Below are 69760 nucleotides of genomic sequence, written 5' to 3'. Positions count from 1 at the left end.
CTCCAGTGAAAAAAAAAGATGCCTCACTCTTCTCCTGAAACAAGGTGTATGGAGACACTAGCTTCTCTGTGACCATAGACAGAGCAAGATATTTGTGTTCTCCTCTTCCAATGCGCTCCGCCTACTCCACCTGTCCCCTGCATTCCACACACATCATACCACATCACACTATGCCTCTCCCCACCACTGCATCCTGCCACTTGCTTGGCCCCATTCCAGCCCCACAGGCCCAGCACTAGGTCCTCATCCTCAGTCCCCCAACACCTTCTCCTTAGTAAGCTCATCGCTCCTCTGAGAACTCACAGGCTGACATCTCCTCCCAGTCTCTCCCCCTCATAAACCTTCCTGGATGTCCCACTGCCAACTCGAGATCATCATAGCAAAAATAGGACATCACTTCCAAGTCCTCTCCACCCTGCTCCGAAGGGTAAATTCATTATTTTTTTCCCATTCCCCAAACTCAAAACTTTACCACCATGATCTGCTTCTTCTGTTTTCTTTGCATTTTCTACTGGAAAATCCACCTAGGTGTCAGGTACCTTCAGCCTCAGGTATTTCAAACTCTGGGCTTCACATTTCCCAACTCTCCATCCCAGATCCAGTCCAAGCCCGGCACAGCCAAGCACATGTGCAGAGCTGGTATTTTTCTCCAGCTGTTTTGACCACATCACCCTCATGGTCTTTATTAGGCAAGGACACTTCCATCACTCGCAACTATCTCATTCTCCCTCCCTGGGCATGTTCAGCCTCACCCACTGCTCCTTGCAAAGCAATTAAATCACTGTGGGTGACATTAGTGATGCTGATGGAGCATAAGTTAGCACTCACATCCTTTCCCTCCCTCACACCATCAGTGAACATTACAGAAAATCCCTTTGTATATTCCTTCAGCAATGAGCACAGTAACTCTCCTGCATCTCCTTCTCTCCCTTTATCCACATGACTTTACCAGCTGGCTGTAGGGAAGCAAGGTGATGGAGACAGTAGGAAAGAAGTGTCTAGGACTACCAAAGAGATACTTCAAGGACAGAATGGTGTCTCACTGCATAGGCAGGTAAAGAAGAGGATCAGTTCTCCTTAGAGTCGCCACACCACACACATCATGCCACCTGTAATTGGGCATGACAGGCCTCACGTCAGTCTGGCACAGGAGAACCCACGCTGGGGTGACCATCACTTTCACTTGCTGAAGACGTCAGTGGTGCCTTGGCCATGCAGTGTGTCCTTCAGCAGCACTAGGCTGCAGCACAAGGCCGTGCTGAAGGACAGACACCCAGCAGAAGCATAGCCTTTGACAGCAGCATGATACCGTGACAACAGGAAGGCACCCAGCCAGCGCTCCTCAGAGAGGCCTCCTGACCCTGACTGCCAAAATCCTGCTTTAATCACAGGAAAATAAATTGTGCAACCTACCTTGGACTGAATTGTAACGCTCAGTGTGGGTGGAGGGGAGAAAGGGGCAGGAGCTGGGCTGAGGATCAGGCCCTGCATCACAGCATTTAGGCTGGACCACACTAACACCTGGAGCTCGAGCAGCATCTGCAACAGGGTCTGCCCTTCTCATCTCTCACATGCATGCCCAGGGTGTTTCGGCAGCCACCAAGCCACCAAGCTCCTTACCAGGGATCCAGAGATGCAGCTACATGCAAGTCCCATCCTTGTGCCTGTGTTCAGTCCTCAGGAGCTATGATCTCTCCTAGGCTGGCTTCCACTTCCAGACCTGGCAACACATTCCTTCTCCCATCCCAGATCTGACCATCAGTATTTTCTCAAGTGCATGTGCAAGGAGTGTTGCCTAGGTGAGCTCCATACCACTGTGGATCCCCAAACTGCTCTGTCAGTGCCTCAACACTAGATGTTTGGTTCAAAAGAGCTAAATGATCCACCATGATCCTCTCCTTCCAGCTCTCCATCACCACAAATGAAACCACAAATTGCAAGCCTTAATTAAGAGTCATTTGCTCAGCAGTGCAAAAATATAACCCACCCCAAACCCCTCAGTGGCTGTTGAGCCTACTTGTCCCTCTTGGCCCTGGTCTAGGACAGTTGTTGCATTATCACAGCTTTGCTCCCATAATTTACATGGGCAGATAGTGATGGGGCCATGGTAAACTATTTTAAGCTAAGAGGTGAGATTAGATTGGGTGTTAGGAAGAAATTCTTTACCCAGAGGGTTGTGAGGCTATTACAGCAAAGCTTACTAAGGAAGAGGTGGGAAAATGCAATAGCCTGTCTCTTCAGGTGTCTCAGCTTCCTGAGCTGGGAGTAGCCAAACGCAGTCCATGAGAAAGTCTCAACACCACCTCAAGCCCTTTCCAAAGGAAGACTATCAAGAAAGGTGGCAAAGCAGGCAACTAGCAGGTAGGTAATTTGTCTTCATTAGTGACTATTCTGTAGTATAGGAACTGAAACTATGATGGTCACCTGTCACCTATCTTATCATCCCTAGGTGCCCATAGGTGATCTCATAGAGCTACATAAACTACTGCCAGAACAACGTACCTGCCATTTGCTCACCAAGTCAGAGCACAATGGACTGTGACTTCTTCCCTACAGCATAATCTGAGAAGCCATCAGCTTCTCCAGCTCCCATCCTTTGGTCTGCAAGATGATTTCAACTACCTGCATGTACATTGTTGTTTTGCTGGTTAAGAAACAAGAGATGCACGACCACACAACATGCCAAGGAACTGTCAGAAAAGTTGCTGTGGCCAGGAAAGGATGTAGGAACCAGAAGTGCTGCTGCATCTTCCCACATATCTACAGCTTCCACCAAAGACACCCAGGAGAGCAGCACCTGACAGCATCAAATTTATAGCCTCAAAGTCTCCACTTTTCTGAAGGAGAGGAAGATGGTGTATAGAAGTTTATCAGCAAATAGCTCATGAACCCAAGAATTAGAACTTTCAAAAGGGAGTTTTCAGGCTGCTTCTGAAAACAGTCCAGATATCCTGTTGTACTGTAGAATTTCTTGTTAAGCTACTTTCCAGGAAGGAAGGTGTTGCAGAAAATTTAATGTAGCAGGGTTATAGAGGCCTTGGCTGTAAAACAAGATGTACAAGAATGACTAGAGAAATATAGAATATGTTCAGAACAGAGCAGAGGGTCTAGGCACTGTGGTTACTATGTAGCTTAATTTGAAGTGTAAAAAAACATGGAATTCTGGGGGAAAAACAAAAATAACATCAGCATTCATGTGGCATCTCAGAATTACTAGGGGTAACAGACCTTGCACAGACAACTTCCATGAGTCCAATACAAAGTGATGGTCTGCCTGCAGCCACTTTCAAGGACACCATGAAGATCACAGAATCACAGTGTGGTTTGGGCAGGAAGGGGCCTTAAAGCTCATCCAGTTCCATCCCCTGCCATGGGCAGGGACACCTTTCACAAGACCAAGTTGCTCCAAGCCCCATCCAACCTGGCCTTGAACATTTCCAGGGATGGGACAGCCACTGCAGAATGATTACACTCTCAAGGGGTCTAGGACCACAAGGGAAGAGAGGGACAGACCAGATCTCTAGGATGCTGTGAAGAAAAGTGAACTTTGAGATGACCATGGGAAAAGGCAGAACAGCCAAAGTAAAGAAGCAGCAGTGGAAGCCCTGTAGATAGCTCATGTGAGACCTGGCCTGGGGTGAGTACTCGGCTACCTGACTAGCTGAAAAATATACCACCATTTAATTTCCATCAAGAAACCTAGCATATCTGGGAGAGCCTCAGAGCTGAGTTAGATGCAAATTAAATCAGTCCTTTGTGATACTTTTTCTCAATAAAGTCACTTCATCATCTCAATTTTCCATGTGACACAGTTAGGAAATGTCCCTGGGGTTAGAGCCCCTGCTCTGGGGAGCCTGCAGGTTCAGGAAGTCAAGGCATTAATTACTCATTGGCCTTAGATTTTTTCCTTTACCTTCTCTTGGTTGGAGAAGGCTGGTGTCTGTTTCTGTACCTGTAAACCTCACAAAGGTTGGAACACAGTTCTGATCTCCTTGGTGAGTGCCAAAGGCACAGAAACCATGATAAGAAAAGGCACTCATGGAATGGGAAAGCATCTTCCAACATCACAGCTGTGAGCTGCCATCCAAGGGCTTTATCAGATGAAGGTGCTGGAGGCAACAACATATCATTTAGGGGAGCAGAGGTGAGGATGAAGATGTGGCTGAGAAGAGGCAAACAGAGATTTCAGAGCTGTCCAGGCAGAAGGCTCCAGGCAGAGGCAGTAGTGGTGAGGCAACTTCCCCAAGCACTCTCTGAGTTTCTCAGCCAGCATGAGCTGGAAATGTCACAGAACCAAGCAAACAGCCCAGGAAAAGTTGATCTCTGGGCTAGTGGGGATAGTGCCTGGAGAGCAGGTGAAGACAAGGTTGTATAAGCCAATTAAGAGTGAGGGCAGTGGGATACATCTATTTTAAATCTTCCTGCATGGAAGTTTAAAAGCAGCCCTTTGGAAGTGCCCAAGTTCTCCCAGCAGAGCAGTTTCCCAGCTGCATCCCATGCATCTTCCAGTGGTGCCAACAGCCTTTCGCCCACATGCTTCCCCATGAAGAAAACCTCCTAGTACTATGGAGGCAAGAGCAGAAGCACCTGGTTGGGCAGATGGAAAGCAGTTATTTCAGCACTGCTGAAGAAGTGCTGAGCCCAAGAGAGATTTGGGGGGAATGCAATTTTGCCATGGGGCTGAGCACTCACAGCACACGGAGGAGGAAGCAAAGGATGCAGCACACAGTCAGGAACGGCACTGGGTGTTCCACAGGTCATCTGAGCACAAGGGCTGTTCAGGGGCGTTCTGAGCACAGTAACAGACTCTGCACATGTTTTTCCAGCCAAACCCAGCTCAGGAGGCTCTATTCTGCATCCTGATACAGCAGAGGCCCTGAGCTTAACTCTGAAAGTATAATAAAAAGCCCCTCTAACAGGCAAATTCACAATGGTCCTAATGATACCAACCCCTTTTTTTTCCTTTGCAGTAACCAATGGGAAAGCCACCTCAAGCTGGTTTCGCCGCATCCTATTTCTGTCTCCATCTCTCATTTCCTTCTATCCAATATTACCTTCCAAATTCCTATTCTGATCCTTGGATAATTCAAACATATTGCATTGCTTTACAAACTGTGTTATTTTATCCCTTTCACCTGCCACTTTTCTTTTAGATAAACACTCGTAACTCCCAACGTATCACTTTAACTCTTTGACTGTCACTAGAAATTGAATCAGCTGAGACTTTCACAGGGGAAATTCTTTCTTCTCCTTTTCTTCTCTGTTTTGTGTATTAAGCCAAACAAACTATTACTTGCCTTAGCACTGTCTTCTGATCATTTTACTTAAACTCTGCCTAATAGTTTTACCAACTTCTCACCCTATTGTATTTGTCTAGGCCTCACTTGTGGTAGTAAAGCTGTCTTAATCACAGCTCCTTGCTGAGACCTACCTATTTCTTGTCCCAGCCATCACCTCTCAGGATGTGAAGGCACTGAGCTGTGCACAGGATACGAGATTCAGATACATGCACACCCCCAGTATATCTCACACCAGTTTCCCATCCCAATGCAGTGAGCATGGACAGCACCATGAGCAGGAGCTGAGCAAAACACTCCCAAATGAGGAGCATTCTCCTGATGCTCCTCCCACACCACTGCCATCACCCAAAGTCCAGGCCTGCCTCACCCTTGCTGTTGGATCTGAGCCCAAAGATGCTCCAGCATCACATCGTGGAAATCAGCAGAGTTCGGGCAAGCCAGAAACAAGCCATGGTGGAGCTGGAGAATAACAAACACAGCAAGTAAAGGGAAAAAGTTGCAAGCTACAGTTCCTCTACAAAAAAAAAAACAGGAGCACTTCACTCCTCATCCTCACATCCATCACCCAGGGATCCCTGTTCAGTTTGTTGGGCTTAGTGTGTGCCTGTACTCCTCAGGACCCGGATCCACCTCCTGTAACCATGGGATCAGCTAAATCATCTCAAATCCTTGAAAACATCTAATCCACTCAGTCTTCCCAACCTTAATCTGTTTTGTTTCCCCTAACTTCCTTCAGGACACAGGATCAAAGGGGGTTTTTGTTGGACTTTGCTAAAGCAGGGTTTTGCTTTTGCCTGCAAAACATCCTGCTGCATATCCTACTTTGACCAAGTGCTCCTCACTGCTGGGCCACCACAGCCAGCAGTTTGGTCCTTTGCCTCCCATGCACTACTACCATGTCCTCAGTTTGGATGCCATCCCAGTCCCAAGGGGCTACAGAAACATGTCATGTACAAGGCAGGTGAGGTGATGTGGAGAGAAGGGACTTGAGCACAACTTTTCTGCTCCCATGAGAAGACATCTCCCGACATCTATCAGTGGATGCTGTCACCTTCTTCCAGGGCTACCTTCACTGATCTTTGGTCACCATTTTGAGGAAAAGGATCACAGCATGAAGGTCTTGGGAGGTCCCACACTAACCATGGACCTCCCAGCCTGAGCACTCTGCCATGAAGCCCACACATTGCGTCACTTTCTCACCAGCACCACTCCAAACCAGGTCTCAGGGTCTAACAGTAGGACCAGATGGACTACAGCTGTGCCATGAGGGATGGCTGTTTGGAAACAGCCCACAAATCAGGGGGGATCCCACTGCTCTGAAAACTGCTGCTGGCTGCTTTGCCATGAGCCTCAAAAGGCTGCCGGGAGGTGCCTGGGTTAACAGGGCTGCTCCACTGAGATCCTCTGGCTCAGCCAGGGTCACTGATGATCTGTGTTACAATGCCTATCTGAGTTATCTGTTTCCTTCCAGTCACTGAAAATGGCCTCAAAGTTTGTACAGATGGTGTTTAATCCCCGTTTGGACAATACGTGTTTGGACTTTTAAAGGACAATTACTGAAGGAAAGCAGGAGCAGGGAGAGAAGGGTGGGAGAGGGCACAGGCAGGATGACAGGATGCAGGCCAGCAGGGCAGCAAGCCAGGCAGGGCTAAGCATCCAGGAGGGATGAAACCACAGGACAGGCATCCTGGTTTAGCCCACCGAGGCTCAAAAGCAACAGTCAATGCTAAATCTCAGAGGCATGAGGACCAAGGGACCATGTCCACCCCAGAGACCTGAGTCTGCCTGGGGTTTTCAGTCCTTGACCTGGCACAGAGCCCTCTCCCTGCACATTGCCCTGGGGTCAACATGCCTTGGATCAGCAGCATGGTCATGGCTGCATGAAAGATGGTGGTAGGGTTAGTGGCCTCTTCCCAAGGCCAGGATAGCACCTGGCCTGCCCTAGATCCCACCCAGCTCTGGGAAAGGACATCCCCTCCTACCTGGATGGACAGCTGATGCTGCAGGAAACAGTGGTGAAGCAGACCTGCTCAAAGGGGAATGATGGCGTGTCCAGCCTGCAATGGTAAACGCTCAGCAGCCCACAACAAGCATCCAGGGTTTGGGTGCTAGCATGTCTGGAGGTCCCAGAAACGCACTGTACAACACACAGGATGTGCTTTCAAGGCCTCTCCACTCCCCCTCGCCCTCAGCTGTGCTCATATCGAGTAAACTCTACCACCACCCCAGCACTATGTCAGGGACCAGGTACAGTGGAAGGACTGGAATGGAGGGGGTCAGCTCATGCTTGAGCAAGGGAGAAGCCCTTCTGTGGAGCAAAATCCTCCATTCCCCCCAGTGAGAGCACTGTGGAACTTACAAACAAGCATGAGAGCAAACCTGGGTGAGCCAATGCAGGAAGAACCAGCAGGACTTAGCATGGGGATTTGGGGCTGGGAAAGCCTCTTGCCCACCAGTTCTGCTCTCCATCCTAGAAGAGATGATGTGCAGCAGGGAAGGGGGTTGCTCTCTCTCCACCAGAAACAGAGCATCACATCTCCATACTGAAGCTCCTGAGAAAGAGGGTCACAGCAAAGACACCTACACTCCCTGCAGATTCAGTGGGTCTGGTGCAGCCAGGAGAGATGAGATACCAAAGTCTGAGAGCACTGAGCAAAACAGCACGGGGCCAGCCTTCCTCCTCAGCCATGCTTGCTGTCCCTATCATGCATCTGTTTGACACAGCCCCACACTTCTGAAGCAATTAGCGGCTGAATTGAATTAATTCCTAGCATGCTGGGTCCAACACAAACAGCACAGGCTGGCCCATGCCCCACACCTCCATGCATTTTGGAGGGCCTGCATGTGCCTGCCAAGAGCAACACAAATAACCCACTGCTTCTCCAGGTTAAGAAGCAGCCGTGGAGGACTGGAGCATGATGGCTGAGGCTGAACTCTGCTGCCGGCTTCTATGCCCACAGAAAAGCAGCCTCTGTTAACCAGTGGGTCAGGAGGGAGGCAAATACAAGGGTCTGTGTATGTAGTGCCTGTCCCAGGGGCCTGGGGAAGAGGCGTGAGGGCGGGGGGCAGGCAGTGAGGGAACCCTGAGCCAGGGCACGGGGGTAATTTCATGGAGAAGGTACTTGCAAACAGCACCTGCAGGGTGTTTATCAGCTCTGCCAAGGCTCCAGCAGCTGAAATAACAACTTGGGGAAAGGGAGAAAACACTGCTGGGCCCCCTTGCCCCAGCCCTGCTTGGCTAGGCACTGCTGGGATGCAGGCCAGTGGGTCACCACAAACATCAACCCATCCCCTCTGAAGCCAGGGATGTTCCTGGGTTTGGTGACAGTCCCTGGCAGGGTTTTGCGACTCAGCCAAGACCTCCTGCTCATGTTAGAATCACTCAATGCAGCAGTGCAAGCAGGGTGGACAGACTTTTCTGAGGCACATCACGATTTTGGATGAAACAGGTTAAAACCAGGCCCCTCCTCTCCAGGGACATCATGTGACAATGAAGGGACCCAGGCTGCTCTCCAGGAGACTGACAGCTGAGGACAGGAGGCACAATGGCAACAAACCCTGCCCCTTGGCATGCCGGCCTGCATCAGGCCAGCTCTGCCTGGAGCCGTTTGGCACCAGGCACTGTGCAGCTGCTGCCAGGCCAGGATGCCACTCATGCATCCCCAGTGTCAGAGCTGCCTGTCTGATCAAGTGTGCTGAGACAGCCACATGGTAGCAGCCAGAACACACCAGAGCTGGCACACCAGGAGATGTGTTGGGAGCAGTGTGGGAGAGAAGTCAGTGGGCTTATAGTGATGCTGAGAACTGTGTCTTGCCTGGAATCAGCAGGTACTGGGAATCCCAGATGGCATCAGAGAAGCTGTGATCCCACTGTGCCATCCTCCTCACCTTTCACTATATTGGAGCTGTACTTAGCCCACCCAGCATCCATGCCAGGACACAGCTGGGATCATGCTGCAGTCATCTGCTGGAGGAGAGATGAGAGCTATGTCATCAAGGAGTGTCCTCCAATTCACTTTTCCCATGTATGGCCAGGGACAAACCTCTCCTTCTGTGGGGTCCCTTCAAGTACACTTGGACAGGCAGGGGCTTGCTGCCCATCCTCCCCATCCTCCCCAACCAGTTCCATGACTAAACAATGCAGTAACCATGACACCCTGAAAAGCTGGATTCAGACAGCCCATCTGGACACTCTGCTGCTGTGTCTCAGGGTCACAGTGCACACATCAGCCCTTGGCCCACAGACACTCGGTTCTCTGCCATGAGCTGGGGTCTGTCCAGCCCCTGTTGCAGCACACAGCCAGGAATTCACTCCAGTGTCCAGACTTACTCAGGAGACATTTCCACCCACACTGTAAAATCACAGCTGCTGCCCCAGGGGGGTAATAGAGAGGTCCCACAGTCAAGCTGTTAAGCTCCTGTCTGTGTGGAGTCTTAAGCTGTCCTGTCATCCTGACGAGGAATCCTCATGCTAGAGCACCTGGTGGCATTCAGCAAACTGTGCCTCAGTGCAAGTATCCCAAGGACTGGGGGCTTCTAGGAAGGCCCAAAGGCTGCCAGCAGGCACAAAGCAGCCCCTTTTACCATTCCTGCCTAGCCCTTGGGCTCCCTCCTATGGTGCCTGTGGGTACCCAGAAGCTTCCAGCCCCATAATGCATCTGCAAAGACACAGAAGAGGAAAATGTGAGGCAACCAGGGCATAAGCTGGCAGATGGATCAGGGGTTGGAGGTTTGACAGCAGGAGAGCCAGACCCCTACACCTGGCAGGACCAAGCTCTTCCTGAGCACTTACCCCAGGCAGCTGGTCTGGGAAGAAGAGCCAGAAAGAGGATCTGGAAAACAACAGGCCTGCCAGCCTGACCATGGAGCAAATAATCTCGAGTGCTATCACACAGCATGTACAGGACAACCAAGGGACCAGACCCTGCCAGCAGGGGTTTAAGAAGGGCAGGTCCTGCTTAACCAACCTTTTTTTCCTTTTATGACCCACCTAGGGAATGAGGGGAAGGCTGTAGATATCTGGACTTCAGCAAAGCCTTTGACATGGTCTCCAATGGCATACTCCTGGAAAAGCTGGCAGCCCACAGCTTGGACAGGTACACCTTCACTGGGGGAAGGTGAACTGGCTGACAGCCAGGCTCAGAGACTGGTGGTGAATGGTGCTGCATCCAGTTGGTGGCCAGTTACCAATGGTGTCCCCCCGGGATCAGTGCTGGGCCCAGCCCTGTTTAATATATTTACTGATGATCTGGATGAGGTGATCAAGTGTACCCTCAGTAAATTCATGGACAACACCAAGTTGGGTCAGAGTGTTTATCTACTGGAGGGTAGGAAGGCCCTGCAGAGGGACCTGGACATGCTGGATAAATGGGCTGAGATCACTGGCATCACCCACCCACGTGCTGGGTCCTCACCTTGGCCACAATAACCACATGCAGCACTACAGGCTGGGGCAAAGTGGCTGGAAAGTGGCCCAGTGGATTAGGACATGAGGTTGCTGGTCAACAGCAGCTGAATGTGAGCCAGCATGTGCCCAAGAAGGCCAAGGTGGCCAAGAAAGCCAATGACATCCTGGCCTGTATCAGGAATAGTGTGGCCAGGAGGACCAGGGAAGTGATTCACCCCTGTATTGGGCACTGGGAAGCCAAACCTCAGGTGCTGTGTCCGGTTCTGGGTACCTCAATTCAGAAAGGACATTGAGGTGCTGGAGCAGGTCCAGAGAAGAGCAGCAAAGATGGTGAAGGGTCTAGAGCACATGTCCTGTGAGGAGCAGCTGAGGGACCTGACAGGACTCGACCTGGAGAAAAGGAGGCTCAGAGGGGACCTTCTTGCTTTCATCAACTCCCTGACAGGAAGGTGTAGCCAGATGGAGGGTCAGGCTCTGCTCCCAGGCAACCAGCCCAGGGAGGTGGTGGAGTTGCTGTCCCTGGAGGTGTTTAAGGCACTCAGTGCCATGGTCCAGTTGACATGATAGTGTTCATAGGCTGGACTCAATGATCTCAGAGGTCTTTTGAACTGATTCTGTGGTTCAGTGTCTTCTCAATGTATTCCAGTGTGCCCAATGGCTGCTGCCATATCCCCAGGGTCTTATCCTCAGCAGGGTGGACAGGAGAATGAAGGAAGCCATAAGTACAAAAACATGGTTGGAGATTGTCTATACAAATGCCACGGCAGTGGCAGCTTCTTTTGGGAATGTTGTGCAGGCAGCTGAGCTCCTAGGACATCTACCCTTCCGATTCCCACCCTTCCCATGCAAGGTCTTCAAAGACAAGGAAAGAGCCAGGGACACAGAGGAATAAACCTCTGAAAGCCATGACTGAACAGAGTCTGCCCCAAACTCCAGGCCAGCTGGACTGACCCAGCACACCATGGCAGCAGTGGTGCCACAGAGCAGACTAACCCAGCATTGCCACAGTTGCAGACAGAATGATTCCCTTGGAATTAGGGCCCTGCGGCAACCACTGCTTGGGCTGGTGAAAGCTTAGAAAAAACAGTGTTTCCATTTTGTCTTGGTTCCCCAGATGCCAGCTCCTCCCCTAAATAGAGGAGAACCTCCCAGCCAGAGATGCCAATATACAGCCAACCAGCCAGCTGAGTGTCAACCTCTGGTGTTGGCCGTGTTGAGAGTGTCTGGTCCTTCAAGCTTTGACAGCACCTCTAGTGACCAAAATGATCCTTGTTGTCAGTGCAGTGACATCAGGACAGATTCCTTCTTCCCATACCCATGCCTTCCAACCAGCCCTCAGGAGGGAAACACGCAAGGAGCCAGAGCTGGCAAGCTCAGCAAGCAGATTCAGGGGCTTTTTGGATGGGACAGTGTCAAAAGACTGACAGACCCAGCTGCATACTAGAGCTCTGTTTCCCTGAGCTGTTCCCAGGAATGGAAGTACAACACAGACCTTCCCAAATCAGCACCCTGGTCCCAAGACATGCCCATGGGTCACTGGAGTCAGCAGTAGCTCCTCCAGTGTCACTTGCTTTCGTGTTCCCCCCTTATTCATCCTCATCTTCCAAGACTCCAGGACCCAGTGTTGGTCTATGGATACATGCATCACTGATGCAAATCTGCAGGATTGGTCAGGCTCCCAGGAGGGAGCCTAGGTCCCCCCAGCTTTCTTGGTGTGCCTTGGGGATTGGTGCTGAGAGACAAGGGGGTCTGGCAATAAACATACAGCACATGGAGTCTCCCCTACAGCTCCAGCTGTGGCAGGACCTGCACGGTGCACCATGCTTTCCAGCACTTCCTGGATTGCTTTTCCAGCAGTTCCTAACTCCACCCAAGACAGTAATAAAAGGCATCTGGCACATTGTCCTGGTTTAACCCCAGCCAGCAGCCAAACCCCTCGCAGCCACTTGCTCACTCCCCCACCAGTGGTATCGGAGAAAGAATTTGAAGGGTAAAAGCTGGAGAACTCATGGGTTGAAATAAAGACAGTTCAATAGGGAAACCAAAAGCCACACACACAAGAAAAACAGAATTAATTCCCTGCTTCCCATGGGCAGGCAGGTATTCAACACTTCCAGGAGAGCAGGGCCCCATCCCATGGAACAGCAACTTGGGAAGACAAGCGCCGTAACTCCAAATGTCCCCCCCTTCCTCCTTCTTCCCTGCAGCTTTATATACTGAGCATGATGTCATGTGGTCTGGAATATCCCTTTGGTCAGTTTGAGTCACCTGTCCTGGCTGTGCCTTCTCCCAACCTCCCATGCACCCCCAACTTCTTCCCCAGCATGACCTTAAGAAAAGCAGAAAAGGCTCTGGCCCTGTGTAAGCCCCACTCAGCAATAACAAAAACACCTCTAAATTATCAACCCTGTGTTCAGCACAAATTCAAAACACAGCCCCACATCAGCCGCTATGAGGGCAGTTAACTCCATCCCAGCCAAAACCAGCACACAAAGACAAGGAATAACATGGCTGTAGCTCAGAGGCTCCAATATCAGTACGCAAATAGATGTCTCTCCTCAGAAGCAGGGGATAGGCAAGAATTGGAATGGAAATCTGGCTTCACTCATGACACCTATGGAGAGCACACCTGGAATAAAACCAGGGTACTGGGGCTGGGCTGTGATTCTGCCAGGCAAGGCAAAGGTGGGAGCCAGACTTACCTCCACCTCCAACACAACCACCACCTTGGCATTACTGCATTAGCAATGAACCTCTAAGTACACAAACAAGTCCTTCTACAGAGTTAAAGCTGGGAAAGGGCACTGGACATCATCCTTGGCTGTAATGGCATCGTAGCTGGCTCAAAATGTTTTCAGCAGCTGCCATCACCCTGGAACCCCCCTCAACAGAGACAGCCAGTGCTCCATCCCCTTCTCACCCTAAAACTCTGCCTTAGAGGCAGTGTCCTGAGTCTCTGTGCTTCGGGAAGGGAGGCCACAGCGTCAGCTAACCCTCAGCAACACAGCAGAGGTGTTTGCCATTTCCTGCTCTCTTCATCAGGTTGGCTCCCCACAGGACAGGAGCAGCAGGCTGAGCAAGCAGCACCCTCAGCTCACAGTGTGTTGTGAGAAGTTTTAAATATCACAACAGTAAATTGCACCTTTTACAGGTCTGGAGCCCCCTATGCAAACTTGGTTATCTTTACAACCAAAGCTGCAATCTTCCTGAGAATGAAATCAGATCTGTTAGACCAGGACTATTGTTTTCTAACCTAAACTGCTGTAGGTCACAGGAGGGGAGAGGAGGCAGAGATCCATGATCATCCATTGTCTGGGTGGGCTTGTTAGAAACAGTTTGACAGATTAACCCATGTTGGAGCCAGGCTGAAGCCAAGGCAGGATGAAACTAGAGGAGAGCAGAGTAAGGGGAAGACAGTTGAATGAGGGGAGGTTGAGCCAGGAATCAAATTGCAGAGGCAGAGCCTGCACCATGCAGTGGGCAGGGACCCCAGGAAGGACCAGGGCAAAATGGCTTTAAACAGAAAGACAGTAGGTTTAGATAAGGCATTAGCAAGAAATTCTTCCCCATGAAGGGTGGTAAGGCCCTGGCACAGGCTGCCCAGAGAAGCTGTGGCTGTCTCATCCCTGGAAATGCTCCAGGCCAGGCTGGACAGGGATTGGAGCAAGCTGGCCTAGTGGAAGTTGTCCCTCCCCATGGCAGGGGAATGGAACAAGATGAGCTTTAAGGCCCCTTCCAGTCCAAATTAGTCCGGATTACTGTGAAAAAGTAGATGTCCATAGCATATCTGAACATACACCTCAGTCAGACCAGGTCGCCCCAGGCAAATCATGCCCTATTCCATCTCTATACAGGACTGAGGGACAGAATAGGCTTGATCACAGCACAAGGTCAAAGCTCATACTTCTAAAGGCCCATCAATCAACCTAATCCCATCTTCAAAGTAATACTGCTCTCTAATCATGGCAGCTGAGCTCCAGCCAGACACCACAGCCAGGTTTTCAATGGTATTTCAGTTCCTCATCATACAGATTAAAGTCTGGAGGGATTTTCAGAGGCACCTGAGTACATGCATCCATCAAGTTCCTGAATTATTAAGGCATCTCAAAAGCCTCCTGCTCTGCTGCAGCAACAGCCATGTCCCCACATTCCCTGGCCAGTATCTGTAACTGGTAGCAGCTCTTCCATGTCCCATAAAAACTTGGCAGACTCCAGCTTCATCGCTCTCAGCATACAGAAGAAGCTCCCACTCTTTTGCTGAACCGCAAAGGAAAAGTCCCAGCCTGGAAACTCAAGTGGCACCTTGTGTTCACACAACAAAGGCAAAAGGCCCAGGAGCCAAAGCTGGAGAGAGGAACTGGTCTGCTGGCAGTGTACTCCCTTGGATAGGTTTGTCCCATCCAACTTATAGCAGTTTCTTTGACCAAAGAGGCCAAACCACCCCAGGTTCACCAGGGCTAAAGACAACAGGGGACAGCACTGAAGGAACATCTACAGAGACAGACAGGGTAGTATTCTACCCACCCTGGACCATGGAACACCCTAAGGAGGAAGGCATCCACAAGGATCGAGTTCAGCCCCTGGGTCTGCACAGGACATCTCCAACAATCCCACCCTGTGCCTGAAATCATTGTTTGAACACTCCTGGAGCTCTGGCTGCCTTGGGGCCATGACCATTCCCTGGCAAGCCTCTTCAGTGCCCCACCACCCTCTGGGGGAAGAATCTTTTCCTAACATCCAACCTTAACCTTCCCTGACAGAGCTTCCTGCCATTCCCTCAGGACCTATCACTGGTCACCAGAAAGCAGAAATCAGCACTTGCCCCTCCACTGCCCCTTGTGAGGAAGCTGTGGACTGCAATAAGGTCTTGGATCAGGGTACCCGAGGGGGACTGTGCCCATAAAGCACTCAAAGGCGACACAGTGTCAGGGCAGTCACTGAGGATATGCTTGCTTAGCAGCCAGGGAGACTCAGGGAAACCTTAACTGCTCAGTACAGTCAGTGGAACAAACTATCCCACTAAAACCCCAAGCCTCTCTCCTCTTCCTCCTGGTCCTCTGTTAACCAGGGCTGGGTTCATCCAGAGGAAGCCAAAACCAACACCAGCAGCAATGGGAGTACAGCTGGATGTGGCTTGCTCAGCCAATGCTGCAGCTCCGGCACAGCTGTAAACAGCTCAGCAGTTAGTGCACGCCCCAGTATTGATGTTACACAAAGGAGCTGGAAATGATTGCACTGGACTCACAGCCGGTGGCTGCTGGTGCAGACGGCACCAGCGAAAAGAAATCCAACTCCTCCTCTTGGCACTGGAGCCAAGGACAGGGCTGGCCAGGAACGAGCAAAGCCTTTACATGTTTGCCATCTAGTGGGCTGGGAACAACCTGACGTGGGCAGTCCTGAGACAGCCAGAACTCACCTCTGCCTGGGGCACGGCGGTGTGCCCGTTCAACCCCCTGATGCTCTGCGGTGCAGACAGAACAGCAAGGTGGACCAGCACCTTGCAAAGCATCCTGCCGATTAAAGCCCAGCTCTTGGAGAACATGGCTGGGGACAACATCCATCATGGCAAGGGGGCTGTGCTTATGTGGTGAGAACCCAAAAATCCACTGCAGGCAGCCAGGGAGGTGCTGTCACAGCCAACACCACCAGCGGGTGGTGGGAGTGTGGATCTGCTGAAGGGCAGGAAGCCTCTGCAGAGGTATCAGAACAGGCTGGATTAATGGGCCGAAGTCAACTGCACTAGGCCAAGTGCCAGGTCCTGAACTCGGGTCACACCAAATCCAGGCAGTGCTCCAGGCATGCAGAAAAGACTGGAAAGCTGCTGGGCAGAAAAGGACCTGGGGGTGCCGAACACAAGCCAGTGTGTGCTCAGGTGGGCAAGAGGCCAATGGCAAAGCAGGACCAGGGCAGTTCCTCTGTGCTGGGCACTGGTGAGGCCCCGCCTCAGATCCTGGGGTCAGTTCTGGGCTTCTCATGATAGGAAAGACATTGAGAGGCTGGAGCATGTCCAGAGAAGGGAATGGAGCTGGGAAAGGGACTGGGACACCAGGAGCAGCTGAGGGAGCTGGAGGGCCTCAGCCTGGAGAAAAGGAGCTCAGGGGTGGCACATGACAGAAAAATGGAAAACTACCAACCCAAATGCTGGATTTGATCCCAAGTAAAGCCCCATGACCAGTGGAGGGGACCCCATGATGAGGTTGTCTGCACAGGCCCCAGTGACGCATATGCCAAGCAGCAGTGAGAAATTCCAGATTATTTCCTGCAGCCAACTCCATCTCCACCTGTTCACCCACTGCACAAAAGTGACAAATTCCCATGTTATCCAAACACATCCCAAATCAGTGATTAGTAAATCAAACAAGGAAAGAAGACAATGCTGTGCAAAACATTTTCAGGTTTATTTTAAACAGGCTTTAGCTATCAGCTAGCACCTTTTTGTTTGCACTTGTTTGCCATAGGAGACTTATTTTTCTTCAGTTTTCCTGTTTTCTTTTCATTATTTCAAAGGAAGTAAAAAAAGGTCTGCAGCCTCACAGCATCCCTGGAGCTTGGGTACTACCACCAGAATCTGTGCAGAAGCCCAGATTTATCTGCCCGAGGTAAAACATACAGCCAGCCAGCCTCACTAGGGCTTTGTGGGTTCATTTCTTTGTCCTGAAATTCAAAAAAAACACCCCAGCCCTGTAAATACTATGCCTGTACCAATACATACCTGGTTTACTGCTGGAGCTCTGCTCCTGGTGCGGAAGATGAGCTGGGAAATACAGCTTCATGGAAAAGGCTTCTTCCTTGTGCTTCAGAGGCAGATCCCTGGTAAGCTGCAAGTTACTGGTGCACACTTCTGTGAGCTGAGCTGAACGGAGGCAACATAGGACAAGACTGTCCCACCCAACAGCAAGTAAAGGGTCCCATGTCACACCAGTTTGCTCACAAATCTCTGATTCGCTCCATAGGAGCCACTGAGCTCCAGTTCCTATCACATAGCAATCCTGGAAAACTGAGCAGACCTTATCTTCCACCAGGATCCAACCACAGTCAGTCATGGCTGAATCAACATTCACTACCTCACTCTTTGGTGGCTCAAGAGACTCCAGCTCTGACGTAGGGCTGAATGGCTCCAGGGATCTGAACAGGCTGTGGCTGCCCCATTCCTGGAAGTGTTCAAGGCTAGGTTGGACAGGAAAAACATGGTCTAGTGGAAAGCGTTCCTGTCCATGGCAGAGGACTGGAACTAAATTATCTTTAAGGTTTCTTCAAACTCAATTTTAGGATTCTATGATCTGCCGTAACAACCTCCTCAGTTCCTGAGTATCCCCTGCCATGAACAGTGACTTCACCAGCCACCTACATATCCCAGCACTGTCACCACTAGGAATGAAGCCAGAGATGCTGTGCTCCAGAGTGGGCTGCCAACGTCTCTTAAAGCCGCATGTTGGATAAAAGTAGAGAACAACCACACAGCCCCATCACAGCCCCCCCCCCAAGCTCATCACCCCGCTCTCCTGCCTCTGCCTGCTCTACTTTCCAGAAAACAAAGTGGCTTCTCCTCTGCAGCAGAACCACTCAGACATGGCCAGATCTCAGAGCTCACCAGGCTCACAGGAACCAAGCCTCTTGGCTGCCAGGATGATGCCTCAGCAGTTTCTGAAAGTGATGCCCAGTTCAAACTCTCCACAAAAGAAGAGAAGAAGCTAGAGCAGGTTTCCAGGACAAGCCTTTTTCATGCTCTGAATTCCCACATATATCCAAGCATCTTCTGTGGACTCAGCACAGTCCTGCACCTCTGCAGCACACACACTGGAAGGAAGGAGTTGGTTGCATTGCCAGGCCATGGCCAAGGAGGCTGGAACATTCCTTGAGGTCCAAAGCAGTCACTTACCTTGCCTGGAAGACATCAGGTCTCAACTCTTGCAAGCTTCCAATCATTTGAGTTTTGCCCCCACTAGCCTCAGCTGCATTTAAAGGGAATTGCTTCTCACCCTATGCTGACCCTGGGATATAAGGAAGGTCCACAGCCCAGAATGGCACATCCAGGTGACAGACAGCCAACAACTCAGAAACCATCAAGGAGGAGCCCAGCTTGCTACGAGCTCTGGGATGCGGTGCAGCATTGTGCTAGCATCTCCAGTTCCCCTTGGATAGCCAACAGTGAAAGGTAGGAGGGAGGAGATTTGAGAAGCACATGATCCAAGCCAGGACTAGCTGTAGATCAGGAGCACAGGGCTTTTTGAAGGTTCCCACCTGATGGGAAGAACAGCACCAAACCAGGAGAGAACTATGAAGGAGGGGACAAGAAACCCATGGGCTTCACTGCTGCCACAGCACATGGCAAGGGAACCTCTGTTCCAATCTGATCCTCACAAAACACTCAGGAAGGGCCAAGAAGTGTGTTTCTCCTGGGGCAAGCTCCCTGCAGCTCTAACTGTGTAGTTGGGAGCACAGGGAGGTTGTCACAGCTATGCATGGGACAGCAGCCTAGACCTAGGTCCTGTACTAAATTCAAGGAAGATGTATGCAGCACTCTGCTTCTGACACCCCCATCCTTCCAGAGCTGGGTGTTGGATTAAATAACCAACCTTTCCCCTCTGTAGAAAGAAATCCTCTCTCTTCCCCATGCAATTACAGGTAGACTTTGGTGAGCACCATCACCCCAAAATAAGCGATGCTAATGCTACACAGTACATGTCCAACTCTGGATAAGATTTCCAGGGACTGTACAGACAAGACCAGTACATCATTTGCATTATGGGATTTAGGCTTCTCCCTCATACACTGAAAACACCATTTACACAGCCACTTCAGGCCAAGAGTTGCAGCACAAAGAGGCACAGGGGGGTGAGCAGATGCACATACACTTCCCATGTGTGCAGGCAGTCACCCCAGGCTGCCCTACACAACCCTCAGCAGAGTCCTGATTTCTTCAAAACCAAGGAAGAGCTGAAAATTCAAAACTAACAGAAGTATTTTCACACATACATCAAGACTAAAGGTCAGGAACTCAGTATATATCTGGTTTAATTTTATGTAGTTTATTCCAGCACTAATACTGAAGGCAAAAGATTAAAGGTGATGCAAATCTGTGCTTCAGAGCTCAAGCCCATTTCTCACTAGAGTCCGTGAAGATGCCTCCTGTAGAGACTTTAGAGACTTTAGTCTTCGTTTTCCTGCTTCAGAACCCTCACCTTGGAACATGAGGCCAACTCCCATGCAGGAACCAACCTACATGATCCTTACAGTCGATTCGTTTAGCACCTCATCAGGCTTTATTAGCAGCACCATGACCCAGGCATCACTGCAGGTCACCCAGGAGGCCCGGATGGCTGCTTGAGTCGAGCCTACCACGTCCCACCCTGCGGGCTCCCGCTCCAAGGCTCGCTCAGCTCCGGAAGGTCCCATTGGCCGTGGAGGCTCTCACGAGCATGTGATGTCAGGAACGTGGGCCAAATTCCAATATCAGCCCTTCTGTCGCAAACCACCAGAGGGCAGCTGGAAACGGACCACAGGCACACAAGGTGAAATGTTCCACTGCTGAGCATTCCCCTTGCCCAGCTACTGCACCACAGGAACTGAGAAGTGCCCAGCACACACACTGGGGCCAGGGGCCAGGAGCTGCCCCCCCATCCATGCCTCAGGGAAGCCCTCTGCCAAGTGCCAGGGACCTGACAGAATACAGGGCCCATGTCCAGCTTGGGTCCGCATTCAGCTGGTCCTTAACTCATAGGGCTCACACTGACAATTCAGTGTGAGCATAAGTTCCCTGGCATAAGTTAATAAATTTACTGACTTCCAGGGACCACTGCATTAGGGGGTGATCAGATAAACATACCCCCTTGCTTACTCTAACCCTCTTCCAAAGCTGAGCCATAGGCCGAGGGTAGCAGCATCAGGATGGGTCTAAAAAAATACAGAGACAGAAGTCTAGATGCAGATCAGGATTTCCCCTGTCCCTCATCCAAGCTCCTCCATCTCTTCTACAGTCAATTGATTTTGCATTCAGGCTTTTATCCTAAGCCCATGATAAGCTGTATTTTCATCTCACCTCACTGTAGCAAAGAATTGGTCGGTCAGCATCAGCTTACAGAGGAACAAGAGGGAGGAGCCCTGGACTTGACGGTGTGTTTGTGGCAGAGCAGGAGGATCTCTAGCTAAGATAACCTTGTTGTTGAGCTCCAGCCTGCACCAATGCTGCCAGGTTCTTGTGCAATCCTGGACAAGTCATTTAGGGCAGAAGTTCACAGAGAGCTCCAGCCAATTCCCAGATCATGGTTGCTTTTTTCCCAGGCTCCATTTCAGGAATTGATTCAGCCCGTGAAAGGGACAGATCACCAATGGGACCAAGGTAACAAAACTAGTAGAAATTCACGAGTACATTTCAGTGGCTAAAACTTGTTTATTTATAGTTTAATCAGTTCAGGATTATTCTTTGCAGTTTTTGAAGCAGTAACTTCCTCTGTCATGCTTGATCTTTTTAAAGAGCAACAATATTGAGGAATGTTCTTCAGAGGATGCAGAGCATGGGCAGCCAGGGGAAGCAAAGTATGACACCTTCCAAGCACAGCACCCCAGAAGCACCCCATGGAAAAGAGTCGGACAGTGAGAGAGAGAAGAGGCTGGTTAACACAAGATAAGGCAGCAGGAAGGCTGGGTCAGGTCAGTGCTGACAATGCTCTTACAAGTACCACTCAAGAGTCTGGTTTTAAAAGGAGGCAGCTTCTGCCATCTACAAATCGAGATCTAGATGGCGGCCAAGTACACTACTGTCTCTTGGGAACATGACAAAATCATTGGTTTGTTTTTAGCTGTGTGCAGCAGCAAGCAGCAGAGGCAGGAGGAGCAGATCCACCAAGCAAAACCAACCTGACAGCAACACTGAGATTTTGGGAGCCCTCCAAACTCCCTCCAGTTGGGCCCCAATGACCCAAATTCCATTCTCTACTGAAGGGAAATACCCACTTACATTTCACCTAGTGCAAATCTCACTAGCACACTCCAAAACCACTCTAGGATGTGAAATAGAGCACATAAAAGACAGAAAACTCAGGAGATTTGTACATCAATCCAATGTAACACTAAAGCAGCTCCATAGCTGCATTCTGTCAAATCTCCTTTTTGAGAACCCCTTAGGACAAGAAGGGCAGACACACATAATCAAGGCAGAGACACAAAGTGAAGCACAAAGGGAACCATCCTAGGCCAAAGGAACTAACACAATCCTCAGAAAGCCCTTCAAGGCCACAGTCAACAGCTAACTGGGGGTGTATGACAGGTTTGTGTAATGCCATGAAACCAACTGCTTAGAAGCCTGGGTGACTCAGTGGAGTTGGGGAAGGTGCCATTGCTCCTGAAAGTTCTTCTCTCAGAGGTCCTTATCAAATGTGCCCAACTCTCCTTACTTGATACTCTCCCTATACTTAATCCCCACACTATGTATAATGCCCAGTAGATTACTGGGAAGGAGAAAGAGGATAGGAGTGAAGAACACAGCTGACCAAAGAAGCTGCCTTCAGGAAAAGTTGCAGAGCTCAGCCTGTCTCACTGATCTCCCAAACACTTCAGTAAAGATGACCCTTGCTGCATCTGATGTTCAACTGTACCATTTCTTCCATGGCATAACAGTTTCCCATTGCCCCACAGGGAAACAGGCAAGGGAGAGCAAGAAAAGGCTCATGACTCCAACATGACAGTAGAGCACAGGAAAGCTTGGAGAGAAAAAACAGCCACCAGTTTAATATAATCTTAGCACCAGTCAGCATTACAGCAGCCATGCAGAGTCTATGTCTGCACCAGAAGGTACAGAAACAGCAGGATTAGCTGAATCATCTTATATACAGTGGAAAATTCCCACATACCATCTAAATCAGCAAGGGAGGGACTGAGCTTAGGGTGTACTTAAAATTATCTTCTGCTCAGGAAAGCAAGTGTTGCCCTGGAGCACTCTTCCCACCAGTAATCAACCTTGGAGTCCAGTGTCTTGGTTTGGATTTCAGGTGCAAGTATGTCCTCTAAAAGAGGCAAGGTTTTTCTCCAAATTAACTATTTCCGTATTTAATCCTCGATTTCCATTTGTCAACTCCACTGACAACAGCCCAGTGGGAAAACAAACTGATTCATGCTGTTTGTCACCACAGCACACAGGAGTTTACCTAATACAGCTGTGGTGGTCACACTGTGGGCATGCTCTCACCTACTTCCTAAGCCTCTACAGCAGATTTGCTCTCCTACCTCCTACCTTACACTCTTTTTGTTATCACCTTGACCCTGAAAAACAGGGTCCACTAGTTCATCAGGAAAATATTGTGCAAGATGTCACATTTCCATGTAGTGAATGTAATTGTCTCCCTGTAGAGGAGCTGATGGAATTGATGTGAAAGACATGTGAGAACATATAGCCCAGACAGAGAAAAGAAACTATTCCTGCTTCAGAGACAACAACCAGCTGATCAAGTGCCACTTGCTTTGAGTAGACAACAGAAGCAAGAAGCTGATTAATATTAGGAACTAGTGGTTCACAATGAGAGCCAACTAAAACCCTCAAATCACAAACTTAATCCTTATGCAGGAAGAAGTGGCTGTTTAGTAAAAGACTTATATGAATAACCCAAAAAATTTTAACAAGAAATTGCAGCATCCCAGCCAATAAAACACAAAGCTGCTCTTCAGCCTCCATGCAGCCCTCAGCCCAAGCTTGATACAATTCTCAGGCATCTTCCCATCAGAGATGTTTGGCCCTTTACACAGGACCGCATTAGCACATGTAAGGACAAGTTGTACAGGGCTTGGCACTACCAAGTCCAGTGGAAAGTGTACCTGCCCACGGCAGGGGGTGGAACGAGATGGGCTTTCAGGTCCCTTCCAACCCAAACCAGTTTGGAATTCTGGGATTTTATGCAGCAGCTGGTTAAGCAGCCAGTACAAACCTCATGTCCTATTTGTGCGCATAAGCTGCTGCAGGTACCTCAGTAGCCCTCACAGGTGAGAGGACAACAGCCATTAGCCACAAGTACATCTGCAGAAGCAAATCCTCTGTCAGTAACATGAGGAAATCCCAGCTCACACTACAGACTGGTTTGCCATACTAGAATGAAAAAAGTGCCACATATTCCCACCTGCCTCCAAGCCCTGTGCTCTCAAACCCACTAGCTGAAAGTGGCAGTTCCAGAAGGGGAAGCAAGTGGTGGATTTGCCTGCTTTCGACAGTTTTTCATGCTTTCACACAGGAAGGCAGTCACCACAGAGCTCATTCAAGAACCTGGCAAGAGAGAGCACATCTCACACACCTAGCCTCAGACAAACCTCTCCACCACACTCCAGAAAAAAACAGGCAAAGTGTGAAACAGCATGAGAGCTGTTTGAGCTTGTTTAACCAGTCACAGGCCTGGGACAGCTATATCCTAGCAGAGGCAGGGAGCTATCAGACTTCTGCAGCACTAGGAAGAAGGAAACAGCACCACTCCTTGAAAAGTATGCTTTTCCATCATCTAGCACCTCCTGGATTCCCTCCAGCACCAAGTTTAACCTTGTGGCCTTGATTCAACAGAGCAGACTTTATTGCTTGGCCGAAAGGACTGGCACAGATCACTGCCATGAAGACGTATGCATAGGGACCACTTAAGGACATATCCAAAACAGAAAAGGCTTGACAGGGTAACCCTGAAGAAGTCATAAGGGTTCTCCCTCCACTCCAAAGGCATATTTATGCAGGCAATCCCTTGGTCTTGCTGCTGGCTTTAGACATAGGAATTAGGATTAGCTGTTACAAGGTGAAGAAGCTGTAAGAACAGCCACCAATACATACCAGCATAACCTTCTCCAGGAAGCCCAGAGTTCCAGCCAAACCTCCCTACAGAAGGCAGCAATTAAAACTGAATTGCAAAGTTGAAAAGCAGCACTAATCACTATGAAAAGTGAAAAAAACACACATTTTGCACTGAGATTTGGGATTAGAGTACCCAAAAAATCAGCTTCTTAAAAGAAAAGTGAGGTCCTTTCTAATGTGTTTTAATAATAAATACAAGTTATTATCAACAGTGTAAGACTTCACTATTCTCTCGAGCATGAACAAAAATGTGTGATGAAGTGTGTGTAGTTTTGGGATAGGTATGACATCGTTTGTCCCTTTAGGCTTTCAGCCATCTGCCCAGGAGCAGGGAACGACAGGAAATTTCTTGACAGAAGAGGTTCAGGAACCCAATAAGCCCCAAAAGCCAGCTCTTACTATTTGGGAGCACACTGAATATTTCTTTAAGAACTACCAATCCCTCTTCTTCATAGGGGTCTGAAAGCAGAGATGCTGCATCAAAGATTAGAGCAATTTTGACAGGACTGGGGCCAGGAGCAGACTGACAAGGATTAAACATTAAAGAAAGACTCGAGTTAGCTCACAAGGAGGAGAAGGGTCTCTCAAGGGATAAAAGCCATATTTACAAGTCCTTCACACTCAGGAGAAAGGTAAAGGAAATAACTACCCTCAGGCAGGCTTGTGAAGATACTTTAATACATCTGAAAAGAATGCATATACAAGGAACTTAGACATGAAAAAGCATTGGTTCAACACTAATGAGTCTACAAGAAATTGAAATTGTGGAAGATGGAGAAGATTCCCTAAGTCTTAAAATGTTTTGAATTTGCAAACCAAAATATATTTTTGGTAAAATCCTTATGATACTGCAGATGGTCTATGTAGAGACACTGCACATGATCCTCAGGGGCTGGAGCCACTCTTACAGGTTCAAGGTTACTCATGAGCAAATTGCAGAAAAAGGGGTTCCCTTAACTGGTCCCAATAAGGTGTCACACCTAACACCAGAAGCCCCTCCCTACACTTCTTTTCAACTGACACAGGTCTATCTTTCCACCTCTCCCTGAAGGATGCCAAGCCATCCAGCAAGAGATGCACCATCAGAGCCAGCTCCAAAACCCATTGTAGCATATCCCAGGTCCCTTCAGGGTGTCCAAGCAGCAGTGTATGTGCTGGTCATTGTAAGCATTTCTCTAATAATTAAGGATTGGCAGAAGATAGATTAATTAAAAGCCAAATGACCCAGCTAGGCATGTTTCCAAAGGTGTGGTTATTTCTTCAACACAAGCCAAAAGATTATGATGGCAAAGATTAAGGAAGAGACTGGCAAGTTAGTCTCAAGTCTGATGGTGCATCCAGAGAAAATTATTCTCCTGTTCCTAAGGCTTTGTAACTTAGAGGATGGGGTATAAATTTATTACCTGCACAGTTAAGAAGCCGGGGAAAAAGATACAAGGCAACTTCAGAGAAGATGTGTTTTCTACAATCCTTCTTAGAGGAGCACTATCTTGGGACATTTTGCTTTCCTGACTAAAAGTCTGCTCATACCCAGGCTGCTGGCTGGCTGCTGAACAGCCCTACAAGGTCTAAAAACCAGAACCAAGTCTTGCCACACTAGTGTAAGGGGCAAGACTTCAGTTAAACAGCCTAAAATTAGTCTGTTACAGAAAAAGTCATTGAGCATGCCTTGATGCTAAACAAAAAAAAAAAAAATTAGAAACAAAAAACAAAATTTAAAAAAACTAGTAATGATCAGTGACTTCTGATAATACATAATTACTCAAAATTAACTAGTTTAAGTGAATTGAGGGGGCACTGGGGAATAAACACTAACATTCTCATCTCACACAAGGATCGTGTGGGGGAGATGGGAGTGCAGGGCATTTGTCATTATTGCAAAAACAAATTTTAAAATTTGTATCTTTAGTTTGATTTTAACATTGCTTTTAGTATGACATCAAACACCAGCTTTGCAGAAAGGGCTGTGGAGGGACGCTCATAGCAGCACACACCTGCGAGTCTTCTTCGGCTCCGGGGGCTCCAGGGCAGCCAATATCGCTTCGTCAAATACATTCTTTAGGCCTTTCTGAAAAGGGGCAAAGAGAGAAAGGGGCAGTCTCATTTTTGAGTTTTCACACAAACAAAACCCCAGAAAGCCAAGTGGCAGCCACACCCGTCTAAGAACACATGGAGATTTGCCATCCCCAAAGCCTGCCTGCCCAGCGAGGCTCCGTACCACTGCTCTCAGCAGCTTCTGAGCAGAGCATCTCGTTTTCAGAACAAGAAAACTAATCCTCAGAGAGCAGACCAATGTGCTTCAGAAGTAGCAAAACGTGTGCATCCAAGTAATTTCCTTAAGGCAACTTTTATGAGTAACTGGCTACTCATACTTCACATGCTAATGACAAAGTAGAAAGTACTGCATTCAGATGGAAGACCTCAACCTGGAGCACGCCTGCAACAACACACACCCACATGTCAGTGGAGGAGAGACAAGGTAAGTATGCAATTATAACCTTGTCCAGTACATGCTCTGGTCGGGCATCCAGTCCTAAACACCCCAGGGTTAGAAGCAGCCAGGCAGAGCCCAGAAGCTACCATGGTAGCAGAGAAGTCAAGCTGGGAGTACAGAGGGGTACCATACACTCTGTTAAGGATTAAACTGGAGCCAGGAAACACAACTTGAATAAAGTTTCATCAGTCATTTATACAAACAACTGCATTTTTTAATTTCAAAATTTAAAGACAAGCTACAATTGATGTTTTTTCCTTAAAACAATAAAAATCAGAAGCACGATAGTAAGCAGCAGCTTTACATCTTACAGTAACAGGCTTTAAGGATCTATTATTGAAATGAAGAGCTCTACCATGTTAGTGAAAGCAAAAATTTTAACAGTTCATAAAGCAGTAGCAAGTACATCAATATTTCCTTCCCCCCGGGGGCTGACAGATACTCCACTATAGCACAGACAGTCAAAGCAACAGCAAACATCTCACTGCACACAGGAGAACCAGAAAACCCTTTACTTTACAGCATCATTTGCAGATCACCAGGTACTTTTGTCATGCAAATACAGTTAAGAGTCACAAGTAGAAATGGAAAACACACGCATTGTTTCTTCCAGTTGGATTCAGGAAGATCAAACATCATCTCTTATTTTTTGGTTGTTCTTTAAATAACGATGTAACCAGATCCTTTCCCCCAACAGCCTGAATTATAAAGCTAGCCACACCTGGCAACCCAAGCAGCAGGGAGTTAAGCGAGTCCAGTTCACGTTCCACAGTCACAATGTTTTACTAAAGATCTCAAGTACTGTTTTCAGTCCAAGAGCTAATACAGAGGTTGCTCTAAGATGGCAAGCAGGCACAACAGCTTTCAATCAAGGTGGTTTGATTCATTTTTAACCGGGTTTCTACAGTAGTGGGACAGAGGAAGCAGCAGCAAGAGGGAAAGAAGAAAGTTTAGAATATACAGCACTTCCTTTTGGGCTGAGTTTCCGGAGGCTCGAGGGCAGCTAGGATAGCCTCATCAAACACATTCTTCAGACCTCTCTACAAGACAGAGGGGAGGAGAAAAAACAGCAGCCAGGTTAGAGGATTAGAGAAAAACAAGCAGATACAAAGAGCATTCAGGAGCAGGCTGAATTCACAGAGGTAGTAAACAGATTTACTTTGCAAAAAAAACAAAGTAGATCCCAGGAGAAAATCTCATTTAGATAACCCAGAAGTCAATGACAGAGACAGAACATGTGACAGGCCAAGTTAGACAAAATCAACATTCAGAAAGGCAGAGGCACAAACACAGCAATAACATAGGGGAGGGGGCCACACAAATGGTGACAGTTTCCACTGCACTGCTGTACTATACTGAGGGATTTTACAGGGGAATAAATCAAGCACACGGCAGCTTGCCCCAGCAGGGGGACCTAAAAGGTCAGTTAAACCTTTTGTCATCACCCACTGTGGATAAGTGAAGACCTCGGATGCACAGACAATTGCTCCCAACTCCCCAGGTGTAGAGCAAAGGCTCCAAACAACTCCTCTGCTTCGTGAATTCAGCCCCTGAATAACTGAAAGTCTCCAAATGGCTGGGAACAAACATTCTGGGATGGAAGCAGGACCACCCTGGTAAGCCATCATCACTGGCAGTCACTCTCAAGTCTTTAGAAGTGATGCAATACCTTACCAGTGCTACTCTGACACTGGGAGCCAGCATGGAAATGGTGCATTTCAGTTATTCAGTTTAGTTGCCAAAGCAAGTGTAACCACAGAAAGACAGGAACAGCGTTATGAGTGCAACAGCTGGGATCCAACACCAGAAAAGCAATCACAGAGCTGCAGGACTCTGCAGGGGTTACATCGGAGCACTGAGTATGCACTGCATTTGCTGTAAGCACAACAGGAACAGTGCAGGGCGTTACCACTCCCACCCATCTCTGCTAAGTTACACACCACACCAGAAGTGAAACCTGGCTCAGTTTAGGCTAACTGGACTCGCCTAAATCTACTGTCATGAGTGCACCTTTCAAAAATTCAGGAGAACTGCTTTATGACAGCTGAAGGCAAACAGAAAAGCTTCAATGAACTCCTGTAAACAACTGCAATCTGTGCAAAACTTAAGACTTCAGATCATTCAAATGTAACTGCTTTCTCCCTTACAGGTTATACTGGATATATCCCTTTTAGAAGATCTTCAATCTTATTTTACTGAAGCACATACATGGGAAACCTCTAAGGCAGTGGCATCTGGAAGCATTTAAGGCCATCACATAACATGCAATATTACACCTGAAAGAACAATAGTTTAAGGAAACTACAATGTACATTCTGTACATCCTCCCCAGCAATTATTTTTTAAGAGAGTTGCAACTCAGGTTCACAAAAGAGCTAAAGACTTCAGATAAATAATGCCTCTGAAGTCTAAATAGTAATTAGATTTAATTTCTCTGTGAGAATAAGGCTATAGCATAAAATCAATTATGTACTCTTAGACAGATTAAGAACCCAGGCAGGGCAAGAGTCAAGAAAACAATTTCACTTAAATTCTCCTATTCAGGGACTCCTTTTATTTTCATATCGCCTGCAAGAAATTTGTTCAGCAGTGCAGAATTTGGAATTTGTTTTGAAGGACCTAGCAAAAAAGGGAAGAGGATTTAAAAAAAAGGACTGCGACAAAACTGTTGTGAAAATGGACCAGGGTTAAAAGCCTGGATGACCAAGAGTAACAACATGAAGGGAAGAAACTGTGTTCAATACCACAGGCACACAGGCCTGCTAAAATCACGACTTTTGTGTTATACTGAAAACAGGCTGAGATCAGGCTTCCTCCGTTTAAGGCACCTTATAAATCTGTGTCAAAACTGGCAACCCACCATCAGGAGGAAAAAGAAACCAAATTCAGCATTCTCTCTGGTGTTAGGTACTAGGATTGGGCTTCAGAAAGTCCAGACACTTGTACCCAAGAGTAACAGAAGTAACAATCACTGTAGTTGCAATCTGTCGGTCACCCTTTCCTAACAGCAAAGCTTGTCACAGTGGCACTGGGGCATTTTGTAAAGAAAGGCTGGAGACAGACACTGAAAATGCCTTCATCACAAAAACGGATTCCACAATCTGAGGAAAGGGGGATAGAACTCGCTCTCCAATAGAGCAGTTATCCAAACTTGGGGAGAAGATACTCTGCCTTTACAGAAGAAACTCAAAAAACTCAGCCTCTCATGACTCATATAGTACAAAAACAAATAATGCCAGCTCCATGATTCTATGAGTATTTGCTACTGTGGTGTCAGAGTAATTTGTAAATTAGTTGGGAAGAAAAAAAACACCCTGGTCTGCTGAGATGAACTGCACAGACAGCATCCAAGGCAAAGAGAGACTGAACACTGAGTTGAGTCTCACTTCAGCTGAAATCAGCTACTATAGTGTTGCCTTGCGGGTAGGAAAATAACCCTCCAGGGAGGCAGGCCAGGGAAGCAGCTGCTTTCTGTGTTCAGCAAGCTGCCAGTGAGATCACTGCAGGAGCTCCACACAACCCTTTGCAGATCAGTTACACTGCTGCTCACCAGCTACTGATGACAGACCCAGGAAAAAAGTGTTTTGTGAGTCAACAACAAATGAAGGGAGAAGAAGGGAGCAGATGCAAACTGACTAGTTGTCCAGGTGAGAAGGCTTCTGAATCCTCCTCCCAGGTCACTCCTGACTCCTAAAATCATCACTTGGTATACAAGTACTAATGCTCTGGAAGAAAACTCAGGCTAAGCTTCCAAGTGCATAAAGTTGTTCACTGCAACAGATGCAGATTAGTCTGTCTGGAAATAGAAATAATGGATAAACACCAACATTTTTTGTCATATCAACTCTTGCTCTGGTAATTCTAAGTGATTCCATGCAATTTGAGCAGACACAAGCTCAAGTGCAAAGCTACAGAGGAAAGGGTCTCAGAGAGCAAAACAGGACAGAGGCCCTGGCAGGTATTTACCCAACTAGCAGACTCTACAACCTAGTTATCAGCAGCATTCAGGCTCTCACAGACACCATCTAAAACAGTATTCTGGTGCTGAACAGATCCAAGAAAAACTACAGAGCTCAAGCATAAACAGCCTTCAACTCGCCTGTGGGCAGTTAGGAAGCATGGCCAAGACCACCTTTTGATCAGGGATTCCCAGGATGAACAGCAGCATGCCTCACCACACCACCTCCAGTGCCTGTGTCCTGCACAACTCCAGGAAAGCCACTTCCTTCACAGGAGACACCCAAGCAAATCTTTGTTACAAAAAAAGCCTGATTTTAATGGAAGAGTAAACATGCAGTCTGGGAAAAATGGGCAAGATACGTAGAACTTCAGGAATTGTGAAGTTTGGTAATAGTTTTGTGCTCAAAAAGATGAATGCACAAGGTAACTGGAAAGAATGAAGGGCTTGATACTGTGCACCCTTGGTTCCATGCACATCAGAGAGGAACAAATTCTTTACAGACCAGTATTAAGGATGTTGCTCAAAATGTTATAGTCAATTCTGCAAGAGTAAGAACCTAGGATTAAGTTCCCAGAGCATCCAAAGTCAAGGCAACAGGTCAGCTAGCCAGAAAATGGCTCCCACTCTAGTATTCCTAACTGAAAAGGAAAAGATAATTGAGTTTCTTGCTCTTAAATCAGCTACTTTAGTTGGCTTTTCACTCACATTCACAAGTAATAAACATCATGTAAGAACTGTCTTAAGAATTATTTAACTGTTACTTTCTGTTTTAACAGAACTTCTATCTGAAGGAAGGACACAGGAAACAGCTCACCACCAGCTGCACAGGAAGAGAAGGCAGCTCTCAACTATGAAGGTTTCCAGTCTTCAAAGTACCAGCATTAACTTTAATGAGAGGCATTTTTTTTCCCTTTGCCTGCTTGTTTCAGCACTGAGGAGCACTCTGTGTCCCAACCCAATTATTGTCCATAATGTACCTAAGTTTTCAACAGTTATTTTTCTCCAGCACAAAAGCAAACAAAGTAAGCACATCCTCCTCCATCACCCACACTAGGCCTAAACCACACAGGCTGATTTTCTTTGTACCACTGCCAACTCTCTGTGCCTTAGAACAACATGACAAAGAGAAAGCTACACTGTAAATAGCAGAAACAGATCTTACACCCCTTCACATCGAGTTGTTTTTCCCTGGAACTGAAAAAAAAGTATGGAATAAAAACAAGCAAAAATGGTCAAAGACCAACCCTTACCTGCGTAAGTGCAGAACATTCCACGTATTTTACAGCCTTCAGGTCCCGGGCCAGCTTTTCAGCAGTCTCTGGAGTTATGGGCTTCTGCTTGTTCTTGGCAAGTTTCTCAATTGTTGAGGGATCATCTCTTAAATCAATCTGGGTCCCAACAAGCAGAAAAGGAGTCTTTGGACAGTGGTGAGTAATTTCAGGTACCCACTAAAGACAGAAGAGACACAGCATTTGTTACTAACCACCTAAGATAACTCCTGACATATTTCAGCAGCTCCATTTTCATGCAGAGTTCAACCAACCTTTTCTTTCACATTTTCAAATGAAGAAGGAGAAACCACTGAAAAACAGACCAGAAATACATCTGTCTGTGGATAGCTGAGGGGTCGTAATCTATCATAGTCTTCCTGACCTAGAGAGGAGGAAATTAACACTGTATTAGACCCAGACAACAAAATCCTGCCCTTAACAAGGAGTCAGAATGCACATTTCATCACAATAACATGGCTTGTGATTAATCCTAACTCTTAAGCAAAGAGCCAAGCATATAGTGAACTCAAACATTTGAAAAATCTATGTTTCAAATCTAGAACTCATTCAGTTGCTACGTAACAGTGAGCTGCTCAAAGTCACAGGAAATCTGGGATGCCTCCAATACATTTTGAAATCAAACACCCTTGGACTGCATAACACTCTGTTTAGTTATAAAGGAAAGTTGCAGAACGTCGATCCAGTTACAGATGAGGTCCTCTAGTCCATTCATTATAAGTATTATGCCATCAAATTTCATTACCCTGCAAAAAAACCCCAGCTCTTTGGAGGGGAGAAAAAAATAGTTTTGCTCACATGAATGTTCTGACTTATGCTGGGAGCAGTCAGTGAAGTGTCTCCAGGCATAAGGAGGAGAATGTTGCTGGTACACATGACTGCGACTGGCCACCCAGCAGTATTCCCCTAAAACCTCACCGAAGTCCCAGCATGAGCTGTGCTTTGGAAGAAGCCAGCCTCCTCCCTTTGGGCACACAGTCTCTGCAAGGCACCATTAGCACTGATCCATCAGCCTCACTGTCCAATTTCATTCTTAAACCTCCTCCTGCCCAATTCAGCAGCACTGCTTTTAGAAACCCTAACTGGCACTGAAGCTGCTGCACTTACCAGTAACAAAATCCAAAACACTTATTTAAAATGTCTCATATTCCAACTAATGCTGTCTCACTCATCATACAGAACAAAGACCTACAAGATCTTGAAGGAGTTGACACAACAGCTGGGACACCTCAATGGAGAAGACCTACAGTTTGAAGATGGAAATCTAGACAGCCCATCCTGTCTACTGTGCTTGGCTGGACACAGAAGAGTGAGCACTGATCAGAATCATAGTCTCAGAATGGTCTGGGGTTGAAAGAATCTTGAAGATCATCTCATTCCAACCCCTTGCTATGGGCAGGGACACCTTCCACTAGATCAGGTTGCTCCAAGCCCCAGCCAACCTGGCTTTGGACACTTCCAGGGATCCAGAGGCAGCCACAGCTTCTCTGGGCAACTTGTGCCATGGCCTCCCATCCTCACAGGGAAGAATTTCTTCCTAGCATCTAATCTAAATCTAAAATATCTTGTTGCAATTAACAGACTACTCCAAAAGTCTGTCTTCCAAGTACAAGCTTAAAACAAGACTTGGGTTTTAATCTGAGAACTAGCAATAGGGGTTTCATACATCGCTAAATTTTGTCACCTGTGCTGGCTGCTATTTAGAAAAAGCATGCAATCATTAAGAACAAATACTTTCCCCTCAGCAGTCCAGCTCTGGAAAGAAAGCCTTTATATTCACAAGTGCACAGAGTCACCCACATGCATTAAAGTCATTTGGTAACTTCTCAAAATTACTGCTCATGGATCACTGCTCATGTTGATAACAGAAAATGTGCGTAACTACACACACAATGCTTCTCAGAGGTCTGAACCCTCAGCCGGAAAACAGGCAGAGAAGGACCCAACACAACTCCCCACACAGGGACCGTGCAATGCTATAACTGCCGTAGGACCACCAAGATCCCTACAGCAGACCACACAACAAGTGTCATGAAGGAGTCTCTCTTTTCCACCTAACTCCTCATCCATGAACTAGAGAGCTTACAGTAACAGGAACACAAAACAGATTTGGGAGGAGAACATGGAGAGCTAAGTTAAGCCATGCTGAAGAATACAATCAGTACAGACAGCTCAAGGTACAGATGCAGTGCCAGCTGCAGGTTGAGCTCTGGGTGTCCGGGAGCCCCAGAGGAGCTGGCACTGACCCTCTGCACAACAAAGGGCCCAGGGACCTGTGGCATAGTCAGCTGATGCACATTCAGAGATACAGTAAGAGCCAAGGACTCAGCTGTCTGGATGTGACAGCCTGGTCAGAGAGTGAGAAAACTAGGCAAGTTTTCCCAGAATCAGCTTGTGAGACTTTAGGGAGTTAAACAATGATAGCTTATTATTATAAACAACCTGCAGGTGTTGTTTTCCTACTCTCTGTTTTTCTCAAAAATTGTTTATAAGAAAGGCATTTTGTTAATTAGCCAATCAGGTGAAATTAATCTATCTAGACCAATCTGGTTTATCTGTATCGGAACAATATATAAAAAGAGAATTCAAAGTAAAGCGGCTATGCTGTGCAAAGCAGCCTTCTGGTGAGTCTGTGTCATTTCTTACTCAACAGCAACACAGCTGGAAGACCCCAGACTTTTGAACACACACTGTGAGAGGTATAAAATATGATATGAGTTTGCTTTGTTCAGGATCTCTTCCCAGAGGCACTAGCTCAAGCTGTTATTTTGGTTTTGCACCACAAATAAATTTTAAGGCTCTGGATGCCTGAGACATCTATGGGAAACCTGGGGCCGAGGCACTAAGGAGACCTTGTCTGACTGTGAAGTGGGGTGCACATTGAGAATCAAGCGAGGCCCTGCCACCACTGGGTCACCAGAGTTGCCACTATAAACAGGCTTCAGTCCCAGCTTCAGGTGGTGAAGTGTGACTGGATGGCCAAAAAGGAAAGTTTCTTTAACAGCTATAGGGTTTAAGTGGGAACCTAAGATTGTTTCACTAATCAAATTAGATGCTAATGATTCATGTAAGAACATTCTGGAAACAGATTAAATTATATCATACAATTTTAGATGAAAGCTTATGAACTAAGCTCTCCAGAAGGGCTATTTTGAAGAAGAGTTTACAATACCAGTTGCTGCCACATCACTTCAGTATTATTAGGCAGTAGGGACTGAGAATCCAGCAGCTGAACCAGTTTCTACCGTTTCTTGGTAACTTTTCACACATGCAAAGCAATGCTTAACTGTTTAATCACCACACATTTCTCCAGCCTAAAACTGAGATGCAGCTTAAACAAGAGGCCAGCAGATTTTTAATTTTTAAAAGCAAGGAGTGAGAGGGCTTATGAAATCCACTCCCTGACTTCATCCAAATTAAAGATGCAGAGATGTACACACATTTAAGAGGTTGTTACATTAGTCATTCTGTCTTGACAGAATCAAGAGAGATTTTCCCCTTCTATTAAAAAAAAATCTCAACAAAAAAACCCCAACTGTATGTCTTCATGTTCAACATCACTTCAGGTAAATCTTGGTCAAGTACAATGACACCAGCACTTGGTTTCTCACCTGCAGTATCGAAGAGGCCAAGGGTGTAAGGCTCTCCTCCAATCATCACTGTTACAGCATAGTTATCAAAAACCTGGCAAGAAAAGAGACACATGTTTAAAGGAGACATGTCTAAGCCATCTCTCAAACCATCATCCTACCCACCTTGCCAGAGTACCTCTGATTTGAACAAGAGACACCTCTACAGGAAAATAGAACCATCAGGCTTACAGTGCTATTAGCACTAATACCCTTAACATATGGAATAGTGGATACTCCAGCTGTTTCCATGACATACTCAAGCAAAGGCATATAACCTTTGCTGAATAATTCAGTACACCACTGAATAATACACGGTAAAAACCACTGAGCAAAACACCTATAACAGTGTTTGCCTGTTACTGCAAGGAGGTTTCCCATGCTGCCACAGAAATTTCAAACTTCAACCTTAGTCTGACACAGTAAACACATCCTCAGAAGGACAGAACAGGTAAAGTCAGCCCTGCCCTTCAAGGGCACACAGTGATACAGCTGCATCTCACAGTACCTAAATCCTCAGAAATCCATATTTCTGAGAATCTAGGGAACTCTATTATAATAGAGTCCATCCTTTCAAGAGGGATTTATCCTCCATCTTTGAAGGAAGCAGTATCTGGTAAAAGATCAGTCTGTGTCAAATTCAATCTAAAAGGAGAGTCTGGCTCCAGATACCTCTGCAACAGCACCTGGCACAATAGTACTGCCCCCCAGGACGTTACACAGATTAAAACTAGCACTACCCAGTGTTTCACACACTAAGTGGTTTACAGTACAATTGAGCACAAGCACCTACCCAAAAGCTCAACTCCAACACCCACCCACTCAGGAGAGCACTGTCTGAGGTCAGCATCCTTCATTCCAATAATGATGTTATCTTCAGAACCACATCAGACAGTATTGCAGAAACTACCTCTGGCAAAAGATCCTCCCTGCTGCAAAAAAAACCAAAACCCAACACCTGTCCCTGAAAGTTGCTGCACTTGGGGCCAGTCAGGATCTCCAAAGAATGTCGGGGAAATTCCGCTTCCTCACAGAACTGCAGCCTGAGCAGCTCTCACAGCTGAAGTAAACCCCAACAGGAAAGAGGTCAGCAGCCACCTCAAAGGCTTTTCATGGAAGTGAGCAGGGAGGGATGTGGAAAACAAGTAGTCACATGCATCTGTTGTTAATATAGTACGACTTAGGTCCTTGGAAAAAAAATAGCAACAAAATTTGAGGTAAGAGCAATGAGACCGCACTTAAAAGCTGCATTCCCCAGAGTTCAGATGTCTCCTTCCCACCTGACTGCCCTGGTTAAAGACAGACCTAACACTACTCTAATTTTTTCAGCTCTTCACAACTTACAATGACTGAGAATGCAACTACAGCCACTGCACACTGCATACCCCCAGAACATCATCCAGAAGCAGAAATCCACTTCTCACACTATTCTGAATTAGCACATTCAAGGTTTTAAAGCACTGCGAGAGACATCACCACTCATCCCCACTACCTGCAACCCAATCCATCACACACTGCACTGGTCTTGCCTTACTGAGCACACAAGAAAGTGTCTAGCTCCAAATCACACCTTGAGGCTGAGGGAGGGTGCAAAGTATTCCACAGGGCACATTCAATATCCCATGACTGTACTGCTTCAAGACCTCAAAAGACATATCAGGTTGAGGACTCCTCTGTTCCTAGGAGCAGAACAAGGAACCAGAATGATGAAGGTCAGAGCATTTCCTCTTCCACATGTCAGAAGATGGTCAGCAGCTCAATACCCCAGCAATATCCCCCCATTTTTGCTCAGCTACCACCTGTAGCTACCCTTTCAGGGCAATTAGCATGTCTCCTTTCTTATATTTTTTTTGTTTTGTTTTTAAAGCTTCCTATCAGCAAAATTGGATTTTTAAATTTCAATGTTTTTGTTAAGGTACAGCTTCTATTGAAATGTTTGGGGTAGAGCCCTAAGGTGGCAAGGGTTACGAGGCTGGCCTTCACAGAAACCAGGCAACTATATTCCCATAGTACAATTCACAGACAATTTCATCCTCATGTGCCAAAATGGCTAAAAAACAGAGCCCATTGCATTTCCTGCCAATGCCAGACAGCCCATTGCAGCAACTGGCATAAGCTCTCATGGGACAGGACTCACACTTGAGCTGTCACAACACAAACATTGCCAGCGCCTTTCCAAAAACGTGCCCCTCACTGCTTTGATTTTTGAGAATGGCAACAACAACACAAACATACAGGTAACAAACTAAGTGCAGTACCACCATGAAACCCATCTTCCACTGGGAAATATCCTCCATGAAAAGAAAGGACTGCAAAACACAGAGTCAACTGAACAGAACTATCTACAGGTCTGAAATGGTGTGCTCTCCTCTCCATCCATACTGTGGCCAGGCCACTGCACAAGAACAGAAGTATCCGTTCTATTTCCCTATCCATTTATTACTAGAAGCATTAGCTGGAATATCAGGTTACGTACCAGTTTCCAGAGTCTGAAGTATGCCTCTAGGCTGTTCACAGAATTAGGAACAGGCCTCTGATATCTCCAGAACAGCGAGTTCCTCAAGCCGTGAAGTTCAATGGTAAATAACATTTTGGAAACATGAGGCAGATTTAAAAGGCACTATAGAGAAGCCTTAGCACACCTTGAACACACTTCACTGGCAACTAACTTTTTAGCAAGTTTTCCACATTCCTTGCTAGCAGAGATTTATAGCTAGTACTACGGTGTGCAGGACAGAAGACCAACTTGAAGGCTTTCAAAACATACATTTTAAGATTAAAACATTTTTCAGCTTAATCACTTCCCTTAAGGGATAAGTATAGAAACACTCACTGCTGAACTTACTGATCAACTTCATTTTGCCTTGATTATAAAGAACAGCTTAAATAGGACAAGCAGCCTTTCACAGGTTCAGCACAGAATTTGGCTGCCCTACAAGCATCACATCAGGATACCTGACACCACTGAAACACTTAAGAATAGCGAAACAGTTTCAAATGCCACTTAACAGAGCCCATGAGAGAGGCTGAGATGTCTCCATGCTTACCGCACAATCGCAAGTTCCCAATAGTGGCCACTGCCTCTACCTTGAGCACTACAAGGTTTGGGAGTCCTTTCACCTTTAGCTCCTGATCTACAGCTAAAGACAAAAATTTTTATTTTGTGGAAGTCTGTCCTACCCAGGACAAACCTCGTACCTGGCAAGTTGAAAAATTCTGGATAGCATACAAAGCCAGTATCTCAAAAAGACTGCAACTTCTTTCCCACAAAGAGAAGACATTTTTGTAAAGTTCTATTCTGAAAGAGCTATCAGGCTCTTTCAGAATGCCAGAGCTACCTGGCATCTCAGAGGAGCTACCTGGTCTTCTGAGTTACGTTGTAACACAGAGACTTATTACCAATCCTTTCACTGGCAGATGTTCTCTGTAATGCATTTCCACGTCCAAATTTGTTTGGGATACACAGATAAACTCTTCAACTTGTATATTAATAGAAGATGGCCTTTTCAATCCATAACAGAGAAAATTAGTAAAAAGACCATCCAGCTGTCAGTCTCTTGCAGCAACCTCACTAAAAACTGACCCACCTCAGTGGCAGTACACTGATCTTGCATACGCAATATTAAGTAGAAAAGCACCTTTGTAACAGGAAGACTGTACACATGCCTCACAGGCAGTCAAACTGCTCTAAATTTGAACTTTGGATAAGTCAAGGGATTCAGTATTTCAAAAAACTGAGCCTGTGAAACTCAAAACGGTTACTTAAACGTAGTTAAGGACTATGCATACGTTTGGAAGTACAAAAGAATGTGACTGCATCCAAATACACTCCTCATACTTAGCTGAAGTTGACCAATCACCCTCCATAGTGAGGGTGAGAAAAATGAGTGAGAAAAATGAGCCTCAGAAAATGTTAACTGTAGTCACTGACTATTCTAGCAACATGAAACACTCCCTTCCCTAAAAACAAAGATGTAGCAGGAAGTGAGAACACAACTGGAAGAGCAGGTGTTCCTACTGCCTGCTCTCCACTGGTCTGCAGTTGCTTGCACTGCTTATCTCACTCACAGAATCCATCCACAAAGAAAACACAGATTCTGCACAGCAGTCAAGTAGCAAGAATTGACCATAAACAGGTGAACTGACTAGCACTACCAGGTGATATGGAAGGCAGTAGCAGAGTATCAGACTGATTCTCACTTTTCCATGCTGTAATAGTCAGTCTCCAAGAGGCTGTCAGAACACATATTAGGGCATGCATGCCATCAAAGTTAGTTCAGAAGGGAACTTGTGCTACCCCACCCCATCATGCCCAAAGAACAACTTGAGCCATTCTCACACTTACCGTTGGTACGTATTCCGATGGGAATTTATTTGTTGTGTAAGAAATTAAGAGACAGGTTTTACCAACGGCACCATCACCCACTACTACACACTTGATCGTCTGCATTGCTGAAATCTACTAGAATATCAACTCCAAAGAGAACCTAGAAGAAAAAAAAAGATACATATATTTAGATGGTTCCCACATGGCACTAGATAGCCATTCACATTACCTTTGACAGGTTCCCAAACCACTAACAGCACATGTGAGATACAAAACATGACATTCCTAAATGAGCTGGTAGATCCCTTCCCTCCACCACATACACAAAGCTGCTCACATTCATAAGTGGAAGAATTTTTGCCTAGTTACCTAGAGGTGGGAAAAAAACACTTTTTGGCTTTTCCAGACTCGATTTTTTATGCATGGAAGCATCTAGCCTCAGATGCAATGGAAGCTGTAAGTGTAAGCTCTGGTCTTGAGAGCTGCTCAGGAACACACCTGCCTTCCAGAGAGTTCTCTCTGGAGAGCAGCTCAGTATGATACACACCAGAAGTGTTTATGGAATAAAAATTAACACGTAAAGATGGAAATAAACATTTTTTTTTTCTTTCCCTGCCTTTTTTTAAGACCTAAGCACTGTTTTACATTTTTCCGGTTAAAGTTGCTAGTTAACACACGCCTTTATGCCCACTGTGAAGTGTTACCAGCACTGAGAGCAGGGCATTCAGATCCCAAGGGGATCGGATTACTCTTCAGACATCACAAAATCCAAATGCACCCAGCTACTCCAACACTGTCTCAGCAAAAATTATAGTACATGAACTAAACCAGTATGCATCACCAATATCTCCTCCAAACTGCTAGCTATCTCCAGTGTTGCTCAGCTGTCTTTCATCTGTGCATTAATTTAATTAGAGGTGTACCAGGCATCTGGTCATGCCTTAACATAGACATGTGAAATCCTGACCCCAGGAAATTAGTGGCAAAGCTCTCACTGACTGTCAGCATAATATCATCCAAAACACTTTTATTTACAGCAACAAGGACTTGCTGCAAAGTCTTTGTAAAGTCCTGATGGGGGGCAGGGGTGTTGCAAGCAGCAAATTTGCCATCACAGGAACAGCAAAGCTTTAGCAAGCAAGAATGCTGACACGGCTGTCAGGTCTGGGTAACTGCAAGTCAGGGTACCTGTATTAAAAAATCCGAATCAATCCCTCCTGAACTATGCATTTGGTCACTTCCTGGGGATTTCACTTCTTACAGTAATGTAAATAAAGTACAGTGCAAATCCAGATTTTTGAGGCTTTAGTCACAGCCAGCAACATGATTTGATACTGTATCACACCATCATGCCTGCAAGGAAAGGAAATTGCTAGGGACTCAAAAGAAACATACCACCCCCAGCTCTTCTTTAGATATCACAGGGTTGCCCTAAGATTTCAAGAAAGAAAGCTACCTTCATAATAATCCTCAAAAGTTCCTAAGAACAGTGCTTGTAGGGGAATACTAGCCACGACCATTCCCACAAGACCTGGATAAAACCACAAGCAGTTTTAGGAAATGGCAGCAAAGATTCTCAGGGCAGGCCATCAGCCAGAACCTGGTACACCAGGCACTCACACTGCCATCCTCATCTATAATTCTTCTTTCAGCAAGCACAGAGATAATAAATTATGTGTGTAAGCATCAGGTGTTGCCACCAGTCCTCTATTCGCTGATCCATTTCAATATTAATAGAATCTATTGATTTATGCAGATCTCAGTTTCCCAGCAGACATCCAGAAGGATACACTGTGCAGATGTATCAACAAGGCCCCTCATTAATACAACAAAAAGCTCAGCAATTTGGCCCTGAAGTAAACACATATTTACTCAGAAGGAAAAAGTAACTATTTACATTTCAAAAGACATCTTCTGTGTTCAGGCCAGTTCAACTGTTTACATCCAAGTACTATTATTCAATATTGCCTCAGTTGCGAAGGGCTCCCACAGTTCTGCCTTGCCATGCTGTTGGCACTGATTGATCCCAGAGAAAGTCCCACTTCAGAACAAAAAAACAAAAAAAAAAAAAAAAAAAGCAACCAGGCAGAAAGCAGGCAGTGAAACAGCAAAGCTCGGGCCCATATTAAGAAAGTCTTCATGCTCAGAGCAAAGGTGAAAAGGGATGTGGCCACTCATTAAGGTGATTTCAAAAGGAAAACATGCCAAAATTCAGGCAGAGCAAATGAACCCAAGTGCATTCCAGCTAATCCAAGCCACAGTCACTAGTATGCCCCACTCACATAGGCAACACAATTCTACCATCTACCTTTCAGTTTGGGCAAAGCCCAAAGCATTCAGCTCTGGTGCTGCTCAGGTAAGCTGCTGCTTCCAAGAATTCCTCTCAGAGTTGCTAAATGAAGTACAAAGCAAATCTCCAGACTGGGTTTCCCAGCCACTTCTCATATGGTTTTCCAATTTCCACTCGAATTTGCTACACTGCCCAGCCAATCCCTGGAACCTCTGCTCCAGCTGTCCTTGCTCACCTCAGGGCTGGCACAAGTGGAGGAACATCCCTTCCACGTAATAGCATTTACAGTCAAACCTCTAGAGAAGCACTCTTTCCATGCAGCTCTCCCCTTGGCAGACCAGAACTCCTCCATGCTGTAATCCTCCCTTCCTGTTCTACCTGTAATTTGTGGGTTACACATCTGCTTTAGACCACCTGTCCAGAGCCCAGAAAGCACACTAGAGATAAAATCCTGGCTCTGAAGGATTCCCTGTGCTCACTGCAACAGACCAATCCATGACTCTCCATAAACCCAGATTTTGTATATTACCAAAAAAACTCCCATACACCTTTGTGAAAAGAAAAAACACATGGGTTTAGTATTACTCTTTAAAGCGTATTACTCCAGAGAGCATCAAGCAAGCCACAGTACTAGGAAGTGTCTCGGGACACAGAGTGTGCTGCAAGCCTTCACTTCTTCCCTGTCCTTGGATACAGCCAAGTCCCCACGCTGACAATGGGAGAGAGAAGCCGTTGTTCTCTGGCAAGAGCTCAGGTCAGAAACTGGGGCTGACACAGCACCAGCTGCACACATCTCATTATGCCTGCCACAGCTCCAATTCTGACAGTGAGCTATCAGCCCTATCCACACAGTTTCTCTTGCAGAGAACACCAGCACTGCAAATCAAGAGCATCTACAGGAGCACTGTTCATTCATTCTCTCTGCACCTCCAATTCCATCCTGAAGTGAAGCATTGGTGTGGTGCAGATCAATGACTCAAACAACACACCACTGCACTGGGTGAGACAGCACACACTACCTTTTTCTACCAGGTGACCTGATCCTTTCAGTTTTCTGGCAGTGGGAACAAAACAGAGAGCAAATAATGCAAGGCCTTGCTCTGGAGCCTAAAGCAGAATCTGAACAGCACAACAAGGGTCTGGAAAAGCCCAGGCAGGGTTGTTTTCTTTATTTTTTGTTTTTTTCCTCCTTTCTAAAACACAAAACTAACAGCATTTACCATGAAAACAACTGAACTGGATCACTGGAAATTCTCTGTGAAACAAGCAAGTACCACTGCTCTCACACAAGTTGTTCAATTCTGATTGCCCCCACCACAATTAGACACTTCAAAATTACACATTAAAAGAAACAAAAATTGTTTCTTTCAATTTCAATTTCAATTTCGTTCAAAAATCTCTTAGGTTAAAGAGATTCCCCCCATTTTTTTTATGGATGTATAACTTTATGTTTAAATACTGAAGATGGTGTAAGTTTTAAAAAGATTTAGAGTGTTCAGCACAGGCCTCCAAAATCTTAGCAGTGGCAAAGTTGAGTTGTAGAATAAGTTATTTTCCTTGCATTAGTAGACCTTCTAGATTAGTTGGATGAGCTAATGTTTTGCACTTGTAAGAAGTCCACAGATCACAGCTGAAAACAAGCTAATTTCTAAGGAGCTTAGATTCACTATTCTGAGACCTCCTCTTCCATAGGAATAGCTTTAAGGATACCTACATCATTGACTTGTGGTTTAAAAGTAATTTAATCCAATTTGAGATTAACCACAGAATAACTCATCCCCAGAGTGCAACGACAAGGGAAATAGCAAAGACAAGGGAAACAGAAACAAAGAAGTTACAGAGGCTTGCTTTGGTCTTGTTTCCCCTCAGAAGTCACCACCTACTAAAAGGAGTCTGTATGTACAACACCCAGCACAGAGACCACTCCAACCAGTTTTAAATATCTGAAGGAATTGAAAGAGACTGGAAACCACTGAAGTCATCCCAGCCTGAGGGCAAGTGGATTTTGAGCCATGTAATTGTGCACCATCTGGCCAAGCCCAGACAGGAGAGCTGATAAAGACTGGGAATGCAATGCAGGTCAATATGACTTAGTTCTGTTCAAGGAGTTCTGAAGACTTCTTAAAAACATAAATAAAAATTTAAAAAAAAAAAAAAAAAAAGGAACGTTGCACTGATTTGATCCCTCAAGCCTCTCTGTAGTGTAACCAAAGCCTTCAGCAATTCAGTAAAGTACATGTTAACTAATGATACTTGCAGTATTTGCTGGATTTTAACCTGCTCAGCATGTGATCACAACAGCAGGATTTCAGAGAACTCAATGCTGTCCTAGAGAACTGGGATCTGGCATCTGGAAACTGTGGATTACACAGCTGTGTAAACTCTGTCAAATTCATAGGCCCATTTTAGAAAATTTTGCTTTAAAGCTCAATTACACTTTTGTGGAAGACAGCTGACCTGCATTTAGGATTAATTCCAGAAGTGTTAACAGAGATGTGAGTAATACAACAGACGAGGAACTGAAGTCTCCAGCAGGACATTCCAGAGCTCTGTAATCCTTCCTGGCGTAAAGGAAATCCAGGAGTGATGCAGTTTGGTCACACAGGCCTGTTCAAGCACCAAGACACTGACCGATCACAAGAGACTGAAGAAATCCATGGTACCTCTAGTGGGTTCCCACTGTCAAAGCACAAGCTATACCATCCCAAACACACTTGCACCTCTCCTGTGCAAGTCTGACTTTCCCATCCTAAAGACAAGACAAGCATATGAAATATGGCGGTACTATGGAGCACTTGGCATTCACAGACTTTCTGTAACTTAAGAGTAGCTCCAATCTGTTCAAGTACCCACGTGCACTATTAACTGGAGAATTAAAGTGAAATTTTGTGGGGTTTTGTACACAATCAGTGTTCCCTACTACACCCAGAGTTAAAAATCAGCACAATCTCACCTTCACTCTTGCTTCATGTGTAATCTGAAGGAGAAATTACAAGCCTTCAAGCTTGTTAAAATTTCTCTAACTTTTAAGCTACTGAAGTTTGTTTTCAGGTTAAAATGTGCACATTCTCTCAGCCAAAGGAAACTGTGCAGTCAGATCTGTCTGCATGTCCTGAATTCGCTTCCTGCCTCGGCAGCACCATCACTTCCTCTATCAGGCAGCACTGAAACTGCTGCCATTTCATCACAAGGATCAGCTCCCGTGGCTCACTGCAAGGTACTGCCAACCAAGAACCAATTTGCTGGTTCTCTGGGATACACCATTAGCATAAGAGTTGAATCTTAACCAGTCCATCACAGTTTCCAGATCCTGTTTGGGCACCTGCTCCTCATTCCAAGAAAACAAGCAGCCATTTCCAAAAACTAAGATATTTTTTTTCCCATCCAATGTAATTTTACAGTTAACAGTTTATTCATCCAACTCAAAGCACTCAGGAGTTCACACTGACAGGAATAATATTCACAGGATTTTATTCATGAGTTCTGGTAACTACTTTTGCCCTTCCACAGTAGATTCATTTCATATCCTATAAAATCACACAGTTCTAAATAAACTCCTCTTTTGTACTTGATAATTGCTTCCCAAATTAATCCAATCCATTTCAAGATCCTTACCCTCAGCCACCTCTTCTAGCCCTACTCCAAACTAACATTTTTGCTTTTCAAAGTGACAAATCTCTCCAGTCACAGGGGCACCACGGAGAGGTACTTGGCTGCTACAACCCCAGCAACCTGATTTGCCTCACAAGAGATCCCTACCAGCATTACATGGAGGAGGTACTCTATGTCTATATTACAAACACTACATGACAAAGGTCACCACATACAACACACTGTTTCTCTGCAGAGATCCCAAGTAACTAACGAAGGGACCACATGAGCTCAGCTGCCAATCACAAAGGGAGAAGACCTTGGACCTCTCGGTACAATCACAAACCTATGATGCAAAACACAAACAGAAGCCACTCTCCGATTAAGAGTTAACTACAGAAGGACAAACTGGCACAGAAAGCAAAACTGGTTTTAAGAGTAGTATCACCATGGCCAGAATTTTCATCTGCACATGTGCAGCAACCATCTACAGACACAATGAAAATCCTCCAGCCCAAAGCCCACCTTCCAGCTTGCTAGGAATCATCTTCTTCATGAAGATCTCACCCCAGAACAGAATACATCTGCCACTTCTATACTAGTAAGGTGGTAAATGACACATAAAAGAATATATTAGGTTGTAAACTGCCTGGTACCCAAGCTCATCCTGACCATCCTGACCACAACTTAGGCTGCTGCAGACACTTAATCTCTATACACAAACACATTTGTTCCCAGAGGTTCCAAGTCAAGCTTATAGCCTGGGTCTTTAGTTTCTTAGGTGAGGCTTAAACTGACTGTTGGACTACAACCAGCACAGTTGGAGTTCCACTCCTCTAGAACAAGGCAAATCATGAAGTCCAAGCTAAAACCTGCAAAAGCACAAGGGACGGACTTGAGACACAACCTTGTACTCCATCAGTTCAGGATCTTGAAAAGGCTATCGTACTTTAAGCACTGATTTGGGGTTAACTGTCACTAACAGATCAGACACAATCCTTTAAATAGTACAAGTCTCATTGCAGAGTACAAATTCTGTCTCCAAAAACCAGTGCTGCTGTTTACTTTATAAGTGTGTCTAATTAGGAGACAGAGCCACAAAATTCAGTTGCACCAGAAGCTTTGTCAAGATAAACACAAGAATTCAGGTAAAGACCTGGATCTGCAGTGGGTGGGTTTTTATCTGAGGTTGAAGAGACCAACAGTAGCAGAGCATACTGCTGGCCTCCATCCCACATGCCTGCTCACATCAACAGTCTCAAGCTAGTGTTGGATGTGAGCATGAGAAATTTGTGGGTAGGCGCACAAAAACAAGCAGTGGGAAGAGCCACAGGACCACCATCATCAATAGAGCTGGATCAATATCATGACAGCCTTGATTTATCTCACAGGTTCCTGTTGTTCTTGAAACCCACAAAGTCTGCTATCATCATGGGAATCCCTGTTGGGAGATAAAGCATGTGTCTGAGGCCCTCAAGCATCCCTTAATCTGCCACTCAACAGAGCCTGTATACCCAGCACCTCTGCAGGTTTGAAGTCCCATTTCTGGACAAATTACTATGAATTGCCAAAGCAGCAGTAAGAGATCTCTTCTCAAAATGCAACTATCACAGAGCTATCATAGAACAGAATAGAATATGCTGAGCTGGAAGGGATCCCACTGTTTGAGGTCAACTGATACTTTCAATACTTAATGCAATTTTCTTTTTCTAATTCTGTAAGATTTGAGAGCTACTTTGCACATCTTCCTAAAGACTCCTCACAACCACCTGGTACATACATGCACAAGACAGGAAGTGAAGACAGTTGGGCAGGGGATTTTGAATAGCCTGAACCCAAAGCAGCAGCACCATACCAGCAGCACTACTAGCAGCACCATAACACACATTCCAAGTTTTGCAACTTCAAAAAAAAAAAAGACGAAAAACATGTTATCCCATTTTAGCCCTAAATTCAAAACCAGAAAGCTGACTCAGCAGGCTCTGCTGCCACACCAGTTACACTGCAGTGCAGCTGTGCCTGCACCTCCTTTACCACAGGTATCCCACTATCCCACTTCAAGGCTCCAACCAAACACCTTTACCTGAACAGAAACTCCACAGAAAAAAGTGACAACTTTCCCATTATCACTCTGGTTAAGGTTACACTGTCAAAAGTAGCATCACCACTGGAAAAACCTGCCCCTGATAAAGCACTGGGAAGTGTGTGGGGTTACATTAAGTACTTCTCTGCCAAAGCTATTTTAATCTTATCTTATTACTCTTCACTTTCATATTCTACAGGAGGCTGTATTCCTCAACCATGCAACAAAATCCTGTTCAGTATTTTACTACCACTTAAAAAGCCCTGTTTTCACTAACTTAGTTGCTTATTGATAATATTTAAAAATACAAGCTGCACCTACACTCTTATATGGACACAGCATCCAACCAAGGCCCGTGTGGCCCTGATGGGTCTCCCCACTTTTCCATGGCCAGTTATATTCAACAGAGGTAGAAAAGACATTGGCAGAAGCTCCTCTATTTTGAGGCATGTTTTTCCTTCATGAGAAACACCCTGTCTTGCACGCTGCAGCCGATCCTGCTTACTCCTATTATGCTCAGGGAACAGGAAACTGCAGGTCCTCCATCCACACCAACGGAAAGTTCCTGGGAAGATGCACTCTGTTCAGGAAGAATAGCTCAGGCTGTGTACCAACATGCTGTTTGAAGACTCCAAAGATAAAGCTTGGTTAAAAAACACTGCAAAAGCAACTTTTTTCAGATACTGAGCTATCCTGGATCACTGTTAAAAGAAAGTAGCTGGAAGGCTCACTAACACCATGACAGCAGCAGGGGAGCTGCCCTTCATTCACCTAACCAACAGAAGGAATCAGAGCAGCTGGAACCATCCCACTTTGCCCAGCCCAACATGAGCCTTAGCAGCCCCCTCCTCAGGACCAAGAGCCTGCTGGGCAACTGGCAGTTATTCAGCCATTGCCAGATGCACAAAAGGCTCACGAAAAAGTAACAGCACTCCAGGACATGGGAGACTCAGCAACACTTCACATGCACTAAACCCTGAAGTACCACTGAACTCAAGGTAACTGCTCAAACACACTGATGCAGTCTGATCCAGGCACCACACAAGCCTCTCTGCGCTCAGCTGTACTCCAGCCGCTCTCTGGTGCGCAGTCATCCAGCTCATGGAGTGGCAGAGGCCTTCCTGACTTGCATACAAAGCTGCAGGAGCATTTTTGTCATTATTTGCCCAAACAGAACACTCATCATTGGCCAGAAACACAGCACAGCATCCTTCAACTTGAGAAGAGCTGAGCAATTCAAACCAGCTTGTTCCAAAGCAAGACAGTTCTGGCAGCCTCATGCCACAGCAATCCTCTGCAGCTCCCCCAGGGTCTCTACTGGTCCCAATCCACAGCAGCCTAAGGCTTGCTCTAACACCACCTCAGCTTGGTGAAAACCTTCACCCACCAGCATTTGGTCTATGCTGGAAAACACATGCTGATCCCACACAATCTGATCATAGGCATGGACAACTTGGCAAAAATGTAGCTGGAAGTACCTACACACCCTCTCCAGAAAAAGGCCCCAACGAAGCCCCCATTTACTTAATTTAAAAAGCTCCTATATTGGTTTTTCATGAGACAAAAAATGGTGCATGGACCAACTCTCCTGGTAGGAATTATGTTCACAACACTCTAAAGTAATGGGGTGAACTGACAGCACAAGAGCTTCAAACAGAATAACAGCTTTCAAAAGCTTTTGAAAACAAATTCTTTGTTTTCTCTTTATAAAATATCACTTGTTTAGAAGAAAAATCAACACTCTCAACACCACTCTGCGGAAAATAGTATTATGAAGTTTTACAACTCTCTAGGTCAGAGTCATTCTCTGAAACTCCAAGGGGAGATTACAAAGATTAATTACACAAACTCTGCTTCTCACTGTTTGCAGTTTTCTGCACACCCAGGGCCAGGTAATCAAATCCAGTTCATACACCGGAAAACAACCTAAAGGATCCCCCACCAGAAGCTGGGAATTACCTGCCTTAATGCCATTCATGTCACTCACCTCAGGTATTGACATACACACCTTGGGCTGCAAGAGGAAGCTGACTACTATGCTGGGCTGGCCAGACACCTCAGGGAGGGAGAACTTTTGTGGCAAGCTTCAGCCCTTGCAGGAACTCCGGAGAAAGGGATTTCTTTACCTACCACTCCTAATGGTAGTCCTTCCTGAAGGATATACACTTAGCTTGTATATTGTAAAACCATAATAAATTGTGAAGTGTAGGGTCTGGGGGAAGCCAGATAATTAAATGGTGACAGGCTGCAGAAATGTAAAGATACTTTAAATTTCTTTTAAAACTTTGCATAAAAGCTTATCTGGTCAATAAGTTGTTTTATTTGTCATATATTAACTACTGAATGTAGGGTGCTTTCACCTACATTTAATGTAAGGGAGTGAAAGGAGCCAAGGAAGAAGACTAAATGGTTAAAGAGAGCCTATTGCTACCTGAAGCACCAGAAACCAATTTCACTTCCATTTGATTTGACAGAACTTCCATCTTCTAAAACTAAAAAGATGTCATTCTTTTGTCAGCAAATAATATTTTCCTAAAGGGCAAGGATAACTACACCCCCTACAATTCCTCCTAACTGTCTCTTGCTCCAGAAACTCATATCATAAATTCATGATGGAGCCAAATGACAGCAGGAGAGCTCACCTGACCACAAAGGGCAGGCAGAAGAATGAGCAGGATAAAACACACAAGCCCACAGACAACTTTCAAAAGCTATGAGCATTCACATGGGCATCAAGCAGATTATACACATTTCACCTGCAACATCTTACACAAACCTCACCTGCAGTGCAGCATGTTCATTTATTGTCCAAGTCTTCTGGAGCTAACAGCAGAGCTGGAACCCAGCTACACCAACCCCCCATGGTAACAAGAGAGTTGCTTAAAAAGTTTTAATTGTAAGGTCCAGCTATCTATGCTCATAAGACTTAGAAAATTATTTTAGTACTACAGCTGCATTTTAATCAAAAAGAAACTTTACATCAAGTTTAGTGGCCAGCTTCAAGCTGCACTTTCCATCAGCCTGACACACGGTTTACAGCAAGGAAAGCTCACAGCGCACGTATAAGAGAAATCCCTGGCAGTTGCACAGGGGCTCCATTTATGTTTACTGTTGGCTTTTAGCAGAACTACAGTTTCAGTTATAGGTACTTCACACTCTAGAGCTTCCAGAGCTTTTCTATTTAAACAGTAAAAACATCATGAACTTCCGAGCCCGGCCATCAGTTTTAGGCAAACAAACAACCCTAAAGCAGAGCACTTAATGAATTCAGAGCATCAGTTGCAGGTCATGAATAACCAAGTTCAAAGTATGCAAATCTAGTGATTAAAATTTCTGCCTAGGATATGTTACCAAAGTGAAAACATGTTTCATCTTGCACCACAGCAATTTTTTATTCCTTGCCAAGACTTAAAAATCCTTTTTTTTTTTGTTACTGAAGCATAAATGAGAACAGTTTAAACACCAAACCATTTTCAGAGTCAGCAATATACTCATTCAAACCTTACATGCATGTCTAAGACCTGACTCAAATATACACTTGCCTATATTATCTTCCTCAGAACCTTACACTGACAACAAGAGTTTACAAAGGAGAAGTTTACAACAGAAGGGAAATTTACAACAGCTTCTTCATATACAGCTTCCTCACATTCAGCCAGCTGAATATAATTTGCTTACTGAAAAAGAGAAGCTGTAATGCTTTACTGAGTTATCCCAATCAGCAATACAAAGAGCTTGATCCAGGTTTTAAATGCCCCCTCCAAAAAAAAAAAAAAAAAAAAAAAGTGTTTGGGGCACTGCAACTCAATACTTTTAACAGCCCACACCTCCTTCCCCGGGAGAGAAGCACAGACAAAGACAATCACAGATGGCCAGACCAAGCAAGCAAGCCACTTCTGATCACCCAGTTGCCATCCAACATGGCCTCTTCGCCAGAGCTTGTCTTCCTCATGCTGCTTGTTGTCAAGACAGGATCTCTGGCTGCCCTGGCCACAGCATCCACACAGAAAGGACACCAGAAATCCTGACCATTCTTTGTTAAGCACAGGTTTCCAATGCTAGCTGTCCACAGCTACCTGGCTCTGTGACCGTCTCCTACTGCTGTCACCAGCTGCAATTTCTACCTACTTACAGATACACAACTGAAATCTAGATCACTAAAACAGACCTTTAAAACACAGGCGTTATGCTGCTGCAGTATATACATTTTTATGAGATTTCCAAGGAGAATGAAAAACACCTGTCAACACCAACCTTCGAAGCAGTGCTAGCTCCTGCCCCAGCTACAGCCAGCGGTATCACGGTGTAACGAGAGCTGTGGGACAGTTCTGGGTAACCCAAAGCACTACAGCTCGTGAGGCAGATGCCCAGAAGAGTCTGCGACTTCTCGACTGAGCGCTGTCTATGCAGGGCACATAGCTGGAGCTCAACTCCTCGCCATGCCCGCACCCCGCTGCGGTTCAGGGCTCCTGTGCCCGCAGCCCCTCGAGGATTCTCCCACAGCTCCGGGCGCAGCCGAGCCGCACCGAGTGCGGAGGGCCGCGGCTGAGGCCGGGACGGGCAGGGCGGGGCTGGGACGGGCAGGGCCAAGGGAGTGCGGGCGGGCCCCGCCATGGCCGCGGGAACGCTTCCTGCGCCCCTCCGAGGGTCCAGTCCGTCCGCCGCCCGGAAGGGGGGGAAGGGTGGGCAGGAGAAGCGGCGGCCATGCCCACCGTCTCAGCAGATCAGGCCCACAAAGGCAAGCGCCCGCCAGCAGCCACCGGGACCCGCCGGGAGGAGGCCCCCCTTCCCTCCAGGCAGGCGGCTGCCGGGGAGGCCCCGCACGCACAGCGGGCCCGACAGGGCGGCTCCCGCACAGCGAGCGCCCCGGCCGAGGTGAAGGCCACGGTCCATTAGTGGGTGCCGCGCGAACACCAGGACCAGTCGGTGGTCCCGGAGGTCCCGGTGCCCGGCTGGAGGTCCCGGTGCCCGGCTGGGGGTCCCGGTCCCGTCTCCGCCCCCCTCCCCCGCCCCCCCACTCTCACCTCGGACGCTCCGCCGGGCGTTGGCAGCTCACTGCGGGGTCTCTTCGGCGCAGGCACAGGGGCAGCCGACTGACGTCACCGCGCAGCGTGCTGGTGAGGGGCGTGCCACTACGGCGCCCCCTGCCGGCCATGCGCCGCCGCTCGCAGCGCGCTGCACGGGCCGGCAGGGGGCGTGCGCGGGCCCGGCCTGCCCGATGTGCGGGCTCGCCTGGGCAGCGCCCAAACTCCCTCTAGGTTTGTTTGGTTTGGGCGTTTTTTGTTGTTGTTTTTGGGGTTTTTTCGTGGTTTTTTGGGTTTTTTTGTCTTTTCTCCCTGGACCGGAAGCTAACATAAAAAGGGCCAAAGATCCACAGTTCCTCCTGTTGGGACACTTCTGGTGGCTGGGAGATTACACCCCAGAGCAGTGGGCACTCATGGCAAGTTAAATCCCCCTAAAAATCCCAACGTTCAGTAACAAGAGACAAGAAAGAAAATCTCCAGGCACGACTACTTTGAGAAGCAAAGCGAAAATCTGGCCTGAAACAGAAAACTCCAGAGTAATTCAAATTTTAAAAGCTGGAAAGACCTGCAAGTACTAGTGCCAGAAGCTTCAAGTCACCAAACACTGGCTCTGGAGAGCACCTGGAATGGGTCAAACCCTCAGAGCATCTTTGTGTTGGACCTCTTAAATGAGCCCTGGTTCATCTGCATGGCCAAGGACAGAACAAAACCCACTCTGCCCAATGTAATGGTGTCAGAAGCATATCTGTGCCTTCTGCAAATATTTGACATCCCTGGGGATTTTGGAAAGAGCCACTGCCTTCCGAATATGCTCACTGCTGCCCTGAGAACTCACAAAAGAGCAAAGGAAGAGGAACATTTTCAAAAGAATTTTCAAGATGAAATCATGAATGGATATCAGTGTCTCACTGTCTCTTCCAGATGATTTTCAATTAAATCCCTGTCCTGTCAAGCACAAAGGCACCAGCTGGGTAGAGGCTGAGCCAAGTGGATGAGATCAAGAACCTGGAGAGACCCTGGAGTCTCCCACAGGACACCATCTCATCATTCCTCCAGAAACTCATCCTCACCGCAAGCATCACCGAAGGCTCCACCTCAACCAGCTTAATCCTTGTCTGTGTTCCAGATTATGTGTTGCTTTGGCTCTAGAGTACCTTCCAGTATTTCTGATGATGCCTCAGTTCTTTGGCTTTAATTACACCCCAACAGTGCAGAAGCAATATTGAGGGAATGGTTCCCCCTTTCCATCAACCACTCCCTGCACCAGCCTCATTCCCCACTTCCCACAGTGCCAAGAACACCGAGCATGACTATGAGCTCATCACCTCCATGTCCTGTCTCTTGAGGCCTCCTTTGTCTTTTCTTACAAAGCCATAGTGGTTTTGCTTTTTGGGGGCAAGTCCAAGAGAAAGACTTGACAGTACCTAGAGGAACTGCAGAACACTGGTGACTTGTGGGGTATGGAGGGCCAGGGGTGTCTGCTGGACACACATGACATCCCTCAATCCTCTTGTGCATGCCACGGTACAGATATTAGTGATGGAAACAGATAAAACCAGGGCAGGAATCCTCACTTCCCAGAGAAGCATAAATCAATGCACATGAAGATCTGGTGTTGCTGTAATTAGCACCACTCAAAGTCCATGCAGTAATTAACTTTCTCCCTTCCAAGTTAAGATATAATAGCATGCAGTAAAATCAGACTCAAAGCGGTAAAACAAGCAGAGAAAAACCCTGTCAAATTTGGCACCTGTAACTTGTAAAGGAATTAATTATAGCCTGGTCTAACACTACTACTACTACTAACAAATTGCCGTTAATATGCCCTTGTGCTCAAAGTGAGGAAAGATATTGAGAAAAATGTCCCATATTGAATCCAAGGAACAGGTTTCTGCCAAACAGAGGCTCAGCCATGCTTGGGATGTAGGTGAGCTACTGCACTGGACAGAGCTAGAAGAAAATCTGTAACAAAAAAAAATCCTGGGCTAGGGAGCTGCCCCAAACCTTCCCATCTTCTGTAACACCAGCAGGAGACAGCTCTTCCCATGAGGAACTGTCACTGCCAGCAGCCTTGAGCATTTCCCAAGGCAACTCTCAGTGCATGGGGGTGAGGACAGAGGGATGCTAGAGACTTGAGGTAAGGCTGTGTCCTGCAAAGGGGGAATAAACTCCAGCAATGGCAAAACACAGTGACAGTGCTGGTCCCCAAGGGTCTCGTTTTTGCAGATGCCCTCACAGTCAGGCTCCACCAAGAAGCACCAACTCCATCCATAGCTGGCCCAGACCCCAGGGTCAGAATTCAGCTCCTACAAGTGGTCCCAAACACTCTCATGTTGTCCATGGAGATGGCAAGGCGATTGTGTATATGCAATGCCTGGAGTAGCATATAAGATCATCTTGTCATGTCAAAAAAGTGAGCAAGTCATGGGAGAATCTGACCAGATCTAATGTTACCTACCAGGATCCAACCCGGACATCCTCTCTGTCAATAAATTCCAGCTTTGGCTCCTCACAGAAAAGCAGGGAAGTTCCTGAAGAAGTCCTGTGTGGCTGGGCAGAGGGAGGATATCTCCTCAGCAGCTCTGATCTTTACTTCTCACTAGTTTTCCTAGGTGGAAAAAACATGCTGGAGGTATCCTACCAGCTCCACATACCACTAAGTCTTCCTGGCAAAACTAAAGGTATTTTTACCATGTAGGAAGAACACAGGGCCTGTCTTGGTGGTACATGTGAGATCACGGTTGATTTATTTTACTCTCCCCACTGCTCTGGCATAAAGTCATCCGGTATCCTGCCTCTACCTAGCAGCTCATGCACTCAAATCCAAGGGGAAATGCATGAGGATGTGAAACACACATCATCTGGAGAACACCTGAAGCCTGCATGGCACTTTTGAGGATGCTCTTTCCAGAGAAAAGCTTCATGTTCCCAGCTCAGGGATTCAGACCAGCTAGGACAGAGACCAGAAGAATCATCACAGCAGACCCTTTGCACTGGCTTTTGACCACTCTTCCCAGACCACAGAGCTCTCTAAACATGTGCATTTTAATAAGGGGGAAAATCCAGCCCTGAAATCATTACCTGATGCATTGACAGGAAGGTACACCAGAGCCAGACAGATAGGAGATATTATTTTATAGTATTAGCACATCTGTCCCAAGCATTTCTGCTTTTTGCTCCAAGCACTCTTGGAACTCACACCTCCTGGTATCACCTGCCTCTTGCTACAGCTTGGCATAGGTCAATGAAGTAAATTAGTCAATTACTAGAAAATCCAGTAAGACTGAATGCAGAATTAGTCTCTTTAAAGCACAAAAGCAATCTGCATTTTTGTTTCTTGGTCTCTTTCCACCCTGCCTTTGGCAGCATACAGGCACTGTGTCCACTCACTCAGGGACTCTGTTCAGGGGGTCCTGTGTGGTCACTTGTGTGACTTGGTCAGGCCCTGGAAGTTGGGCTCCATGCACAGGGGCAGTGCTGCCGGCTGGCTCAGCAGCTTCTCCAGGACAGTTATTTCAGCATCTCGTCTCTCTATATCCTCAAACGGAGTCCAGGACATGTCATGCTGGAGCTTATAGGCACCAAGAAATTCATGGGGAGTGGTACCCCATTCCTGGTGGAGAAAAGAGAGTTTCCATCAGTGTTCAGTTTCCCTTGGAGGTGGACTGTGCTGTCCCTCAGCCCTACTACCTTTGAAGCAGTCCCAGCTACATGACCATACCATTTCCTAACCTAAAAATAGGTTCAGCTATCCCAAGTCCAAGATCAGGTGGAGCTCCAGCACTGCTGACAGCGGAAGGCTTGTGGACACAAGATCTCCCTGACCTGCCCTGAAGCCTTCACCCTGCATGTAAGAAAATAGGTAGTCTGGAAGGAGGAGATCTCCAAGACCATCCCTTCAGCTGCAGACAAACTCAGTTCCTGGGCTGAAGTACCTGAAGCCAGGGAAGGCTCAGGGCACGTTGTCAGTTCTTTACTTTCAGACAAAGAACTGCAGGTACCAAAAGACAAAATTCAGGTCCATGACCCAAAGGGCTTCTTGCCATTCTCCATCAAGAGCCAGAGAACTCCATAAAATGGCTCTGGCCCCAGCAGACTAACCAAGAGCAAGGGCAAACACCAAACCTGAGTAGGGACAAACAAATGTCCCCATCAAGCTGGTGCTTTTGCCTGAGCTCCATATGTTCCCAAGCACCAGAAACATTACTTTTTTCCCCTCCCTGCTTCTTCATGGCCTGTAACCACCCACCTTAGGAGACAGGATGGAGAAATACCGCTGCCCGCTCTCCCGCCTGTACATGTAGTAAACATTTCCTGGCTTCTTCACAAGGTTGCAGGCCACGTGGTTCAGATCAGCATCCCTGTTAGCTTCATCCAAGACCTAGAATATACAAAACTTAACATCTTTACACTTGAAATAACATGACAACATGCTACTGCCTCTCAGCCATAGCACAAGGCACATCACTTGACCTATGGGTCACGAGACCTTGATCTCCCTGGCATACAGGAAGGAGATGCTTTCCAAAGAGATAAAGTTTTTTCCAATTCTTCCCTGTCAGTAGGACTTAAGAAAACCTCTCCACAGAGGTGGAGATACCTCTGCATCTCACCCCAGATTCACCTATGCACTTGACACCACCACATGCTGGGCTTATTCCTCATCTCCACACACAGCTGCTGGACTGGGGGCTTGTCTTGGTTTGAAAATACAGGAATCTGCTAAGAAAGGCAGGAGCCTCTCTTGAAATGGAAAATGTAAACCTCCTCCCTCCAAATTATTATAATTTTGAAATTAAGGGGGCTCTCTGGTAAAGATACAGGAGTAGGAATAACAGTTCTTTATTAGGAAAAGAATAAAAATAAAAATGCAGTAATACAAAACAACACTGACAGAGTCAGAAATATGATCTGACACCCTGTTGGTCAGGCTGTTGGTAGCAGTCTGATTAAATAATGGCTGCAGCCCTCCTGCAGTTCCAGCTGTGGTTCTGTTGGAGCAGTGATCCTGTAGAAGGATGTAGTTTTCCTCTGAAGGTACAGTGGTGGTGTAGATGGGCCTGGTCTTCCACTGGGAATCCAGTGGAAAACAAGGCTGATTCTCTGGGAATCCATGGGAAAAGGCTGACTGTGGTCTTCCAAATGTCAGATTATATTCAGGTAGGAATGCTTGGCTCCTCCCCCTGGACAGAGCTTCTCCCAGTGGGATGATGTAATTTTATCACTCATGCAGTGACACTCAATGGCCCATTGACAAAAGATATCTCCCTAGAGGGAGGATGGGTCATGGAAGAGATAAAGAAAACTGCCCCACCTGGTTTTAACAGGTGACCCAATTAACAGGAGATAACTGCCCCACCTCTAACAGATGGTAATCAAATACACACCCCCAGCCACAACTTGCATTTGCAACTTAAGACAGGCCTTCCTGCTGTACCCCGAAAGGGAAGGGGCAGCAAACAAAGGAGAATTCAACTTCCCAGTTCCACCACCTGACTGCTCCAGCTCCACCAGTTAATGATTACATGATGTAATGGCCTCAATGGCAGTGGGTCAGTTGCAATAACTGGCAGATCCTTCCCCACTCTGGCTCCTGATTTTCCTCGTAAGATTGGAAGGCTGGACTGATGAACACAGCCAAGCCCTGCTGTGTACTCCTGGGACCACCCACTCCAGCCAATGAAACAGAATAAACATGAAAACCAAGCTTATCATTAGGTAGAGAACTCATCTTTCCCAGTATGGAGGCCTGAGAGCCAACCACTAGGGCTATCACCCTTTAAGCTTGGGGATGCAGAAGCAGGCAAGGACAAACACCCCTCCTAGATTAGGGCAAGAAGTGCCTCACTTCCATAGGCTTTTGCAGGCACATGTTAATGTCTTAAGTTCCATTGGTTCATACAGTTGTTCCACCCCAGTTCAGCTCCCTCTTCACCATATTTCCTAAAATGCTCTCCCTTCTCCCGATCCCCACTGGTCCCAGTTTAAGGCTGTGTTCTACCTCTGTTACCCTATTGGTTCCCCTGGTTGGCTGCCCCTCCTCTGCACCATTTTCACCTGTTCCCATTGGACCTTGACTCTGAGATCCACCCCTTTTTCACCCTATAAAACCTTGTGCCCTCAGGCCAAGTTTGGTTTTGTCCCTGGATTCCCTTTGAGGCTCAAAAAACAAAGACCCATCCTTTGCCTCTATTGTCAGCTATCATAGCTCCAGGCCTCAAAAGCGCTAGTCGCTCACAGAGGAACCCATTGAAGCGCACTGCTTTATGCCAGGGCCTCAGATCCAGCTAGGGCCACATCATCATCAGATCCTTCCAAGAGCACAGTGCACACACAAGTCACCTGTCCCAAAACCAGAGTCATCTCTCTCTGTCCTGATACCTGCAAGCTATTTTGGACCAGCCATCCTTGCTCCCCTACTTTATTCACAAAGTTCTTCCTGGTTTGCTGAGGACGCAGGGAAAGCACAAAAATCAACCCTCCCCCATCCCCCTTGACACTGGACAATAAACCTCCTTATTTTTCCACTAAATCTTCTCTGCTCAGCTCCTGGCCCCAACTCACACGTAGGCCACAGCTCTCCCCAAATGCTCAGCAGCGGCAGCAGATGCTCATCTCTCAAGGCAAGGCAATGAGCCTTCTGCCCATCCTTACTCACCCTCCGCGCCTGCTCCTGCAGGTGCCGGATCTGCTCAACGATGACTGTCAGTTTGCTGCAGGCATTTGCTCGGACAAAGTCATTGGCCTGGGAGAGAAAATCAGGGCTAGTCAGAACAGGATGAACCACAGCCCTTTGGACTGTGCTGAGCCAGCTATGGTCAAGCTCAAGGCATCAACAGCTGGGGGGCACAGGAGCTGTCCTGGCACCCCCAGGCAGGAGCAAGGACCAAGAGCTGTCTGGATAGGCTGAGGGGCAGTGAGAGGGAGCAGCAGGACATACTGGGAGGCAGTGGGTTGGACTGGGAGGTAGTGCGACACACTGGGAGGAGGCAGTAGGACATACACTGAGCATGTAGATGAACTGAGAAGCTCTGGGGAACATCATGGGAGATCAGTAGGATGTACTCTGAGGCACTGGGGTTACATTATAACATACTGGAGCGCACTGGGAGGACCAGTAGGACATATCAGGAAAAACTGGGGTGGACTGAGAGGCAGGATGGACTAGGAATCCCTGAAGGAGTCATAGGACATATCAGGGGTGCTAGGATGGACTAGGAGGATGGTAGTGGGAGGCATCTGTACATGATGCTGTGAACTATATATAGTGGGACACACTGGGAGGCAGCAGGGCATACTGGGATGGGACTTCAGTGGGATGGTCTAAGAGTCACTGTGGGGCAGCAAGGCACAGTGGGAAGTACTGAAGTGTAATGGGAGGTTCTGGAAACACCAACAACGTGGGAACTCGGAAAGATACTGGCAGGACACTGCAACATACTAGGAGGAGACAGTGGGAAATGGTGGGAAACAGCACAGGACACACCAGGAGGCCGCCAGGCCCACCGAAGAGCAGCGGGACGCGCTGGGAGGCACCAAGGCGGCCGCCGCCGCCTGAGAAGGCCCCGGAGACGTCCGGGAGGCAGTGGACAGCGAGCCCAGCCCTGCCCCCGCAGCCCCGCCGCTGGGACCCGGCCCTCACCTGCTGCACCTGCTGGGCCAGGGCCACTAGGTCCCCGGGCTCCCCGACGCGGCCGGCGCGGCCGGCGCTGCCCTCGACCAGGGCCAGCCTGGGGCCGGGGCAGGGGCCCTCGTCCCCAGGCTCCGTGCCGCCCTCCGCCATCGGCAGCCACGACCCACCGCTTCCGCCGGGGGAGAGGCTTCCGCTGAGGCGTCAGCACGCACAGTGAGGGGTGCGGCCATGGCGAGGCTCTGCTGTCTCTGATTGGCCGGCGGGCGGGGCGGAGGGGGCGGAGCTAGTATCGCGCCGGTGCCCGGGGTGGGTGGTGCTGCGGTTCGGCCGGCGTTCGGACATGGCGCTGTCGCCGCTGCCTCTTCTGCTGTTGCTGCTGCCGGCGTTGCTGATGGTGCTGCTGGCGCGGGCGGCCACGCCACCGGAACCGGTCCCGACCCTAGCACCGGGCGACCCGCCGTTGCCCGCCCAGTCCCCTGACGCGCTGTTCGCCGCCGGTGCCGAGGCGTACGCGCGGGGGGACTGGCCCACCGTAGTGCTGCAGATGGAGAGGGCGCTGCGGGCGCGGGCCGCCGTGCGCTCCCGCCTGGTGCGGTGCCGCCTGCGCTGCGCCAACGCCACAGCGGGGCCGGCGGAGGAGACCGAGTCCCAAACCGACTCGGTGCTCCGGGACTTGTGGTTCTTTCGGGGGCTGCTTCGCCGCGCCGCCTGCCTGCGGGGCTGCGGGCCCGCTGCGCCCTCCCGGTACCGCCTGGGCGAGGAGCTGGACCGGGAGTTCGGCCGGCGCAGCCCCTACAACTACCTTCAAGTCGCCTATTTCAAGGTACGGCACCAGCGGCGGGGAAGGAAAAGGGGAAGGGAAGGGGTGTCCCGCTACGACGGGTTTTGGGACGGGCGAGATGCGCGGAGGATCCTGGAATCAGGCGGGAGGATGGATGGGTGGGACCGGGTGAACCGGCCGGTGGCGATCCCGGTCCCGGGAGGCCGGGAGGGTTCGGTGTCTGCCCCGGCGGAATGGGGTTGCCGGCCGGCAGTCCCGGCCTTGCCCCTCCGCCGTCGCGCTCCCCCCCCCGAGCAGTGCCACGTCGGAGCTCGCCGGAGCCGCCCCTGTCACCGCCCTCCGTCCCGGCTGCCGGGATGCCCCGGGGGTGGGTGTCCCCTCCGCGCCGCGTGGGATCCGCGCTGTCTCACCCCCGTCCCACCCAGATGAACCGGCCGGCACAGGCAGCGGCGGCCGCTCACACCTTCTTCGTGGCCAACCCCGGGCACCAGGAGATGAGGCAGAACCTGGAGTACTACCAGGCCATGGTGGGAGTCCACGAGGATGACTTCACTGACCTGGAGGCCAAACCCCACCTGGTAAGACCCTCCCCTCCCAAAGCCCCTGTCCACTGTGCAACCCAGGGCAATCACACCACAGTTGCTGGCTCAGAGAGCTCATGAGATGCCATTGTAGCATTGTGATCCATCATGGGGAGTGAAGCATTGAGATCCCCTCATCATTTCTCATCCTTCCGCAGAGGGAGTTTCAGCTGGGCATCCGGTTTTACACGGAGGAGCAGCCAGCTGCTGCCATCCTGCACCTGGAGAAGGCGCTGGAGGAGTATTTTGTGGCAGACACTGAGTGCCGCGCTCTCTGCGAGGGACCGTATGACTACGAGGGCTACAACTACCTTGAGTACAATGCAGACCTTTTCCAGGCCATTACAGGTGGGAGCCATGCCTTCTGTGTCCTGTCACAAGGGTACAATTCTTCGGGGTTTGGTCCACATAGACCTGGGGTGGGGGTAGGGGATCCCTGAAGAGTGGAAACCCCATCCTAGCTTTCACTAGGGAAAGTGTGGCCAGTAAGTGGCAGTAAGTGTTTACCTGCACTTAGCACTATGGCTGACGCCCAGGAATTCTCCAAATTCCAGAGGAACATGGAAAGACAGAAGAGAGAACCGGAGGGGGTCACCAGGATGTGATGGGAGGCTGAGGATGGCTATTCTGTCCTGAGAGAGCACCACAACCCCACACTGATCAACTCAGAGGTGGACAACCCCCATCCCTGAGGGTTTTCCACTATGAAAAAGCTTGCAACAACCCCAGTATGAGCAGGAGATTGGATACCCCTCAGTGTCCTGCCCATCAGCCCATGGGTGACTGTAAGCAGTGACATGGTGTTTTTCTCTGCCAGATCACTCCATGCAAGTGCTAAGCTGCAAGCAGGGCTGCGTCACAGAGCTGGCCTCACAGCCTGGCCAGGAGAAGCCTCTGGAGGATTTCCTGCCCTCGCACTTCAACTACCTGCAGTTTGCCTACTACAACAGTAAGCAGCTCCTCACCTCATCCTCTGTGGTTGTCAGCACTGGGTATTCTGCCTGAAATCATGGATCCTCAGAGTGGTTTGGGTGGGGAAAGGACCTTCAAAAATAATCTCATCAGTCCGACCGAAGATGAAGGGACATCTAGCACTGGTCCCTCAGATCTCCCAGAGCTCCATCCAACCTGGTCTTTAACACCGGGCAGTCTGTGGCAGGGCCTCACCACTCTCATCAGAGAAAATTCCTTCCTTATGGCCAACCTAATGCTGCCCTTCTTCAGTTTAAGACAATTTCCCTTGTCCTGTCACTATAAACCTTATAAACTATTAAAAGTTGCCTTCATCTCTCTTGTGGCCCCTCTTGGTATGGGAAGGCCATCAAGATCTCTCAGGAGCCTTCTCATGTCCAGGTTTAACAAGCCAAATGCTCTCAGCCTTTCTTCACAGAGGGGCTCCATTCCTCTGCCCCTTTTTGTGGCCTCCTCTGGACCCACTGTAATGAGTCCATATCCTTATGCTGGGGAACCCAGAGCTGGATAAAGCACTGCAAGTGGCATGTCACCAGAGTGGAGAAGAGAGGCAGAATCCCTTCCTCACCTGTTGCCCATGCTTCCTGGGGGGGGTTTCTGAGCTGCTAGTGCACACGGATGGGTTCTGTGCAATTTTATCTGCTATTATCTCCATATCCTTCTCCACGGGGTGCTCTAATCCCATCCATCCCCCCATCTTCACTGATACTGATGGAGAGCCTTCCACTAGGTGTTGTACTTCATGAGGTTCATACAGGCATGTTCCTCCCGCCTGAAACATTCTCCAGGAGCTTGGATCTCTCTGTGCTTGGCTGCAGTCACTCTCCACGTTGCTTTATTACTGGGCAGCTTCACTTTTCAAGTGAAACAACAGCCAAGAGAGGCTTTTTTTTTTTTTCCTCCTTGCCAGCTGTCCACCTCTTGCCTCAAATCACAGCAGCACACTCCCACCGTAGAAGAGTTACAACCCAGGAAAATACACCTGATTTGATTTCATTTTTTATTTGCTTCTTTAGAAAAGTATAAAATGTTACTGTGTGAATTTCTTCAAAAGGAGGAGAAAAAATATGAAGTCCAAGAGGATGGAAATCCTCAAGAAGAGACAGCTGTGAGGGGACCTCTTCAATGTTTGTCAGTATTTTCAGGGTAGTGCTGGAGGATGGAGTCAGGCTCTGCTCTGTGGTGCTGGGCAATAGGACAAGAGGCAGAAACTCATGGCTAGGAAGTTCCACCTGGATATCAGGACGTATGCAGCAACTGAGCACTGAAAAGATTGTCCAGAGAGGTTGTCACATCTCTCTCACTGGGGATATTCCAGGCAATCTGGAGATAGTCCCGTGCTGTATGCTCTCGGAGGATCCTGCTCAAGCAGAGAGGTTGGACCAGATGACCCACTGTGGTCCCTTCACAGACTGATTCTGTGAAAGACCACATGAAAGTGGAGTAGGATGCTTCAGTGGCTGGAAACTGCAGGTTGGGTCTGGCTACCTCTAAATAGGCTTTGTAACGCTTTCCAAGTGAGAAAAATACCCAAGCTGTCCAAGTACATCTGGTTTCTGTTGTGATAGTTTCTGGAGATAGGAGAGCACCACATAGTCTGAATTTTGCCTTTGTGGCAGCAGTTATCCTTGCTCCAGGGGATCTGCCCTACTCGTGACACTGTTTAGAACTTCATCTCTCCTCCATATCTGTCTTTGTTCTGCCTCCAGTGTCCTTGGACATGCCATTAACAGCCCCATTTCTCATTGCAGATGGGAATTATGAAAAAGCCATTGAATGCGCGAAAACCTATTTGCTCTTCTTCCCACATGACGAGGTGATGAACCAAAATTTGGCCTATTACACCGCCGTCCTGGGGGAAAACCTGGCCAGACCCATCCAACCGCGAGAGGTGAGCAATCAGGACGATTGCTCAGTGAGGGACACCTTCTCTCCTCACTGGGGACCTTTGCAGAAGCTGTAGGGTGTCCTCCGTGCCAGCTACTGAAGGTGGACAGGAATGGGTGGATTTAAGGTCAGACAAGCTGGAAAGTAGTCGAAAAGCTGAAAAACATCACTGGCAAAATGTCTTAGGCCAAGCGAAGCTGATTGACTGGCACACATGGACCCATTCCTGAGGGAAGGGGCTGTGAGAAGCAGGTGGACAATCTTTTTAGGAGGATCTGAGGCCAACTCTGTTGCACTTTTCCACAACTGAAGTGAAATTGCTTAAAAAGCAGAGGATTTGGCTTCAAAATAGCCAAATTTGGATGGCCAGGTCCTGCCTGGGATGTGATAGGCATGATGGAAGTCTCTGCCCCACACCAGTTGGAGTAGGGGAAGGGAAACAGCTCCTAAAGAGCTTCCTGCAGAAGGGACACACATGTGCCTCTGCTCAACTGTCATCTCCCCAAGGCTTGTCCACAGGGGAGTTCAGACAGGATGGGGAGTGCCACTTGCTTCCCAGCTGCCAGATGGAGCAGGAAACCAGGCTGTGGGTCTGGAGCAAGGATCACAGGAATGGTGTAAACCTGCATCTTCCTGCCCACACTCAGGGTTTTTCAGAATCCTCCTGCTGTACCTCACCCCATCCCTCTGCCCCTTGCCACAGGAGATCCAGGTATATTACCAGCAGAGTCTGATGGAGAAGGAGCTGCTCTTCTTCAGCTATGACGTCTTTGGCATCCCTTTTGTGGACCCGGTGGGTGATGTGAGACCAGGGTGATGCAGTGGCCAAATGGAATGCAAATGAGGGGTCTGTGTCCTGGCCAGATCTTTGTCCAGCTCCTGATGTTGTGCTTCTGGCGGCAGGACACATGGACACCTGAAGAGGTGATACCAAAAAGACTGCGAGAGAAACAGAAGTGAGTGCTGTCCCCTGCCAAGGTTACCCAATGGGGGTCTGACAAGACAAACCCTTCTTCCTCTGTGGGCTTTGGGCCAAAGGACATGGCATAGAGCTTCTGCCCAGGGAAGTTTTGATGTTGGGACTGGAAGAGGCTGCTGGAGGGCAGAACTTTACTTCCCATCAACCCATGGGATGATGGGCATGTGTAGGTCACCCCAAACACCTCAGAGTGAGGGACGCATTGAGGTGACTCCCTCCAGTCTAGGTGCCAGCTTTGTTACCAGCAACTGAGACAACTTGTCTTGCCCTTGTCTTAGTGGCCCTGATTTTTGATTTGGGGACAGTGGGGTGGTGGTGCTGATGGTTGCCGCATGCCCAGGGTGGAGCGGGAGACAGCAGCACGCATCTCTGAGGAAATCGGCAACCTCATGAAGGAGATTGAGACACTTGTGGAGGAGAAGGCCAAAGAGTCTGCCGACATGAGCAAGTTCATCCGAGAAGGTGGAGAAGGCCAGGAGGGGAGGTGGGATGGGGACCTTTGTGACCCCTGCTGCCAGCTCACAGTCCCTCCACACATGGGTGGCAGCAGGAGTAGGTAGAGGGACCACAGCTTCCCCCAGCCACACCAGAGTTGGTGGCATGTCTCCCTACGTCCACCAATCCCATTTGTGCCACAGGTGGCCCTTTGGTGTACAAAGGAGCCAGTGTCACCATGAACTCCAAGGCCCTGAATGGCTCCCAGCGTGTCGTGGTGGATGGAGTTCTTTCTGCTGAGGAGTGCCGAGAGCTGCAAAGACTCACTAACGTGAGTGCAGGAATGGGTAGAGCAGGCAGAGATGGGTAGAGGATGCCAAGGGGTCCCATGCTGCAGCTCAGACATCAGACCAGTAACACCAATCGGGTTTTGCAGGCGGCTGCCTTGGCTGGAGATGGCTATCGGGGGAAGACCTCTCCTCACACTCCCAGCGAGACCTTCTATGGCGTCACTGTCCTCAAGGCCCTCAAGGTTGGGGTGGCTGTGTGGAGAAACAGGTGGTGGGGACAAGGGAGGGTAGTTTTGGGGGAGATGGTTGCCCATGCGTATATGGGGCTGAGTCCCTGTCCTGTCTGTCCTCCACAGCTGGGCCAGGAGGGCAGGGTACCCCTGCACAGTGCCTACTTGTACTACAATGTGACAGAGAAGGTGCGGCACATGATTGAGTCCTACTTCCGCCTGGAGGTCCCACTCCATTTCTCCTACTCCCATCTAGTGTGTCGCACAGCCATTGATGGTGAGTGTGGCCTAGAGGAACAAGTCTTGTCCTGTCTGGATCTCCTCTAACAACTGGAGTGGTGTAGTCCTGGGCCTTTCTTTGGAGACCTCCTTGCTGTTCCCTAACCCACTCCTCTTCCCAGGAGGGTGTAGGAAGCTTGTCCCTAAGCCCAGTTTGGGAAGATGAGCAGCAGCTCTGCTGGTTGCCTCTAACAGGGCAGATGGTTTCATGCCATACAGGATTTCATCACTGAGGCATTTTGGCATGGGTGCTGAGAGAGGTTGTGCCTGGAGGGCCATGGAAATGCCATGGGACAAATCAACAGTGTTTTGTGCCACCCAAATGGCCTTGCACGAGATCCACATTCCAGCAAGTGGAAGTGCTTTAGGCTAACACGTGACTCTCTTGTCATCTGCAAGCACAAGATACTTGGGGATGGACCCTCTTCTTGCACAGAGAGGTCCTGACATGTCCTGTTCTACCCTAGAGAAGCAAGAAGGCCGGAGTGACAACAGCCACGAGGTGCATGTGGACAACTGCATTCTCAATGCAGAGGCACTGTTGTGCGTGAAGGAACCCCCAGCCTACACTTTCCGGGATTACAGGTACTGGTGGTGGCTGTCAGCTGCAGCTTCCCCACCTAAGGGTACCACATGATTTGGTGGCACCTGAGTTAGGAGGAGCAAGGTCAGAGGACACCAAACCTGGGCTTTCTTGCCTCTGGCTCTTGCCATGGTGTTGGGGAGCTCTGGTGATGGTTACCTGTCACCTCCGCTTGTTCCCTGCTCCCTTTAGTGCAATCCTCTACCTCAATGGGGACTTCGAAGGAGGCGCTTTCTACTTCACCGAGCTGGATGCCAAGACTGAGACTGTGAGTAGCTCAGTTCCAAGGATCCATGTGCAGCACCAAATCCAGCTCCTGCCTGTTGGCCCTGTACCCTAGGAACATCCCCTGAGCCACTGCAAAAGATGAACTTGGGTTAAGGGGAACCAACTCACCCCTGACTGGGGTCTCCTGGTCTCCCACCCTTGACAGGCGGAAGTCCAGCCGCAGTGTGGCCGTGCCGTGGGCTTCTCCTCTGGCTCAGAGAACCCCCATGGGGTGAAAGCTGTGACCAAGGGTCAGCGCTGCGCTATTGCCCTCTGGTTCACTCTGGACCCTCGGCATAGTGAGCGGGTAAGCTCCCTCCCAGCAGTGTGTAGGGTTTTTGGGTGGGACAGTGGCTATGCTTACCACCATGTGTCTGCCCACAGGAGCGTGTGCAGGCAGATGACCTGGTGAAAATGCTTTTCGGCATGGAAGAGGGGGATTTGGAGCCACAGCCAGAGAAGGAATCACCAGCTGCCATTGTGGTGGGGAAGGATGAGCTGTGACATCCTATGGGGACCAGGACGTCTCTGCTGGGACTAATCACGTCAGCATTGTGGCTTTGGGCTGCACAGTCATAAGGGTAACATAGGGGACCCCCTCTGCCCCCAGCCCAGTTGGAATGGGGCTTTGGGGAATGCCATGTACTACCCCTGCAGCATCCAGTATCCCTCTGTGGAGCTGAACTGGGGTCTGTGATGGAGGCTCAGGGATGGGTGACATGGGGACAAGGGAGGGATGCTGTGTTAGGGTTGGGGCCCTGGTGCCAACGGGTGCAGATGTGTGCCTTTCCTGAACTTGCAGCTATTTAAGTGCCTTCTGCAGAAAATGGATGAATAAAGGTTTTTCTTTTCTAAGCTGTTACTTTCCAAGTGAGGACTGAAGGCTGGTGCCACCCTTTGGCTGTCGTCAGTGTTGGGGTACAACCTTCCCTCCTGGCAAGCATCTACCCAGGAGTATTGTAGCCCTGTAACCTCACAAAGGCGTTTATGGGAGACAAGGTGCCCCAGGGGCAGTAGGGGCAATGCAATCTCCAGCTGAGCATCCCCTGGACCCTGCTCCCATAAAGTGGGACATTCCGGCAAGGAGGGAACTGTCCTTGAATAAGAAGGACATTGAGTACCCTGGCAACACCCCCCCACCCTCCCCTCCAGGACATTGAATTGTTCCCGCAGATGTCTGGCCATTACCATAACCATCCCAGGAATGTGGGCAAATAAATCCTGCCCCATGTGCAGCCACCCAGCACCCCAATCTCACTTGGAGGGCCATTCAGCATGGGGGTGGGCACGAGGGGATCTGGAGGATGTATTCTCCAGGATGAACATATGGTCCCAGTGGAGGCTGCCCACCATCCCAGCGTCCACCCCCAGCTGCCTGAGCGCGTGAGCAGACTGCTGATGAGGCCATGGCAGTTAACGATTGCCAGGTCCTGGGGCTGCAATGGGCTTGGTGTCACCAGGGTGGTGACACGTGTTCCCCACACCCCCGGTCCCTCTCCTGCATTGACAATGGCTTCCCTTGTTGGTGCCATGGTGGTATGGTGTGCCTGAATTCCCTCACTGAATGAACTGCTTCCCTGCTCCCTATTGAATTCCCGGATTGACCTCTGAGGCCTCCCTGCCCACGGCAGG

General features: G+C 48.0%; 4 protein-coding genes and 1 long non-coding RNA gene across 9 annotated transcripts in view; 3 read left to right on the top strand and 2 right to left on the bottom strand.

Moving 5' to 3' along the window:
- The window catches only part of WNT4 (Wnt family member 4), a 19779-nt gene extending 18360 nt beyond the window's left edge, over nt 1-1419 (top strand). The window contains exon 5 of the mRNA XM_068171862.1: nt 1-1419. This exon is cut by the window's left edge and continues 3841 nt beyond it. The gene's annotated coding sequence lies outside the window, so the exon portion shown is untranslated.
- A 23760-nt stretch (nt 1420-25179) lies between these two features.
- Nucleotides 25180-53319, bottom strand: CDC42 (cell division cycle 42). Of its 2 annotated transcripts, XR_010993545.1 has the most exons (7): nt 53212-53319; nt 40242-40383; nt 35879-35951; nt 32522-32631; nt 32229-32426; nt 27739-28057; nt 25180-26591 (listed from the first exon to the last, which is right to left on the bottom strand). XR_010993545.1 is itself a non-coding variant. In XM_068171861.1 (6 exons), the coding sequence occupies exons 2-6, from the start codon at nt 40344-40346 to the stop codon at nt 26502-26504; spliced, it is 576 nt and encodes a 191-aa protein (XP_068027962.1). In that variant the 5' UTR covers nt 40347-40383; nt 53212-53319; the 3' UTR covers nt 25180-26501. The 2 variants fall into 2 exon arrangements, 1 of the variants encoding a protein (XP_068027962.1); XM_068171861.1 differs by lacking the exon at nt 27739-28057.
- On the top strand, nt 28844-32426 carry LOC137461971 (uncharacterized). Its single transcript, XR_010993546.1, has 2 exons — nt 28844-30664; nt 31755-32426. It is a non-coding gene; the product is annotated as an uncharacterized lncRNA (long non-coding RNA).
- A 2609-nt stretch (nt 53320-55928) lies between the features above and the next one.
- Nucleotides 55929-61068, bottom strand: C23H1orf50 (chromosome 23 C1orf50 homolog). Its single transcript, XM_068171652.1, has 4 exons — nt 60854-61068; nt 59870-59956; nt 57461-57592; nt 55929-56824 (listed from the first exon to the last, which is right to left on the bottom strand). Exons 1-4 carry the CDS (start codon nt 60992-60994, stop codon nt 56633-56635), a joined length of 552 nt encoding a protein of 183 aa, XP_068027753.1. The 5' UTR covers nt 60995-61068; the 3' UTR covers nt 55929-56632.
- Nucleotides 61069-61116: 48 nt separating this feature from the next.
- Nucleotides 61117-68779, top strand: P3H1 (prolyl 3-hydroxylase 1). 4 transcript variants are annotated; one of them, XM_068171648.1, is made up of 15 exons: nt 61122-61667; nt 62051-62203; nt 62365-62554; nt 63024-63155; nt 64930-65069; nt 65769-65858; nt 65969-66021; nt 66385-66506; nt 66683-66810; nt 66916-67011; nt 67126-67276; nt 67746-67863; nt 68054-68129; nt 68295-68435; nt 68513-68779. In XM_068171648.1, the coding sequence occupies exons 1-15, from the start codon at nt 61185-61187 to the stop codon at nt 68630-68632; spliced, it is 2193 nt and encodes a 730-aa protein (XP_068027749.1). In that variant the 5' UTR covers nt 61122-61184; the 3' UTR covers nt 68633-68779. The 4 variants fall into 4 exon arrangements, with proteins under 4 accessions (XP_068027752.1, XP_068027750.1, XP_068027751.1 ...); XM_068171649.1 differs by lacking the exon at nt 65769-65858 and having other exon boundaries at nt 61120-61667; XM_068171650.1 differs by lacking the exons at nt 68054-68129; nt 68295-68435 and having other exon boundaries at nt 61121-61667.
- Nucleotides 68780-69760: the final 981 nt, after the last annotated feature.

This window comes from Anomalospiza imberbis, chromosome 23 (genome assembly GCF_031753505.1).
Source record: "Anomalospiza imberbis isolate Cuckoo-Finch-1a 21T00152 chromosome 23, ASM3175350v1, whole genome shotgun sequence".
NCBI classification, from domain to species: Eukaryota; Metazoa; Chordata; class Aves; order Passeriformes; family Viduidae; genus Anomalospiza; species Anomalospiza imberbis.
This window is presented reverse-complemented; position numbering and strand designations above follow the sequence as displayed.

What these genes read in the sequence shown, in the direction of transcription:
- CDC42 (XM_068171861.1), bottom strand. Translation starts at nt 40,346, where the DNA reads ATGCAGACGATCAAGTGTGTAGTAGTGGGTGATGGTGCCGTTGGTAAA. An exon ending in CATCGGAATACGTACCAACG is followed by an intron (nt 35,952 to 40,241) that starts GTAAGTGTGAGA and finishes TTTTCTTGCCAG; the next exon opens with GTTTTTGATAACTATGCTGT. An exon ending in TGGCCTCTTCGATACTGCAG is followed by an intron (nt 32,632 to 35,878) that starts GTGAGAAACCAA and finishes CCTCCTCTCTAG; the next exon opens with GTCAGGAAGACTATGATAGA.
- C23H1orf50 (XM_068171652.1), bottom strand. Translation starts at nt 60,994, where the DNA reads ATGGCGGAGGGCGGCACGGAGCCTGGGGACGAGGGCCCCTGCCCCGGC. An exon ending in TGCAGGAGCAGGCGCGGAGG is followed by an intron (nt 57,593 to 59,869) that starts GTGAGTAAGGAT and finishes TGTATATTCTAG; the next exon opens with GTCTTGGATGAAGCTAACAG. An exon ending in TCTCCATCCTGTCTCCTAAG is followed by an intron (nt 56,825 to 57,460) that starts GTGGGTGGTTAC and finishes TTTCTCCACCAG; the next exon opens with GAATGGGGTACCACTCCCCA.
- P3H1 (XM_068171648.1), top strand. Translation starts at nt 61,185, where the DNA reads ATGGCGCTGTCGCCGCTGCCTCTTCTGCTGTTGCTGCTGCCGGCGTTG. An exon ending in CTGTCCTCAAGGCCCTCAAG is followed by an intron (nt 67,012 to 67,125) that starts GTTGGGGTGGCT and finishes TGTCCTCCACAG; the next exon opens with CTGGGCCAGGAGGGCAGGGT. An exon ending in GTGTCGCACAGCCATTGATG is followed by an intron (nt 67,277 to 67,745) that starts GTGAGTGTGGCC and finishes GTTCTACCCTAG; the next exon opens with AGAAGCAAGAAGGCCGGAGT.